The sequence below is a fragment of the Xenopus laevis genome, chromosome 6L (assembly GCF_017654675.1).
Source record: "Xenopus laevis strain J_2021 chromosome 6L, Xenopus_laevis_v10.1, whole genome shotgun sequence".
Taxonomy (NCBI): domain Eukaryota; kingdom Metazoa; phylum Chordata; class Amphibia; order Anura; family Pipidae; genus Xenopus; species Xenopus laevis.
Window position 1 is genome coordinate 118,735,217 of NC_054381.1, and position 72,089 is coordinate 118,807,305.

The window sequence follows — 72,089 nt, forward strand, 5'->3', positions numbered from 1 at the left end:
TCAGGGAGCCGGGAGGTCCCTCCAGGGAGGTAGTCAGGATCGAGGAGGAAGCCCTCTTGAGGGTGCAAGGTCGCGGTGTCCAAATGGTTAATCAGAATAGTAATCGGGATCCAGGCAAGAGTTCACAGGCAGGCAGAAATCAGCAAAGTCCAAAGTCCAGGCAAAGGGTCAGGATATCAATCAGGAACAAGATTTAGCAAATAAGCTCACAGGAAACCCAGGATACACTTAGGGAAAGTATTCCTATACTTGGGCGCCATTCTGGCATCTAGATGGCATTTTTATTTTGAATTTGGCGCCATTGTGACGTCATTGACGTCCTTGCGCCGACGTCGGCGTGCTGACGTCATCGCGCCGGCGCCGCTACCCACGTGGCGGCCATGGGCGCCGCCATTTTGGGAGCGACGCCGGCAGGGCAGGACGCGCCGCCCGGAGCTCCAGGACCTGCTCCGGGCGGTGATCGTGACAATACGGCACTTTAACAGTTTTGGCTTTTGTCCAGCTGACAGGCCACAAATAAATTTGGATTAAGCCTGCATAAATACTTCATGTACATGTAGAGGCTCTCTCTTACTGTAATACAGAAACCATTACCGTGAGACGCTCCCTACTAGTGATGTGGTGTGAGTTCAGGGGCCGACTTCAGCACACCCTTTGTGGGTTGCGGCTTCCTGCTTCCGGCATCCTTTTATATACTCCTGCCCCTTTTGTGATGTCATGGGCGGGCGGGTCAGCGTGGGGCTATATATCTAGAGGGGAGGAGGCAGATGCAGGTCAGGTTGTATGCGGGTTGAGTTTTTCTCAACCTGTACATCACTATTCACCAGTAGGCCCTTTCAGCAAACCTTATGGCATCCATTGCAATTAGAAGAAAGGAGATTCCATCATAATATTCAAGAAAGTTTTTATAGTGAGAGCAGTGAAGTTGTGGAGTTCTCCCTTGAAAGGGTTTTACTGGCAGATACATTAGATAGCTTCAAGAAAGGGTTGGATGGCTTTTTAGCAAGGAAGAAAATACAATTACTGACATTAGCTTTTAGCAGTTAGGCAGGTTATATACACACTTAAAGGGATACAAAATGCATCAGTTAATAGTGCTGCTCCAGCAGAATTCTGCACTGAAATCTGTTTCTTAAAAGAGCAAACAGATTGTTTTCTATATTTAATTTTGAAATCAGACAAGGGGCTAGACATATTGTCAGTTTCCCAGCTGCCCCCAGTCATGTGACTTGTGTTCTGATAAACTTCAGTCACTCTCCATGGATCCATATTACATATTAGCCCCAATATATTGACATGCATGTACTAAATAGGCTGCATATTATAGTAGCTAATATGTGAGCTAATAGTTACATAGTTACATAGTTAAATTGGGCTGAAAAAAGACAAAGTCCATCAAGTTCAACCCCTCCAAATGAAAACCCAGCATCCATACATACACCCATCCCTACTTTTAATTAAATTCTATATACCCATACCTATACTAACTATAGAGCTTAGTATCACAATAGCCTTTGATATTATGTCTGTTCAAAAAATCATCCAAGCCATTCTTAAAGGCATTAACTGAATCAGCCATCACAACATCACCATCACAACATCACCCGGCGGTGTAAAAAGTAAAAATACTTCGAAATTCGACCATCGATTTAAATTCCTTCAAACTTTTTTTCATCGAATTTGGCTATTCTGCAGTCGAAGTAAAATCGAGCGATTCGAACGATTTTATCATACGATCAAACGATTTTTACTTCTACTTCAAAAACGTAGAAAAATGCTGTAGAAGGTCCCCATAGGCTAACATAGCACTGCGGCAGGTTTAATTTGGCGAAGTATTGAAGTCGAAGTTTTTTTTCTTCGATTATTGAATGGTCAAACTATTTTTACTTCGAATCGAATTCGAAGTAAATTCAAAGTCGTAGTATCCTATTCGATGGTCAGAGTATCCAAAAATTACTTTGTATTTAGAATTTTTTTAGTTCGAAAATTCCCTCAAATTCACTTCGACCCTTGATAAATCTGCCCCTTAATGTTTTAATGATTTTAAGTAGGGATCCAAATTACAGAAAGATCCCATATCTGGAGAACCTCAGGTCCTAAGCATTCTGGATAATAGGTCTCATACCTGTATTGCTGTGTATAATATCTGCATTGGTCTTTACCCACTGCCTAACTTATATCTGCATGTTAGTCATTTTATGTACTGCACTTCAGAGCCTGGCTACTCCCACAGAAGCTAACATTATATAAACGCTCATACTTTGAAGAATCATTTACAGTTTGCAAGAGAAAATGTGCAAAAGCTGAATTTATATCTGCTTAGTCAGCACTTTTTACTGTAGTGTCAGGTTACACCTAGCTTTTAACATGAAATTACAGCATTTAAGAATTTGCAGCAGTTTAGAATAAAATTTAATCTCTATTGATAGCATTGTTCTGGAACACAATGTGAATTTAGTGGGGGAGAGGCATTTGGCAGTTCTTGAATGAAAGAGATTACCTCTCTGGAACACAAAGTACTGCTTTTATACTTTGTAGCACTGCTTAGATGGACAAGTTGTGGGAAAGCAATTGAAAGTATACAGAATTATTACAAATTCTGTTTACCCAGATCATTCTAAAAGCAGACTTGTAGAATTACAATAAATACATTGAGGGGCCTATTTATTAACAAATCAAATTTCTATTTTTTTAATTACTCTAAAACTCTAAAAGTTCAAGATTTATAAAGTGTAAAAACCACAAAAAACTCAATACAAAATACAAGTAAAAGCAGACGAGGTCCTATAAAAGTCAATGGGAGCTGCGCTGACCCTTTTTAGACAATTATGTAAACATTAAGGGTAAGACTACACGGGCGTTTTCTGTGCGATCCGACGCAGTGCACAAAAGTCGGATGAGACGGAAGTGAGGTAAGATATACAAAGGTCATATCCGCCAGAATTGCGCTGAAGACGCTTGTGTAGTTGTACCCTAACACTCTGATGTCTGCAATAATATGCAACATGCAAGTTGTCTTTTCTGGCTTCTGTTTTTATCTATCATTTCTTGCTTATCTCCCACCTTCACCTCCTGTGTATTATGTAGGACCTAAATAAGCACAGGATATATAAGTCCTATACCTGTTATCCAGAAACCTGGGGTTTTCCAGATAATGGATCTTTCTGTAATTTGGATCTTCATACCTCAAGTCTACTACAAAATCATGTAAACATGCCTCCAATAAGGATTCAATGGGGCAAATTCACTAACATTCGTAGTTTTGCCAGGCGCAACTTCGCCGCACTTCGCCGCACTTCGCCAGGCGTAGTTTCGCCAGCGCTCCGCAAATTCACTAAAATCCGAAGTTGCGCACAGGGGTAGCGTAAGATTGCGAAGTTGCGCTAGCGTTGATTCGCTTAGTGAAGCGAAGTTACGCTAGCGAAGGCTAATTTGCATACGGCGCCAAATTCAAATTTCAATGGAGGAATACGTATCAGCACTACAAATGCCTAGAAAACCTTCAAAACATCAAATAAAAATTTTATTTTGCCCTACACATGTGCCCACTGTATAGTTAAGTTGCCATGAGTCAGGAAATGTAGGGGGGAAGGAGGGGAGCCCCAAAAAAATTTTCGATCTTTTTCAGCCTATCACCCATAATGTAGAAAACACGCCAGCGTTTTTTGGGACTTAGAAAAAATTTTGACTTTCTTTGAAGCAATCCCTATCTACTCTATTGCGCTTCGCCAGGTCTGAGGTGGCGAAGGAAGTCTAGCGTAAAAGGTAGTGTTCAGTACAATGCGCGCGTTAGTGAATTTGCGTAGTTACATCGCTAGCGAAACTTCGCCAGGCGTAAGGGTGCGAAGTAACACTAGCGAAACTACGCCAGCGTTCGTTAGTGAATTTGCACAGTAACGAAAATGCCAAACGCTAGCGAATTAACTCTAGCTTTCGGCGCTTAGTGAATTTGCCCCATTATATCTTAGTTTGGATCAAGAACAAGCTACTGTTTTATTATTACAGAGAAAAAGGAAATAATTTAATAATTATTTGGATAAAAAGGAGTCTATGGGACTTAGATTGTAAGCTCTATGGGACAGGGACCTCCTTCCTACTGTGCCTTTTACCACATGGCATGTAGGGGCTGATTTACGATAATCTGGTTTCTTTTTTTTCACGAATGGTGTCTTTTCTCTAAAAATGTGTGGGTTTATTAATTACCCTAAAACCCTAAACATTTTAGATTTATTAAGTGTAAAAACCACAAAAAACTCTAATATAAAAGTAAAAGCAGTTGAGGTTCTACATAAATCAGTTTTAGTTTCGCTGCTCCTATTGGACCATTTTTTTAGCCATTCAGACTTGGGAGAAATCGAGTTTAATCTTAGGTGTTTTTTTTTCAAAAAATTGAGAATGTTGATTAAAGGGCCCTCTCTGTATATTTATAAATATTTATTTTATCTTTTACAGTGCCTGTCCTCCCTATGAGTAATTTTGTACAGTGCAGCATATACTTGTAGTGCTTTCTAAATAAAGTTATATACACATACACGGCTATTGGGTCATCTTTCTTGTACGTTATTATGTGAGTTGGGCTACAATCAATCTGTAGGAAATCAGATCATTATAAGGTAAAAAAAAAAAATGCCAGCACCGTCTATCCTAGTAGTCGACACAAAATATGTGTGAAATGCATAAAGCAAATGAAATGAGACATAAAACAGCTGACACATCCTTCACGTTGAATCATTTGCTCTTGAGTCAAACCCAAATGGCTCTAGCAATCCGTGCGTTTCAGTTAACCAATGACTAGTGACTTTATTGGCAGAGTTCAGTGGTTTTGCTGTTATGACTGGGCAGTCTAGTCAGAGTTTCTAATACATACACCTGCCATATACATGTGCAATTCCTTACGTTATGAGAATTTGTCAGTAGCTGCGCCATGTCAGCACTTGCAGACTTCCCAAAATAAACATATTGGACAGATTTAAATGTAATCATTTACTATACACGTTAATCTAGGTACAGGTATGGGATCCATTATCTGAAAATGCTTGGACCCGACTGTTTTTGGGTTTATTTAGGATAAGACTACACGGACGATTTTGGAGTGATCCGACGCGCTGCGCAAAAAAAGCAGGCATCAAATCGGATGTGACAGAAATAAGGTAAGTGAATGCGTTGTTGGATGCTGTCGCAGCGTTGATCTGACGCGACATGACTGTTGGGTGCAGATGCAGCATCTGCATCAGACAGTCGTGTCGCGCTGGATCAACTCTGCGTCACATCCGACATTTGTATATCTTACCTTACTTACCTTACTTTCGTCGCATCCAACTTGACGCCTGCGTTTTGCGCAGTGCGTCGGATCGCACAGAAAACGCCTATGTATTCCTACCCTTAATGTTTACATAATTGTCTAGTAGACTTAAGGTATGAAGATCCAAATTACGGAAAGATCCATTATCTGGAAACCCCCAGGTCCCAAGCATTCCGGATAACAGGTCCCATACCTGTATCAGCTAAAAGGTAATGTTTTCTAGTTGATAGATCCCATACCTATAATCAGGCCTGGGCCAAGGTGCCCCCACTCCTTTTCACCCTACGCACGTGCCTCTTCTGCTTAACCCTAGTTCCGGCCCTGCCTGTAATAAACAAAATTGAATGTCCTTCGGTATTAAATTTAAAAAAATCACAACTGTCCCTTAATCCAATTAATTCCTTCAATGAAACTTCTGGAAATGTTTCATTCAAGGAGGTAAACAAATAAAACACTTTAATGAATGATTTCTTTCCTTCCTGTTGTGCCATGTTCCACTTCACTACTAATAAGATCCAAATGAACTGTTATGAACATAAACAATAAATATTGCTTTGCATATTTCCCATTGTTCAATCAATTGTTTGTATTATGCAAAAATGTTATGTCGTCCCATTTGTAGCAATTCATTTTTAACGTTACAGTGTTCTGCTATAGAATAGCTGGATTCGGATTTGGCCGAATCTTTCTGCCCGGCCGAAATTGCATATGCAAATACAAAATTTGCATATGCAAATTAGGAGTGGGAAGGAAAATTATGTGACTTTTTGTCACAAAACAAGGAAGTAAAATTTTTTTTACCCTTTCCCACCCCTAATTCGGGGGTTCGGATTCGGTTCGGTATTCAGACGAATCTTTTGCAAAGGATTCAGGGGTTCAGCCGAATCCAAAATGGTGGATTCAGTGCATCCCTAATAGAATATAAAAACCTAACTGAATATTTTTCACAATTTGGAGTTTAAAAATGTTTACAATTGATTTAGAATGAGATGAATAGCTCCATCTGGTGCACCCATGACTTCAACCACGTATAAATATATGCAGAGATGTTTTCAAATTGAAAGGCTCAGATTACATTCTGCTCTGAAATAGTGAACTGCAGGAGGCTCACAGCAGTATAACCCTTATGTATGATTGTATGATTGATTTGTATGGTTGGCCAGATCAGATCAGCACTTTTGTACTTCACTTACATTTTACTTAGCCTTGGAGTGCTTCCACAACCCCCTTTGTGTATTTTTGGAACTTGTAGTAGACTGCTAATTGCTGATTTTTCGCTGTTGGCCTCTGCAATTTTGCAATGTGTCACGTGTTAAAAAACCAGCCCTAGTATCTTTATTATATACAATAAATATAGCTGTTTTTCCTATTAAACCCTACCTCTGTTCCTGAAAACAAGCAAAGTGCCATACTTTTGATTATGAAAATGGCAATAGTCTCTTCTTCTACCATTGGATCGTTTTAACATAATAATACTTCTTAAAGCCAGTCAATATATATATATATACTGTATGTATGTTAGTGAAAATGAATTGGATGTCCTTATATACACCTTTAATTATAACTAGTAAATTGTATAAATCCTTAATCATAGGTTTAAGGTGACATTTTTGGAATAGTAGAATATCAGTCATCTACAATAAAACTATATTAGACTGGCCATAATATATGTGTATTGCTTCTGAGTTATTTACTATAATATATGTGTTGAGGCTTTAGATGGAAATAAAGGAATTGTTTAGTTTAAACAGTAAAACGACTACTTCCTGCTTTGCAGCTCTCTTATTGGTTACCAGGCAGTAACCAATCGGGGACTTGAGGGGGACCACATGGGTCATAACTGTTGCTTTTGAGCTGAATGCTAAGGATCAATTGCAAACTCACTGAACAGTTATGTCCCATGTGGCCCCCCTTAAAGTCACTGACTAACTCAGAGTTAGAGAGCTGAAAAGCAGGAAGTAGTGTTCTGTTCTGTTCTGTTAGACATCCAGTCACTCCAGCCTTTATACATGACATTTTTAGCTAACCAACTGTATTGAAATCATTTTTTATTTTGCACAGCCTATCTATTTATCCAGTTTTTATTTTTATACTGAACTGTTCCTTTAATGTCAGTCACATCTAGTATAGATGCTAGGAATCATTCACTTACCCCAAAGCACTGAACAAAGTGCAATTTCCAATGGAAAACACAATACACCAGTCTTTCGCAGAATTCCTATGTCATTGTGCAGACAATGCATGCATTGAATTTGTCAACATAGATGCAACTTCAGGTGTGCTCTGTCGTAAATCAAATGGAGTTGTGCTGAATATTTTAGAAGTCTGTCAGGAGTCATTTCCCATGTTCAGAGTACAAAAGACGTCGGGGGCAACTGCATAGCGGCGATTCACACAGGCCACTTAGGGAATCTAGAAGCTACTGACTGGTCAGGAGGTGACAGTAGCTCCAGGGTTCACACATTGCTGTGTTTTGTTTTTGTTTTTAAATAATGTCTGGACCATGACCACCAAAATTCCATGTAAAAACAAGACCCATGATGCCAGTTGAGTTTAAATGACTAAATAACTTCTTAATATTAGGGTATTTATCATCTAACAGTTCCAATAAACTATGGGAACATTTCTACTGGTAGAATATAGGCATGATATGGTGGGTGTGGCTAGGATAGGGAAAGGTCGCTTTACCTTACCAAATCCTAGCACCCACAGCTAACACTAGTTTAGTTCCTAACCAAAACTAAATACTGATACACCGGCCAAAGTACTGACCTGTGTGACCCTAGTCAAGCAGTCTTTGGCAAACATAAAGAACACTCAACAGCCAGTTAAGTTTTACAAAAGCTATAATATGTTTATTAGTAGGGTAGGAAGAGTCTGAATTTTTTTTTTTATAAATGCACATTAGTCAATTAAAGTACTTTGTCAGTAAACACCCTTTTTTCAAGCTGTTCTACAAGGCCAACAAAAATTTAGAGCGCAACCTACCTAAATGGGCAATAGAATTCTATAATATCTCTAAAAGCTTTTGAACTATAGTTTTTATAGCAAGAAAAAGTTTATCACTGGTTTCGAGAGTAATTTACTTACAACATAATATATGAAAAGACATGTGAGGCACCTGCAGCAAGGTGCAAGGTCAGCTTCAAGATGCAATCTAATCACGTGGGTGGTAAGAGAGGAATTGGGGAAATGTAATATCGGTTGCTAACGCAAAAATCGTTTGCAATTCCTTCGCAATGCAAATAAATGTTTGCAAAGTGAACTATTTTGCCTTTGCAAACACTTTGCCACTTTGACAGTAGAATAACGATTGTGAAGTATATAGTTTTCAATAGTGTGCAGTGTATGTAAAAAATTCCTTAATGAAAAAGTTGCTATGTTTGGTCCAAAAGTTTACGCAGGCCTTAAGGTGCAAATGTACTATTTATTTAAGGGGCGCAGTGACTAACGCTGGCGAAAATTCGCCAGCGTGACGTAATTTTGGAAACTGCCGATTTATTAACGGACGCTGCCTTAAATTCACTAGCGAAGGAGACAGACTCTAGCGCTACTTCACACTCTAATGGCAGGTGAATTTTCGATCTGGCGAATGGATGTAACTACGCAAATTCACTAAGATGCGGATTTTACTGAACGTTACCTCTTGCGCCAGACTTGCCTTCGTCACCTCAGACCAGGCGAAGTGCAATAGAGTAGATAGGACTTCCTCAAAAAATAGTTGAAAATGTTTCTAAGTCCCAAAAAACGCTGGCGGCTTTTACTTTTTACAGGGTGATAGGCTGAAAAAGATCGTAAATTTTTTAAGGGTTCCCTCCTCCCCCCTACATTTCCTAACATATGGCACCTAAACTATACAGTGGGCACATGTGTAGGGCAAAATAAAAACTTCCCTGGCATTCTGTAGTGTAATGTAGTTACTGCAACATATACGTCCATTGTTCTTTAACTTCACGCCATATGCTAATTAGGTATCGCTAGCGTAACTTCTAACTGCTTATCATATGTTCGCTAGCGCAACTTTGCAAGCGTTCGGAACCCTGGACGCAACTTTGGATTTTTGTGAATTAACGTTGTCCTGGCGAATCTAAGCCTGGCGAAGTGTTGCGATGTCAGCGAAGCTGTCACTGCCGCAATTTGGGAAGTAAGTACATTTGCCCCTAAAGGTTTGCAATGCTCAATAATGCAATAGAAACCTAATGAAGAATATTACATTGCGATTTTTATTCGCAAATTTGTTCATTTTGCAAATTTTTTGTTTTCTTTTTAGAATATATACGTATATGCCAATTATAGATGCACAGCCCAACAGAAAGCAGCTAAGAACAAAAAGGGTGGTAATCCATGAGGGGGCAGAAAACATTTTTTATTGAGAGTAAAGACCCCGGAAGAGAAGACTCTGAAAATGCTACTTTTTTTGGAAGGCCTTCTACTAGATGCTGGTAGGTGTTAACTCCATTCAACCAGAAGGGCATTTGTTAGGCTGGGCTCTGATATAGACAGTCAGTCCTCACTCACTCACAGTCAGGGTTCCATTTTGCTAAAAGCTGAAAAGTTCTCACTGCCATCTCAGTAAATAATGATATAATAAATTATGTAAGAACCCTGCATTGTCAACGGAATCAACACCTCTGTGAATTTCTTCAGATGTCACCTCTTTGAAGAGTTACAATGTGCCATTGTAATTGGATTAGTGGAAGAGTTTATATGCCGAAAACTTCCCACACCAGTCAGTTGAACTGAAGAAGCTGCTCGGATGAGTAGTGAAACGTCTTCATTGATTACTCAGCAAGTCCAGTTGTTTTAAATTTACCTACAGTATACTAGATATACCATGACCTTGATGAATGAGAATCTTCATAGTCAACCCTGCATTGTGTATGGGGACATTTTCATGGTGGGGCAGGAAAGGACCTTCTTTTTTGTTGTCACAATGCAATGAACCTGGAGCTCTAACCCAAAAAAATGAAAAGCACCTCCAGACCATTATTTCTCCTTTACCAAACAGGTAAATAGGTAACAGGTTAAAGGTGATATCATAGATACAGGTGGGTAGCATTCTTCTTGCATCTGCCAAACCAAATCTGCTGTATTTGTAGGCAAGGATCTACCATGTGAGCAACCCAGAGTCACTTCCAATTAACATCAATGGGAAATGACCAGAAAAGTATCGTTGAAGTTGTACTTGTTAAATAAGTTTAAAACAACAAAAACTGTGTGTGCATTCATCTCAAGCTGAATTGAGTTAAACTAGTTCTGGCACACCCAATAAATTGCCAATGTCTATTATACACTATAAGGGTTAGTCCACACAAGGAGATTCGGGGAGATTTTGTCGCCTGGCGATTAATCGCCTCGTCTTCTGAGCGACAATCTCCCCAAACTGCCTCAGCGTGTTTTCCCTATAGAATTATAGCCTATGGGAAAACACACTGAGGCAGTTCGGGGAGATAGTCGCTCAGAAGACAAGGTGAATAGTCTCGTTAGTTTAATTAGAAACGCTCAGTTGTATATTAGAGCTATTTATGATATATACAAAAATACATTCTGTCTCTTTCTGTAAATGAGGATCACACATAAGCATACAGCGTTTCAACTAATTCATTAACTTAATCTCATTTTGCTTCTTGTCAATCTAATCTAATGCTTATATCTGTTACAGGCTTCCCCTGATGTTATGCTACATACCCGTGCCACTGTGTATGTTTTTCAGCTAGTAAGCATTTATCTTAAGTGGTGCAGCTTGAAATCCAGTTTATGACTCCCCAACATTATTTTGTTGTGTGCTAATTAATAAATGCAGTGCACGCAGAAATGCCACTAGTCACACCCAGTGGTGCCATAGCTGCTGCCTGCCAGACAAGTTGTGAATTACCGAAGGTTCTGACAGTCAAAGTCAACTCCCCAGCAAGCTGGCAAGCAGAAAAATAATAGAGCTCTTTGCACTTTGCTCAGAAAATGCATTCACTCCCAATAATTTTTTAACAAGGTGCTCAAGGCCTCTTCGGCTTCACGGTTATAACATTTTTTTTGTTAGAATGAAACCATGGGCATCTAAACCATGAACCATATAATGAAAATCGCCAGCGAGATTGCTCTCAGAGCGCTTAGTTTTCCAAAGTCGCCCGAAGTTTCCTTGCCGGGCGACTAATCTCCCCGAATTGCCACATTTGTCTCTGCCCTTAAGGTATGAAGATACCATTTACGGAAAGATCCTTTGTCTGGAAAACCCCAGGTCCCAAGCATTCTGGATAACAGGTCCCATACCTGTATCTAGGTAAATAGAAGTAGGTGGGGTTATTCAGTAACTAGCAGTAAGTTTGCACAGGTACAGTAACCTATACCAACCAGTCAGCTGGTAGAATTTACTGCCTTTTATTACATGTGGAGAGGGTTGGCAGAACTGATGGGTGAATAAATTCGCCAGGCATGGATTTATAGTGAATTTGCAAAACTGCGGCAATAATTCGTCAGGAAATAATCTGGCGCTCTTAAATATTGTTGCACGTCAAAATGATTTGGACACCCATTGACTTTTATGCATTTGGACAAAATAGTCGCACGTATAAAAATTGACGCTTGCGTTAAAAAATAATTTTGATGCCCATTGACTTTAATGCTTTTCAGAATTTTTTGCCAGTTATAAGTGGTTTTTCTGCCTGCAGCTACAGTCAAAACATCTGTGTTTCAAAGTGTTCATTTGTGAACTGGGTGCAAGTTGCTACTAAAATTTTAATTGTTGGCATCTTTGATTTCAGATTTCGTCAATTCCAGCATGACAGAATCATGTCTGCGTCTTATTCTTTAGACCAGTGATCCCCAACCAGTAGCTCGTGAGCAACATGTTGCTCTCCAACCCCTTGTTGCTCCCAGTGGCCTCAAAGCAGGTGCTTAATTTTTGAATTCCAGGCTTGGAGTCAAGTTTTGGTTGTATAAAAACCAGGTGCACTGCCAAACAGAGCCTCAATGTAGGTTGACAATCCACATAGGATCTACCAAATGGCCAATCACAGCCCTTATTTGGGACCCCAAGAACATTTTTCATGCTAGCATTGCTCCCCAACTCCTTTTACTTCTGAATGTTGCTTACGGGTTCAAAAAGTTTGGGGACCCCTGCTTTAGACGCAAGTGGAGACGGGACTAGATTAATGGTGCCAAATGTAATTATGTGGAAATGCGCTTTTAGACACAAGTTCTTTTAAAAAATTATTTCCTGCAATTACTGTGCCTACAGTTTCACTTGACCCCTCATCTATATGGCTGACATCTGTAGTCACTACTACTACTACTACTACTACTACTACTACTTCTACTACTACTACTACTACTACTACTACTACTACTACTACTACTACTACTACTACTACTATTATATGGCAAAAACTCTTACTGACAAGTTCCAATCAGTCTCTGGAAAAAATATCTGGCACAAATAAGCCTAACATCACGTTGCAGAAAAAGTATCAGCTGAAGAGGTCATCAATACTGGACTCTATAGCAATGGAAACGCATTCTCTTTAGTGTTGATTTGTGCTTCACCATCTGGCATTCGGACCAATCAGTCTGGGTTTGCCAGGTGACAGGAGGCCACTACTTGTTGCTGCATATGACACACTGTAAAGTTTGATGCAAGTTTCATGATGTGGGCTAGAGCCCCCGATTTCCATTAATGCTACCATCTACAGTAACAACTGTTGTGGTAAAGATTGAGGCCTTTTCCCTTAGTTAGTGGTAGTGTTGTCTGCTGGGAGTGCAAGAAACTGACTGGCCTATCAAGAGCTCTGACCTCAACCCAAATGAACAACTGTAGAATGAACTAGAACACAAAGTGCAAACGAGACCTGATCCAAGGTCCTTAAATCTGCACATTATGTCCCAATGGCCCCTTAATGTCCCCATTATATTTGACACTGGTGGAGGGTTTTGTCGGGATCCAACCAGTAGGTGTCTCAGAATCAATTCTCTGACTCTTTTATCAGTTACTGTAAAATGCCACTGTATAAAGTGAACTTGTGAATAATCATAGAATATCAAACAAATCTTTTTTTTCTGTAACATGATTTTTACTGTCTGTGCTTTCGTTTGACTCTGCATTGATTTTGAGCCAAAAGCGGTAATATTTGGTTTAATACCAGACACTGCCTTTTTCACTGTTTATTTATTTGTTAGAACCATCAACATAAAATCAGATGACAAGAAAAATAGTGCTGACTTGAAAGAGGGAGTTCCCAATGGCAGTCGTCCAAAAAAGAGATACGAAAAGCAGTAATTATGTGCTTCTAACTTTACACACCCAGCAAGAAACAGAACCTCCATGGGTGTGATGTGCTTGGATCAAGAGTCCTTACATAGGCATTTTCTGTTGTTTTTTCTTCTTACGTTTCTTATTTATTTATTTATTTTAATGCCCATAAAGGATTTGAAATGCCTTCATTTAATTAGCTCTTCAATATATGAATGAATCAAACCACCAGAGAGATTGTGCCACAATACAAACGTGTGAAAGAGACAGGCACTAGCGGTTGTTCGTACTCCATCGCCAGGCGACAATTCGCTCTATATTTTAAAAAGCGTAATTTGTAAGTATATGCACCAACATTTAACATAAAGACGTCCATACAACTTTAAATTTCCCGCCCTAGCAAATTGACCTGAGCGCAAGATTCCTAGCAAAGTTTCGCTTGGCAAAAATGAACGCTAGTGCATCTTCACTATTAAATACTCACATTGGCGAAGTAACGCTAGCTCACGATGAAACATTTTAATTAATTAGCGTAGTCTGAGCCTGGCAAAGTGTTGCGCTGGGTGCGAAGTGGACGCTGGCGAATTTTCACCGGTTAGTAAATCTGCACCTTAGCATAAATTCAATTCTATGTGAATATTGTAGCCAGATGCTATAATATAAGATTGGGGCTGATAAATGTTTGTGACGAAGGCAATATATAAGTGGAGTTGTATGTATGTAGTGCAAACACTTAGGTAACACAAATAAAATAGATTAATATATGATAATCTATTAGACCTTAACAACTGAATTTAATTGTAGCTGTACATGATGATGCTTATATGATTCTTATACCATACTGTAAACTCCTTATTTGCTGCAACATTTCCAAAGCTGGGTAACAACAAATCATCAGCTAGCTGGGTTTCACATACTGGCAGCATCATCATCAGTAACTACTGCCCTACTTACAGGCCTGTCAAATGTTTCAAAATAGGAAACCAACACTTTAAAAAACCAATTGCATCCAGTCTTTATAATTCATAATTTGCTGCATTGTCATGAAAGTTCAGTAATCACCTCAATGGCATGTTAAAGGGGAACTCCGGCTTCCAAACTAAGATTTCAAAGAGAGCCCACAAAACACAGAAACCCCTAATATACCCATCACAGTTACCTGTTTCTTCAAAAAGTATGAGTAAATGCCATTTTCTATGCTGAAATCCAGCTGTTTAACAGTTCTTCTCTTTCTGCATCATATGAAATCCTGGCAGGGAAGGAGGGACTAAAACATTAATGTTACAAATTGTAACAACTTCCCCACATCTTACAGACAGCATTCAGGAACTACATAAACCACAATGCATTGCACTATGAAGTTCTGCTCCTTACTGAAATCACATGTGCAGAGAATTGTGGGGTTTGGAGGATGCAGGCTGAGGACAGATGGCTGCTGATACAAAGTAACAGTAGTCAGCCAGCTCAGCAAAGTAGTCAGAGAAATCAGCAGGAGAGCAGGGGGCTAGGCTTAGGGAACTGTTTCAAACCATTACAAATCATGAAAAATCTGCATATGTTTTACTTGATGTATATTGCAAAGTTGCTTGAAATTATGTTTACTTTTCAAAAAGCTTAAGTTATGTTTGTGTGGAGTTCCCCTTTAATACCATGGGTGATCATTTTAAAGGAAAGAAATACAAACCCTTTGGACTGAAATGGCTGGTGAAGTTTTATTGACTTAACCCATATATGCAGGGATGTTTTGGAGAAATATCTCAAGAATGGTTGCATTTACTAAACTTTCAATTTATTAAAGAGAGATGTTTGTAAGCCTTGGATACAGCATGTGTTTGGTTTACTGGCAGTGTTTTTCAGACTTTTGGTTCAAACTAAAATATTGTTAAGCACAGTTTCGGACTGGGATGCAAGGGGCCCACCAGAAAACCTTAGGCCATGGGCCCACTTTCCAAACTATTATTCCTCCTCTACTCACTCAACATCTTTATTCTCCTAGTCTTTCTATATTTACTTAGTATATGCTTCCATTATTAAGCATTTTTTCCCAAAAAGAAATAAGGAATGACCATGAAATTGGCCACATAGTTCTAAGCAAAAGGGCCCACTGACACCTGGGCCCACCGGGAGTTTTCCTGGTATCCCAGTGGGCCAGTCCGACACTGGTTAAGCAATTCTGTTATAGTTCCAACAATTCTAGCACAGAACATTGTTTGCTTTAATTATTTGCTTAAGTATTCCTCTTTAAATGATTCAGGCCTCCCTTGGGGTCCAATTTCATAGTTTAAGAAATCACTGCTTTAGGGTAGGAATTACACTACCAGTGCTTTTCTGTAACCATGAGTAAATATTCTTCAGACTGATGAAGTGTTGATTAACAGTGCTTTTATTAATTGCATATAAAATGTGTATTGTTTGACCTGGCAACATATCCAAATAAATATTGAGGTCATACTGAGCACTGACCTGACTCATGCAAGCAGTGACGGACTGGGACACCAGGGGCCTACCCAAAAACCTTAGACCAGGGGCCCACCAAAAAAACTTAGGCCAGGGGCCTACACTCAGCGCTATTATTCTGCCTCTCCTCACTCAACCTCTATTTGCCAATTCTGTTTTCTTCACATACTATAATCTTTTATTCCATCTATTTTGCCTCTTTGTTCTCATAGAAATAAAGAATGACCATGAAAAAGGCCAAATATTTAGCAGCATGAGGGCCCACTGACACCTGGGCCCACTGGGAGTTTTCCTGGTATCCCGGTGGGCCAGTCCGACACTGCATGCAAGCAAATAACAAAATTGCCCACCCAATTTCTAATTGCTCTACTTACAAGGAAAAGGTACTGTATTTGCAGGAATTTGCATCACGTCGCTAGTGAAGGAGATAGACGCTAGTGTTGCTTCACACTCTAACGCCAGGCGAATTTGCATTTTGGCGAACGGACGTAACTCCGCAAATTCACTAAGATACGGATTTTAATGAGCGTTACCTCTTTCGCCAGACTTGACTTCGCCAGCTGAGACCAGGCGGAGTGCAATGGAGTGCATAGAACTTCCTCCAATTTTTAGTGCCAATTTTGTAGTCCCAAAAAACGCTGGCGTCTTTTCTTTTTTTCAGAGTGATAGGCTGCAAAAGTTCTTAAAAATGTTTTTTTGGTAACCGGGTTCCCCCATACATTTCCTAACATATGGAACATAAACTATACAGTGGGCGCATGTGTAGGGCATTATAACAACTATATTTTCTTTATCAAGGTTCCCTGGACTTGTGTAATGTAATGTATTTGCTGCAACATATATGTCCATTAACCTTTACAATAATGCAAATTAGCCTGAGCGAAGACCTCTAACATAGTTCCGTTAAGCATAATTGAACGCTAGTGCATCTTCTCTTTGATTGCCAACGTAACGGTAGCAAAAATTGCCAGCGCTCAGCTCCCTGGACGCAACTTTGCATTTTAGTAAATCAGTGTTGTCTGAGTGAATTTTCACCTGGCAAAGTGTATTTTCTCAGGTTAGTAAATTTCCCCCATAGATTCCAAAGTTCCTGATTTTTCTTGGATCTTTTGTGTTCAGTGCATTTACTGGTAACTGACAGTATTTAGTGAATGCAATTGTGAAGTTGCCATGTATACAAGACTATAAGAGCATTGGGTACATGTTTTTAAAGTAGCCCAAAAACACACTTGAAAGTCCACAAAACAGCCTCTCCACAGAATTACATTATGATCAGCTGGCAAGAGTTCAATCCTAGTTTGATTCGAAGGATTTTAATCCATCGAACGAACGTTTTTTCTTCGACCGAAAAAACATTAGAAAGCCTATGGGGACCTTCCCCATAGGCTAACATGGCACCTCGGTAGGTTTTAGGTGGCGAACTAGGGGTTCGAAGTTTTTTTTAAAGAGACAGTACTTCGACTATCGAATGGTCGAATATTCGAACGATTTTGAGTTCGAATCGTTCGATTCGAAGTCGAAGTAGCCAATTCGATGAAAGAAGTAGCCAAAAAAATCATTCGAAAATCAAAGTTTTTTTTTTTCTATTCCTTCACTCGAGCTAAGTAAATGGGCCTCTTAATGTGAGTATTCTCAAGCCAAAAGGTAACCTGAAACCACTCCCTTGAAAGACCTTTCAAAAGAAATGTTGCAATGCAAATCTATTTGTACGGATATAAAGGTGTGGTCACATCTATGTTTGTGAGCATGGCACAAACAGGTTTATAGAACTTCACACCTTTTTATCCTTTTCTTTTCTTCACTTTGTGGAATCTAAAGTTTGCAAGTGAATTGCAAAGTGAGTCTTCTATACAATTTGGTAAAAACTATCCCTAAGGCAGGAGTTAGATGGGAGACTTTTGCGCAGACTTTGAAAAAGTATTTTCTCCATGGGCATGGATATACCGATATATAAAGATGATTTGTAAAGCAAAATGCTACTTACTGTGTCTCTATTATCACAGTGAAAAAAACAAAAACGTGTTATGTACCAAAATTGTGCAGGCACAGAAAGACAACACTTTCTGTGCTACTCTATGGTGTTGTGTTGTGTATGGTTCCTAGTGCCAGCCCCACTTACAAGTTGCAGTTTCTGGAAGACTTACAACAGAGTTTTATGTGCTGACTTTAAACCTACAAAGGAATCTCTGCCACTTTGTAAAGGGTCACATTATCTGTAGGTGGACAAGAGAGAGAACGGTTGAATTTCACTGTAGCAGAAGGTGGTTATCTCTAACTTCCCTTTTTGATAAATATACCCCCTTGTATGTGCCCATGAAGAACTTGTTGGTGGTGGAGAATAAAGCAGATAATTCCTACATAAACTCCTGTTTTAAAACTCCTGAGCTTATTTTTTATAATGTACCATACAAGGACCATACAAGGAAGCCACTTTATGTTCAAATTAAGCTGGCGATAAGCAGGCTGATAAAAGCTAAAGACTGAAGCCACCAGACTGATTTGGGGCCCTGGGGAGGTGCTAACCAGTTGACGTCTGGTTTAAAATCATTAAGGTACCGATGGGGGAGGTTTAATTGGATTATTCCAATTGTTGGCCAAGTGATGACAGAAGAAGATTATCTTAACATAAATTCTAAAGTTTAGACTGCAATAGACATTATGCCATGTTCATAAAATCCTAGACATGGTAGACATCCATTATACATTCAGAATAGTGTAGATGCATTCGCACTTTTTTAAGGAATCAGATTTAGCTGTTTAGCTGAGCCATATCTGAACCCTTAAATACATTGGGCAACTGAACATAGCACTTTTGTTCACAGATAATGCAATGTTTGATTTTTTTTAGGATTTGATTAATATATAGACAAATATTTTGTGAAGGATTAAAAAAATTATGGATTCTGTGTGTCATTAGAATACTGGTATGGGAGCCATTATCTAGAAAACCATTATCCAGTAGGCTCCAAATTATGAGTAAGCCATCACCCATATATTCCATTTTAATCAAATAATTGAAAGTTTTAAAAATTATATCCATTTCCCTGTAATAATAAAACAGTACCTTGTACTTAATCCAGACTAAGATATAATTAATCCTTATTGGAGGCAAACAATTGTATTTCGTTTAATTAATGTTTTTAATTATTTTTTAATATACTTACTTTACTTTACTTACTAAACTCGATTTTTTTCTGGTCTAAGTTTTTTGGGCGACAACTCGAATTTTTAGAGGGAGAAATAACTTTATTAGATTATTATACCCCAAAGCTGCAAAAAGTCAAAATCCAAAAAGTCACCATGTGAACTCTGTCAAGGTTATGTATTGTATAAGTCAACGGGAGATGTCGCTTTTACAGTTTGAAGATATCATGATCTGCGCTGGGTTTCGTCCAATAATCCGAAAAATTCAGGGTTTTCTGCAATAACCAGAAAAAATCTAGCGATTCGGGTGACAAATCTGAAAAATGAGTACTTTACTGGTTTTCGCTCAATCTTATCGAGTTGATAATCGTGGATGGGAGTTTGGTCGAGCTTGGTTTAATAAAAATATAATATAGATTTGAGTTTTAGTAAATAACCTCCTTAAAGATCCAAGTTACAGAAAGAACCCAGGAAACTTCAGGTTCTGAGCATTCTGGATAACAGGTCCTATACCTATATAGATATTACTTTACTGTTTACAATTTATGAAGATTTCATGATCTGTGTTGCTTGTAAAAAAAGAATGTTCTGTTTCACATTCTTAGCCTCTTTGTACCCACTGTAATAATTTTCACTTCATAGCCAAGAATTTCTTTTGTAGTTCTCCATGTTTCAAAGAGTCCACCCCTAAATCTGAAGATATTCCTATACTCTGTGCGTTGGCTGAAGTCTGTCAAACAATTTTGTAAACATGGCACAAAACGAATGTAATGAAACAGTACCTCTTGTATAGGTCAGTATTTGTACGTATGTTTATGTTTACACCCTTCTGCTATATACGGCAGCAGAATATGTTAGCACCTTATGTCCTGTTTTAATTGAGAAATGTTTTCATGCTAAAGTCATGTAGAGAGCCATAAATTGAATATGTTTATTTTCATGTTTTCAATCTGTAGCCATGCAGTCTATGCAGCTTATCATTTTAGGTAGAAGTGTGGTCTATAGCCTTATTTCAAATTGTAAGGATGCACAAAAGCTTCCTGAAACATATTCATAATTTTCTCTTGTGCATTATATTTTCTGCTTAATAATTTGCGACGACCCCTAAGCTTAGCTTCTCAACAGCTGCTCACTGAGCATGTGAGTGTCACAGACACTTTCCAAGATGGTGACCCCCTGTGACAAGTTTGAAGTCCTGGATCATTGCTGCTATTGACAAGCTGAAACTTTAGGCTGGTGCAATAAGTTCATTATATAAAATATGGCATCTGTAGCCAAATTCATTATTAGGCATTAGTTTGATGGAGGTATCAGGGGAGTTAAATTAAAGCACCAGCATATTCTGCAGCGCTGTAAAATGATGACCAGTTTTATCAATATGTGAAATTAGAGCATTGATAAACAGGCCCAGACTGGCAATCTGTAGCTTCTGGCAAATGCCAGAAGGGCTGCTGTATGATGCTATAGAAAGTTGCTATTTAGTGGACTGCTGGGGGCTGTTTGGGCCTCTGTGTCCTTGAAATGCCAGGGCCTATTTTCAATCCCAGTCCAGATCTGTTGATAAATCTGCCACAAAATGTGTGAATACACTGAACATATAACTATACAAACAATGCAGGAGGTCAAGAGGGCCCTGTTCCCTATAACTTATCATAACATTTTTTATGGAGTTATTTTACATCGCTTGAGACTTGTTGAAGTCTATTGAAATCAACAGAATCAGTGTTGCACCAATAAGTGTAAGCTTTGGATCTTTGAGCAAACATATTTCTGCCTCATGGCATATTCTTGCCATGGTCTCTGCAATTTCTTAAACATACTTGACTCAAGAGCTCAATACTCCCCTTTTCTTGTTTAGATAACCTGGGTCCACTATATGTATTATAAATGAATACACAGTATCTGATTTCTCCAGAAATATGAATTTCGTAATATGTATTTTCGAGTAATGTGTTTAATTCAAGTCGACATCTGATATTTCTACCATATATCTATCAAATACTGTATTTCCATTCACGGCTCTGCTCCAGATACTTTCATTCCTGAAGATTATACAGATAATAATAGATAAAATATAATAAAATAAATAGATTCATGCAGTTAAATATAAAATTGCAGAATTCCGTGGTTTCTTGTAATGACAGAAAGATATTCTAGTTAATGATGAGGCATATAGCCACACCTCGTTTTTTATGCAGTGAGACATAAAGATAATGTGTCACCTTTAATATACAGGCTTTATAGGGGTAATTTGCTGATACGACAGAAATAAGGCCAACATTATTTTGAAACAATGACATTTTGACTAATAGTTTCTATATATTTGTCATGTTATAGTTTTAAAGCTGCAGAGTTTTATTGCTAAGTCCTGGAAAAGTAGCAACAGTAAAGGACAGAAATTGTCACTTTCCATTGACTACAATGGGGAGCACCTTCAGAAGCCAATTTAGTTTAGTTACCAAATATGTGATATATTTATAAAGGATAATTGGAATCACTTATCCTTTTTATGTAATTGTGTAAACATATTTTTATATAGATGTGTTTCTGTTTCAATGCCCACTGATAAACTCAGCCTCGGTTGGTGCACATCAACATCACATAAACAGTTTATAAAACCTAAAAATAATAAACACAATGGGGTATACTTATCAAAGAGAGAAGTTAGAGATCAGCACAGTCGAAATTCAGCCACTCTCCATTCATTCTTGTCTAGAACCATCCCACCACCTCTGATACATGGGAAAATGGAGACACTAATGCTCCAATGTTTTCAATACAGATACGATGAAAACAGTAAAGGCCATTTAGTGAACATGGACTTCAGCAAACCGCAGATCAACAAGAGAGCTCCTGATAACCAGCACTCAGGAGATGCTACTTCATTAGAATAGGTGAGTAAGGAGTATAGTACTTTCTAGGGGTTTAAAGAGTGTTCTGCTAGCAGTTTATTTGACAGCAGTTATACTGGTATTTATAAGGGAAGGCAGAAACATCTCACCAATTTGACCCTAAAGCAACAAGTTTTTTCCTTTCAGTTCTGGTATCTTTCCTGTCAGTCATTCTGGACCCTCTTGGGCCTCTGGCTTGCTGATAATATGTTGATTTTGAGTTCTTGCTTTGTTTCAGGCATTCTATGTATATTATTTGCTGAGCTGTATGCCTCACTCCTGTCTGCTCAGCCATAAAAATTCCATTTAAGATCGTTCTATAATCCAGTCCAATTTATCTTTTCAGTCCTGTTATTGTCTTTTCAGGATTTGTTTCCTTTATCTCACCCATGTATTTGTTATGTATCTGCCCATTCCAGTAAGCGTCCCAGAGTGTGGTGTCATCTCTTCTAGAATCCAGCCATGCTTAACATTCTGAATTCCACTCCATTCCGTATCATGTTCTCTTATTCAGCCTTTCTTCTTACCTTTGCACTGTTGTACTGTTATGTATGTTCTAATAGAGATATAGGATGATATGGGAATTAAGAAGGATGCTCCATACGTAGGAGAAATGAGTGTTCTGAGCTAGGGTGGAGGCCAGAAGCCCAAATGTGTCCAAGAGATTTACAGACCTCCACAGAGCTCTTTGTATGATGTTGTTTAATAATAATTTATAATCATTAATTTCCCAAACCTGAAATAGAGAATAAGTGGCCAAAGGCACGAAAAAATCTTGTTTAAAAAAACAGATTAAGCAGTGAACTTTATTGATATATGTCAAACTTCGAATTTCGAATGTTTTTTTTGGCTACTTCGACTATCAAATGGGCTACTTCGACTTCGACTTTCGACTTCGAATCAAACGATTCGAACAAAAATCGTTCGACTATTCGATAGTCGAAGTACTGTCTCTTTAAGAAAAAACTTTGACCCCCTAGTTCGCCACCTAAAAGCTACCAAAGTCAATGTTAGCCTATGGGGAAGGTCCCCATAGGCTTTGGTAGCTTTTTCGTTCGAACGAATAGCGATAAATCCTTCGACTTCGATATTCGAAGGATTTAACTTTGACAGTCGAATATCGAGGGTTAATTAACCCTCGATATTCGACCTTAAGTAAATTTGCCCCTATGTGTTGGGCTTCTGTACCAGCCCAAATCAACCACTGACCTTTAGCACTAAAGATCTGTACGTCCCGGTAGCTCTGTCAGATACTGGGCTTAGGGACCGACTCAGAATATACAGAATAGAATATAGAATATAAATGTCACAATATAAGGCTGATTAGTAATTAATACAGATAATTACTACGTGTCAGCTCAGAAACCATTGCAATTAGCATCAGAATTGAAAGATCTGCCTTGTAGCCTCATCTTATATTTCAGGCCAAACTAATTTTCTGCTTGATAATTTGTGACGACCCTTAAGCTTAGCTTCTCAACAGCTGCTCAGAGCCCACTGAGCACGTGAGTGTCACAGACACTTTCCAAGATGGTGACCCCCTGTGACAAGTTTGAAGTCCTGAATCATTGATACTATTGGGAAGTTGAAACTTTAGGCTGGTGCAATAAGTTCATTATATAAAATTTGGCATTTCTAGCTATATTCATTTTTAGGCTTTAGTTCTCCTTTAAACAAAATGTTAATGTTGTTGTGCTCAAGTCTCCAGTGCCATATAAAATACTATAGACCACAAACCTAGTACCCACAAAGCTGTAGACAGGAGCAAAATAAAACACCTATGTACCTTTGAACCTAAGGCCAACTTTCTGAGTGTTGCCTTTGTCATACATTCCATCCGTTAAGGCTTAAAGTGCCACTAGAATTTATTCTTAGTAAATACTTCAATAAAATTGGAAAGTCAGGTTAATTAATGAATATGTGTTGAAATTGTTACATTAATCTCAATTGCTTACACTTGTTTCCATGTTTAATTGGATTTTTAATGACAATTTTAATGTGGTTTTGCAACTGCTTCAAAGTACATACCAGGAATGTTTTACTTTTCCCCACACATGTGCAAGACCACTAAATGTGAACCAGTAAATGCCCCTTAGTGCTCATTAACTCAGCACTTGCATTAAAATTGCAGTGCAAGGTTTACAACACCTACTGGTGTTCCCCAATCTGTGCATAAGAATGATGTGCAATTTGGGGGTGGGAGAGGCGTATAGGAGCTCCCTCCCCATATGAGTTTAAAAAGCTGCATTCATGGGGCAAGAGCAGGTGTTTGTGCTCCATTGTGGTGTATAAAGAGCTGTATCCAGGGTGCAAAATGCAGAGCAGGGTGGTGCAAAAAAACTACATGTTAAACACACATGTTTGCAGTCTGCACCATGAATGGTACTTCATAAATGACTTCTACTGTGTTTTACATAGGGACACTGACAGCCACCATCAGTAAACACAGAGCTCACACCAATTATTGGCCCACCAGTCACTTGGGGCCCCTGGGTGGTGGGCTCTGCCAAAAAGTAAAATGGGGCAACAGTGAAAAACATACTCTACATGCAGGTATTCTAATCCACATCATGCTGATCCACCCACTCCCCAAAAGACCTGCCCCTTTCTCCAATGCCAGCTTTCTAGCTCAAGGCCCCCACTGCTTTTACACAACTTGTTAAAGTGGACCCGTCACCCAGACACAAACATCTGTATAATCAAAGTCCTTTTCAAATTAAACATGAAATCCAATTTCTATTTTTTTATTAAAGCATCCATAGCTGTTGTAAGCTCATTTAAAAATCTCGGCTGTCAAGCAAATATTGTCTGCCCCTCCTCTATGCCCTGGGCATAGAGGCGGGGCAGACAGTTACTTTCACTTTCCATTCAGCACTTCCTAGTTTCCACTGCTCTCCCCACATTCCCCCGTTCTCTTCACCATGTAATTGTGTAGCCAGGACATGGGGATGGACATCAGGTCCCCCATTCTGGTGCACAAACAAGACTCTGAGATGATACAAGACTTGTCTTGATAACAGTGTCCACAAAATGGCTCCTGCCTACATGCTATAATTGTTAATTCCGAGACTGAAGGAAACAAGATTCAAATAATTTATATAGTGTAAGTAAAGTTCATTTTGCTTGACTAATGTGATAAAATAGGATTTTGAATATTTTTTTGGGGGTGACGGTTCCCCTTTAAATAGACATACATCTTGTATATAAAAACAATAAACTGTATTTGAAGCAACACATCCTGTAGTGGTGAAGCATATCTATAACAACTAGACAAACAGCTCTTTAACTATAATTCACATTGTATTATATCATAAAGTTCCTTTCCTCATGCTGAATTGGTACACAAATACATCGCTGATCACTTCTTTTAACCGCAGATATCATACTAATATAGCTGCAGCATTCAGGGGCATCATTTACTAACATTTGACCTGGGGAATTATGAAACTGTGTCTGCAGTTTAAATTCTAAAACACTTTTGTGTCAGGAAAATATTTCATAGAGATACAAAGAGTTAATGCGGTGCAACCCGCGAGGCTTGGTTACTTAAAGGTGTATTCATGTTTATACAAATATTGGCCAAACCCTGCTTATTGAAGAACAGAGACTGGATGTTTCAGGACAGCATTGTTTCTTAAACCTGCCCTCTTTTGTCACCTGGGTAGTCACAGTAGCACATTTGGATGTGTCAATATTAACAACAATTTACCAGCTCACTTTTGTGAGTCTACCCAAGAAAGTGTGAGAACATATACCTGTACACTACTAAAAATGTCATCTGAATCATCAATGGGTAAATTAAACTAGCTCTATTGGCTCAATGTAAAACACATGATTTGTTGTGAAGAGACCCAGGGAGAACTGAGGCTGAGCACGAGTTATTGACTTTACCTCCCCATGCCCAAACCCTACTTTTCCCAGTCGGAGAAACCAGAAACAGACTATAACGTTTGGAAGGGATTACAAGTATGGGACCTGTTATACAGAATGCTCGGAACCTGGGGTTTTCCAGGTTAACTGATCTTTCCTTAATTTGGCTCTTTATACCTTAAGTCTACTAGAGAATCATGTAAATATTAAATAAACCCAATAGGCTGGTTTTGCTTCCAATGATGATTGATAATATCTTAGTTTGGATCAAGTACAAGGTACTATTTTAATATTACAGAGAAAAAGAAAATCATTTTTAAAAATTTGTTTTATATGGATAAAATGGAGTCTATGGGAGATGGCCTTCCTGTTATTCAGAGCTCGGGATAAAAGATCAGATAAAAGATCCCATAACTGTATACGCAAGACCGTGCCAAACACCATTACTTTTATTCCAGGGAATAACACTGTAGAAGCTTGAGTTTTTTTGGGGCTTCTGATTAATAACAAGCTCCAATTCTAAATTGGACAATTCTCTTACTTATATTCCCATCACATTTTCATGAAGAATCAGCAGTAGCAGAGGTAATACCACAATGCATTTTTTTAATAATATCTTTCACATAATGAGCCAGATGCATTTCAACAAGAAAAGATTTGAAGTTTTTCTCATTAGAACTCAATAGAAGGCTATGGGAGAATTTAGAATTGAATTGGGAGATGCATTTTTCTAATCAAATGAAATGTGGCCCGCATTACAATATGGCAAAGGCTTTTCTACAAATCATCTTTTTGAGTAGCCAGTAAACCACTTGTTCATTGTGCTGTTTGGTTTCTGTCACTGGAATACAGGAAAATCAGCTAAGGTGTGTCTGAATAATAATTTACCTACAAGCAATCATAATGCTGTCATTATTTTAATGTGGAGCCTGCCCAATTATCCATCTGGGTGGAGAAAAAGAAGCACCTCAGCTGGTTTCTCAAAGGAAGGCTGTCTGCTCTAATACCTAAACAATTGTAACGCCAGTAAGGATTTTTTTTCTACTCCATCACCATTGAAGGTGGTGGGAAAAAAAGCATTCTCAGGAGCTGTATCTGGTTGCACCGGAGGGACCATGGATTGGCTGCTATGTGCAAAGTGTGCAGTCTTATTTATAATAATGGTAAGTGACTATATGGTTAATATGTGTATATAATGTGAATGTGCATATATCAGTAGGTATATTTCTCAGAAGATTGTATTCCCGATAGCTCTATTCTTGTAATGACTACAATTGATAGAATAATTATGCAGTAACAGAACATTTGGAATATGTTATTGTAATTTTAAGCAAAACTACAGAACCAACAGACATTTATATATGTGTATTATATATTGTGAATGGAATATATAAATGTAACTTTTGGGGTAGATTTGGGATAGATCATTCTGTATAGTTAATTATATGGTTATATATATATATTATATGTATGTATGTAGATGAGGACAACTGAGCGACCACAAAAACGAATTGCAAATGCAAATTATGAGGCCTGCATGCCATTATATGGGTCTAGTAAGGTGATGCTAATGAAAACATCCACTGTATTATTTACATACAATCCAATCAGAGGGCAACATTCCTAGATTTGATGTTCTAATATTGTGCTAGAACAGTATCACATGAACATATCATAGTTAGTCTATAATGACCTGTGCTACAGCGCTACCACTTAATCCCGTTGTTCCCTATGCAAAATTATCCTGGAATACTCTGTTGACCTAATTGTATTTGTGAATGAGTTCTTACATTTGACATGAATAAAACAATTTCTCATAAGAGTTGTTAAGGGGTGCATTTTTAGATAAGGCGGCAATGATGATTTTCAGAGAATGATGTCAAAACAAAACTAGCTGATCTGTTAAAACATGTATATTTCCAGGAATATTCCTGGTTTAAAAAAATATTGAATTTAAAAATGATGTTGCAATGTCTTCGCATGTGAAAAGCTGATACTGAGCTGCACTTATGAATATAATTATTACCATAAAATAGTGTTTATAGACTAGTCAGTTGTATAAATGAATTGAATAGATTGTTCTCAATTTTTTGCAACTATAATATTTATAACAATGTGCTGTTTGCCCTTATTTATACCCTACTATATAATAGTGATGTTGTACCGTACCGGCATGGTGCAGTTATGATCCTCACATACTGTACTAGTTGTCTTACCATTGGAGGAATCACAAAAATGGCATGTTTTTGGCTCCTATTAAAACAGTGAAATATTTTTGACTATCATATTGGCATAATGTGTTATAGTAACTTCTGAATTTTGCAGCTAGCCAGAATTGATGTATTTCTTCAATGCTTTTAAAGGAGTCTAAGGCTTATGGCACATATACGCGTTAGCACAGGTGAAACACTCAATACCCCCTTAATGCTCTTAATTTGCATCATTGAGAGTCAATTGTCATAGGCAGTTGTAGTAAAACAGAAATCAATTATGGGGTAGCTGCTGTCTATACAGCGAGTACTGTGCACAGGTCCAATTAAACCAAGGTAAATATCAAAGACATGCACAGTTTCTCGCTTAAAAACATTTATTGGTGCATATAAACCACAAATAACATATCAATATTCAATTCACACACACCACAAAGCAGTGTCTCCCCCCCAGTCTGCCTACCTGTTGTTAGCCGCACCCTCCTGACGCGTTTCGCGCTATTGGGCGCTTCATCAGAGGAGTTGCCCCTTAAAACATGTTCAAGAGCAGTTTTTGGCCCTACAACTTCTAACAGGCAACCCAATTGAGTTGCTCAGCACAAACCCTATTTATTGCCCATATGTTGAACAATGCGGTATACTGTCCCTTTAAAAGTAATTTGTTTATTATTAAATGAAGTTGGATTGTAGATCTGGTTCACAGACATGCTGTGATTCGTTTCTAGACTATGGGCACTTTCGCACCATTGCAGTAGCCCATTGCACCCAAACAGACAATGACTTTCATTTTCTAACTTGCAGTAGACAGTACAACATCTGATTGCTGATGGTTGCTATGGATTACTGCACTGGAGCCAAATGGCGCATCGTAAATGAGCTCCAGTAACAATATTTAAATTACTTCATGCATGGTACAGATCACACATCATAAACACAGACACCCACCCCCCAAATGTTTGCTGATAGAAGCAATTAAATAAGAAGCTGTTAGAGAATCATGTAGGTTTGAGAATTCCTGTAAATCTAGTTGCTCTGATAGTCCAGTGCAATGTTTTTGAACAACACAAATTATTGAACAAATTCATTAATTTAGACCTCAAAAGATCAAGAGGCCAGTTATCAAGTACATATACATACTTTTTGCCTATTGTTTTAATAATGAAAAATCTATTTTTTTTGTTATATCCTGAGCTAACCAGGGCAAACAGAGAATTCAGATATATATCATGTTTGGTACTTGTGAGGTAGATACAGTAATTAGATTACTAGTGTACAGATAAAACCCTAGCATAATAAACTCCTGCTAAACAGTCACAACAAAGGGGAAACAAGGAGGGGAGGGGTTGTACACTGGTAATCTAAATATCTACCTTACAAGGACCCAGACCATGGAGTAGCTGCAACTGCCTTGTATGTCCTATTTAGCTCAAGAAATAAAAACCTTACATTTTTCAGGCATAAAACAACAGGCAAAAGGTGTATTTGCCTCTTCAAATATATGAGAAATGTCAACATGTTTCACTGCAGTAGGGATCTTTATCAGAGTGCAGGGATGAACATCAGTGTTTTATAAAAAGGTTTTCTATTGATTCAACTGTACAAATCTATTTTCGTATAGTTTTTATAACCGACCAGAATGAGTAACATACATGGCACAGGCAGAGAACAAGGTGATAGGTACAAACAGATGGAGATTGATGGGTCTGGCACAGAAGTTTGGTAGAGACACACGTGGAGATTGGGGGAGATTTTAGGGCAGAGACACATGGAGATTTGGGGAGATTAGTCTCCCGGCGACAAATCGCTAGAAGCGAGAAGGCATTGCGGGGAGATTAGTCGCCCGAAGAAGAGGTGATTTGTCTCTGGGCGACTAATCTCCCCGAAATCTCCACGTGTGTCTCTGCCCTAATTTACATGGGAATAGTGTTATGGCCATATGTTTCAGATGCCTCCACAAGGTCTGCTAGATTAGAACTGCTATGTCCTTTACCTTAACCAAAAAAAGTGTTAGAAAGTTGAAAGTGTGGAATAAAGATTGTTGTCTAATCCTATGAGGGGTCTTCTTTTCATAAATAAGGCCATTGTAGATATAGGCATGTCATAGAAATAATTATGACCCTTAAGGGAGACTTATCTGTGATTGCATACTATTGTTCTGGATAACTTTTTTTAAAATTACTTCTAAAAAAAAGTAATGGTCAATTTTGAGCATAAGGTTCAAAGCAGTGTAGGACCTCGCACACCCTGCAGAACCAAAGAGATGCCTGGTGCACAAGGGTAGAGGCTCGGCCACCTCACGATAGGGTACAAATCAACACAATCCAATGGCACACAGGACTGAAGGAATTCTTCCAAATTTTATTTCAAAGCGGAATGCAAATGCAACGTTTATTCCCCGAAGTGTTGCTTTTGCATTCCGCTTTGAAATAAAATTTAGAAGAATTCCTTCAGTCCTGTGTGCCATCGGATTTTGTTGATTTGTACAATTTTGAGCATACCCAGGAAAATCAATTTCCTTTAACTGATATGACAATTTATATTTCCTTCCCTTTGCTCCCTGTGTGTGCCATACTCTCCTTGCCCTATGCTCTCTGTTTATGCCATACTCTGCCTGCCCTATGCTCCCTGTGTGTGCCATAAAATTATTGTTAATATTATTGAAAATTATTGTTAGGGCCCCTAAGGTGTTTCATCGTGTGCTGGTGGGGGGGGGGGTGCTGTGTTATTCACAGGGGAGGAGGAGGCATATAGATTTAAGGGTATGTCTTAATATGACTACTTTTTTCACATATGAGTTATAAGTGATATCCCTGCAATGAGCACCAACCATTTGTTTTTTGCTACCACCATTAATGTGGGCATGGTCGAGGTAACACTGGGGTGGTTTAAAGTGGGTGTGGTTTATAAACTGGCTTCAACACTGTCTTCCATTATCGGCCCTCCACCATGTAGGCCACAGTAGTTGGACAGCACTGATGTTGAGAGTGATATTCTGAGACAACTTGCAATTGGTTTTCATTTTTTATTATTTGGTTTTTTTTATTTATTAAGCTTTTTTATTCAACAAGCTCTCCAGTTTGTAATTTTGCCAATTCCGTTACTAGAATCCTAATTACCCTAGCAACCATGCATTGATATGAATAAGAAACTTTAATATGAATAGAAGATGCCCTGAACAGAAAGATGAATAATAAAAAGTAGCAATAACAATAAATGTGTAGCCTTACAGAGCATTTGTTTTTAGATGTGGTCAGTGACCCCCATTTGAAAGCTGGAAAGAGTCAGAAGATGAAAGAAAATAATTAAAAAATTAAAAAATGAAAAAATAAAAACCAATAGAAATTTTGCTTAGAATTAGTTATTATTAAAAGTTAACTTAAAGGTGACCCACCCCTTTAAATACATAGATTGTCCTGCAAGTTGCACCTATTGGAGCTCCATCTAGCACTTAGGGGCAAATAGGGTCGAATATTGAGGGTTAATTAACCCTCGATATTCGACTGCCGAATTGAAATCCTTCGACTTCGAATATCGAAGGATTTATCGCAATTCGTTCGATCGAATGAAAAATCGTTCGATCGAACGATTAAATCCTTTGAATCGATCGAACGATTTTTCTTCGACCAAAAAAAAATAGCAAAGCCTATGGGGACCTTCCCCATAGGATAAGATTGACTTTGGTAGGTTTTAGGTGGCGAACTAGGGGGTCGAAGTTTTTTTTAAAGAGACAGTACTTCGACTATCGAAGAATATATAATGGTCAAATAGTCGAACGATTTTTAGTTTGAATCGTTCGATTCGAAGTCGAAGGTCGAAGTAGCCCATTCGATGGTCGAAGTAGCCAAAAAAAACTTTTGTAATTCGAAGTTTTTTTATCCTCTATTCCTTTACTCGAGCTAAGTAAATGGGCCCCTTAATGTATGGTTCTATGTACATAATGGAGTCTTCTAAGAAAGGGTTGGCATGTGGGTAGTCCATGGGTGTCCAAGTGCATACTCCTTACTAATGTATGCAGCGAAAAAATACCCATTGACTTCAATGTTTAGTAGACATTATAAGCTTGCAGTTAGGTTTTTACTGTGGTTGTGAAGAACAATGTGTATCATGTAATAATATTTGCAAACTTAACTCTTGCATCATATACATCAATTCAGCAGAGTGACTACACAAACCCCAAAGCAATTGATACTAATGTTAGTATACTATAGCAATAATGTCCATTATCACAATGAAATCAGAAATGGGTGTGTTGGGTAAAATGATTTCTCATCCTTCATGAAGCTCAACTATAATTGCTTGTTGTAAAATTCCCATCTAAAAATGTAGCTAATAACTCATAGACCTATGAACCTTTATGTTTCTGAATATAATACCTCCCTAATGCAGAATTCATAGAGAGAGGGGCTCTTTGAATAATGCATTTAACGCATCTGAGTCTGAGAATTACTCAAATTGTTTTTTTAAATTCTTATAACAAATATTATTTCTTAGTAAAAAGGCAAAGCAGCTAGCATTTGATCAGTAGGACCCTACTTTGTATGTATAATTTTACAAGGTATTAAAATATTATCCTTCTCTTCTTTCTGCCCCACCCTCCATTGCTGTAAGGGTGTGACATTTCCTAAGGCGTATGGCTCATAAAGCTGTTGCTGATATAGGTTGAATCTTGTACCTGTCTTGGGAAGTCTTGAATCTGTTCAGCTCATTAGGGTGTGTTCCATTAGGGAGGGCTTGAATCTCAATTCTCATATGAGAATTCCAAAATGAATATAAACGTTTTTATTTAATAATAAACTTTTTTTTAATTCTTACAGGTATCTCTAGAATGCACCTGCAATTGGAACTTACAGGTAAAACATTGGTGGTACATACATATGTGCATCTCTTGCACTAAAACAGAATTTATTGTGTGTTATTATATTTATAAACAAAATGTATAGGCACTTATCTTATGTTAAGGATCTTTGCAGAAGTGCTGAATTTTACAACTGGTTTTATATGGCACACTATCAAGATATTCACTTTTATAAGGCAGAGATGTATTCCGTAACCAGCATATGAGATTGTAAGGCCTAAATTGCCCTTTTCATATGGCATGTTAAAAGACCTTGTTTTTACTTTCGAGTAGTTTTACTACTCTTACTTTAGACCTTGTTTTTACTTTCGAGTAGTTTTACTACTCTTACTTTAGACCTTGTTTTTACTTTAGAGTAGTTTTACTACTCTTACTTTAGACCTTGTTTTTACTTTAGAGTAGTTTTACTACTCTTACTTTAGACCTTGTTTTTACTTTAGAGATTAAACATTGTATATGTGCACTAGGCCAAACATGGAGTAGCTTCAATTTTCCTGTTTAGCTCAAGAAATAACAAAAACCAGCCATAGATTTTACATGATTTAAAAATTAGGCAAAAGTATATTCAGATCAATCCCTGTTCATTGCACTCAATTTAAACTCATGCTAAACAAGGAAATATACTGATGTTGAAATGCCTTTAACTGATTCAATGAAATTTCTATGTATGTTCATTGTGACTATTAAAATGCATCAAAGTTAATTCTATTGCAAAAAAATGAAACGCCAATACCTTGATCAAATGTGGGGTGTTCCCAAATTTATTGTAGTGCTCCAGACACGTGAGTCATGTTCAGACGTTCCGGGACAAACAACTGCCCTTCCTCAAGTTAATTCTATGCATTAAACCAACGTTAAATTCACAATCACATTTGTCATGGAAAGAAACTTTCTTGAAAGTGAAACGTATATTGTTCCATTAATTTTCGATGAGTCTATAAAACCACAACTGTTTTAACAAACTGCAAAGGGCACTGGAACATAAACTTGATTGACACTTTAAAAAACGCATATAGTTGCTGAGTTTTTCATTCAAACTTTTTAAGTAAATCATGGCTAAATGAGAATTTGAACTTTTTTTTTCGAGAAGAAGATGTTAACACATGTGCCCTTATATTTTTATAGGTTAATGATGGAAAAGATGCAAATGGAACAATCTTATGGAACCCTATACAACTTCAAAGGCAAAAGCGAGAATGGTTGGCACCAGTTGTACATTTGAGGGAAGAAGAAGACAACAGACACAGAAATCCTATAGCAAAGGTATGGTTATATAACAATTTAACCATTGATAAATGAGCCCCTAATGGGGTTATGTAATAAAAGGCACTAAGTTTGCCCAGGTGCAGATACTGTATTGGTTGATATGGGCTACAGCTCCTGGTCAAACATAGTGCATTTTATTACATATGCCAGTATATCTTTTTAGCAATGAGTTTTTATCATTAAGTAACATTCCAATAAATATTACATAACCATGTACATAACCTGGGCCATTACTTCTGTATTGTTTTGCTATTTCAAAGCTTTTGGAATCCAGACTATACATCATAACATCATAAATATTTGTCTTCTGCTCTACAGGTCCATTCAGATAAAGCCATAAAGAAACAAATAATATACATTGTTTCTGGACAAGGTGTCGACCAGGAACCGTTTAATATATTCCTTATTGATGGCAAAACTGGATATCTGAATGTGACGGGAATAAAAGTTGATCGTGAAGTTGTACCTGTCTTCTTTGTAAGAAATGTTCATTTTTTGTTTTTAAAGGAGAAAGGCTTCAAAAAGATAAAAATGTGGTATATTATGTACAGGCTTATATCACCAGCCAACAGGCCCTATAGCAGCAATGATCCATGCCTTTAAATCTATCAGGGTTTCTGATTACAATAGGTCATCTTTTCATATCATCAGCACTCTATATACTCAGTATATCAACAAAACATTAGCAGAAAGTAGTATTATGCCTACCAAGAAGCTGGTGCTGCAGGACTGAGAACTAATAAACTCACAGACACAGGTTGCGCTGGTTTCTTTGTTACCAAATAATGTAAATCTAAATTCAAATATCTTACAAATTAGCCCTATAATATTAGTTTTACAGTAATAGAGTTACCAGACCATCCCTTTACAGCAGTGTGAAACACTGGAGGGCTGATTTGCTCTGATACTTTATATTATGGCTAGAAGCATCAATCATTAGTATTTTAGAGCAAGCTTTGTAGAGCAAGGTTCTTAGGCTATTCATTGTTTTTTTAGGGACAGGGGAAATAGAAAAGGAGGAGGGTATGTTAGTATATTGAGTATTATTTGAAACCTAGTATAAAGGAAGACGTTGTAAAGGAGAATTATAGGTCTGAAGACTTATTGGTTGAACTTTCCCCACATTGTAGGAAGGGTGGAAGTTAATTGTAGGTCTATGCTACAAACCCCCTGATGAAAGCAAAGAGGAAGATGCTCTGCTCCTGTTGAAAAACGAAAAGGCTGCACGAATGGGGGGATTTTAATTACCAAGATATTGACTTTAGCAATAGATCGTCCAGTGCAGTTAATAGGAACGAGTTTATAAATGTGTTCCAGGTCTGGACTGGGAGTCAAAATAGACCCTGGAATTTCAAGTATACAGAGGTCCAAACAGCCCCCAGAGGCCCAATAATTAGTGTCATGGCATCTTACAGCAGTACCTCTGCCATTTGCTAGAACCCACGCATTGCCATTCTGGACATGTCTATGACAGTTTTATGTCAAGTGTTGAGGATCCAACTAGAAATTATGCTATATTATTAGCTTGAGAACCATGGCCCCTGGTCTACTTAGTTATTTGACCCAAATTTGCTGGTAGCAACATGGCTCTGCACCTTACTCTAGTGCAGTGATCCCTAGCCAGTGGCTTGTGAGGAACATGTTACTCACCAAACCCTTGAATGTTGCTCCCAGTGGCCTCAAAGTAGGTGTTTGTTTTTGAATTCGGCTTGAGGCAACTTTTAGTTTCATAAAAACCAGGTGTACGGCCAAAATAGAGCCTCCCATAGCCTGCTAGTCCATAGCCAATCACAGCACTTATGTGGCACCTCCAGGAATTTTTTCATGCTTGTGTTGCTCACAAATTCTTTTTACATTTGAGCAGCACCGTCAACCCCCATCCTCTTCATAAGTTACTTTACAGCCTTTCAATACTGTGTTCTAGGGTAACTTTTACAACAAAAACCATTGTTAGCACTTTATGGTATTTTCCTGTACTTTATTTGGACAGTTATATCTAATGTCATTTAACATTTTTGTTTTGTCTAGTTAACAGTAAGGGCTCTGTCTGGAGGAGAAGATGTGGAGAAACCTCTCTCCCTGCGTGTCAAAGTTATAGACATTAATGATAATGCACCTGTGTTCTCACAAACTGGTTTTATTGGGGCAATAGCTGAGCTATCCAGTGCAAGTAAGTTCTAGTCTTTGAACAATTTGTTTACATCATAGTACAATCAATAAGAGGCAGAGTTACTGAAATTAAAAATGGATCATTTTTTATGGATTTCCAGAAGTCTGAATATTAGCATATTTTAAGAAACACTTTTTTGACAGGAAAAAAGGAACAAACTGACACATCTATCAATGTAATTGTTAATATGCACTAAATACTAATTAGTGATCTGGATTATTATAATACAAAAAAAGTAACTTTTTCATTCATTTTGATACAATTTAGACAGCCTGGTGATGCAGATCATTGCTACTGATGCCGATGAAGTAAATACATTACACTCAAAAATTGCATACAAAATCATTTCTCAGAGTCCTTCTGATCCCCTAATGTTCATTATGAATCAACACACTGGAGAAGTCTTCACTGTGTCCAGTTCTCTAGATCGGGAGGTAAGTAAACCCAATTCATAAAACAGGGTTTTTTTGTTTATCCCTTTATTATATATACCATAAATAAGTTGAATTTTTCATACATGACCGCTGGCTCCCCAAAATAATCAACATATTGTGACAAAGGATTAGCTCATGATTAATATCTTGCTAAAATTGGAAACAGAGAGTAGAACAGATTTGTAAACCTTTATAACATAATACACTGTTTACAATACATATTCTCTCCAATAATTAAACCAATATTATATTAGAATATTGTTAATATAATTAATAATATCCTTTCCTTTGAAGCCTCGCATAACCCATATTTATTGTAATTTGTATTTTATTCAAATTGTCCACTTCTTGATGCTTTGAATTTTAAATCTACGATTTAATATTTGGTTCAAGTACTATTGTAACAGCCTATATATAGGTTCACAGATAAAGGCACTTGTGGTACAGACTAATATTGATTATTGTTATTAGCACTACTGACTGGTTTGTTTTTCTCTGTTTAATTTGCTTCTGACAATACTGTTTCCATACAGCTAATACCATAGGTGCACACAGCAGAATCTGCTGAAAACATTCAAGTGACTGATCTCCTAGTGGTTTATTCAATGTAATTCAGGCAGATCTATGAAATAATGTTTTATGTTTTTTTTTGGAATTACATACTTTTCTATGCAACTATACTTACCCTACTTTGGTATATATGCCATGTATTTAAGGGGACACTAGAATCCATGCTGCAATATTGAATTCAGCTACTGTGCATTATACTTGTTTGCATAATAGATAAGTCTATAATACACAAAAGCCGTGAATATCCTGTAAATTATATCCTTATAAATGGTGAGTTCTGATGTCATCAGTTATCAACAGTGAGTTCTGATGTAATTTCTGTCACATGACTCACTGAAACTTGTGTATTATAATAAAGTACCCCCAGTTGTAAAATATGAGGATATTAGAAGTTAACTCGGAGTTCCATGACCTGTATAAAAACACTCGGCATTCGGCCTCGTGTTTTTATATGGTCATGAAACTGCTTGGTAACTTATCCTTATCCTTATATTTTACAAGAAGGGGTACTTTATTCACTATATATTTCCCATTTGTATGTACATTTACAACTTTTTGCCCCAACCCTTTAGGAAAGAAGTAGCTATTCATTGATTGTGAGTGGAGCAGATATGGATGGAGCTGCCGGAGCCCTTTCTGGGCAATGTGGTGCCTCCATAAATATTCTTGATGTCAACGATAACATCCCTACGCTTGATTATGACGAGGTAAGTCGTTAAAGATGTGGCATGTGTCAAAGAAATGTTTTAGGTGTAAACAGATAAATACCAATAAAACAACAACAAAACATTACAAAGGAAAAATATTTGTGCCCCATGCACCATTTTGAGCTACATAATCACATAAATATTTAGTTAGTACTTGTTTAATAAATTCCACCATTGGTGGACCCCATTCTTGAGCTTTTCCAACTACAAAAATAATTTATGAAATTTTCATTCCTATGATTTATAATCCTTCTCCTATTTCCTATTGTGAAAAAAACTGTTGCATGTTGTTCTACTGACTCCATAACTTGTCTTGTTTATAAATATGGATACATATAAAAAAGCCATGAATATCCTGTAAAGTGTATCCTTATAAATGGTGCTTAGTTATTTATTATTATTATTATTAACATGTATTTTTAGAGTGCCAATATATTGCGCAGCACATCAATTACATACATAGAACATACAGAGTTACACACATAGTGATCGGTACTGGTACAAAAGGTGAGCAAGGCCCTGTGCAAAAGAGTTTACAATCTAAAGGGGAAGCGAATGAGACACAAGGTGTGGGAGTGGGCAAGATTAGAAATAAGCAGGTGAGAGATGCAGCATATGGTAATCTTGGGAGCAACTCCACCCTCTATACAATTTCACTTTTCTCAATCTTTAATCAAGAGGTCGATAACCAGGAGGTTTTTTAATTGTGACCATAGCGATTAACTCCTAGATTTTAATTAATTTATGCACAAGTCACCAAATGGAATGGTGAACTAACTGATTGCACATGGCACTTTATTTACTAGAGCACATCAGAACTATTCAACTTTGAATCAATTGCACAGGTCACTTTATATTAATGAATTACAATAGTAAACCCTTTATTGGTTAAATTGATTAAGAATATTGAGAGTGAATTTAATGAATTTTTTTTGAATGAACTGGAAACCTTATAAGATAAACGGCACCTTGAATTATAAGTGATTGCATAGGGAGTAACTAACTCCTAATCTTTAGTTCAATTGGTTATCGACCGTGTGGGTTAAACCGGAATAAAATAACAAATGATAACAATTGTATGGGTTTTTCTTTATTAGAATCATTAATAAAAGGTGTTTGAAGGCGAATGTTGCACATGACATGTCATATCCAGTAGAGAGGAGTCAGATTCACTAGACTTTAACAATAAGCAACATTGTAACTTGTTAATCTGGTGTTATCAGTTCATTTTAAAGATCACCAACATAGTTTCAATTCAGACTGCTGTAACAATTAAGGGTTTCCCTTTCTAAATTATACAACGAATTGAAACTATATTTGGAGAGAAGTGGTTGAACCACAGAGGTGTAGTAGTTGATACAGTTACAAAACAAGGTTCTTTTCTTTTTCTTTTTCATTTTTTTCAAATGTGTGATAAAAATCTTAATTATTGATAAATTTGACCAAAGTTGTTCAACAACTGAACACTCCAAATAATATGCTAATGATATGAGCAAGATACCTGATACTACCCAATACAGTGTATAAATGTTGGTGTTCTTCTACAGCTATGTATTGTCCAACATACTGTCATTGTAGAATTGTAGAAAGTAAGACTATATTTAGGGAAAGAAATCATCAATTAATTATTAACTTTTTTAACTAGTCTAATACTGAAATTTTTGTTGCTCTTCTTTCCCAGTATTCTGTTTCAATAGATGAAAATATGTTACAACATGGACTGCTCTTTATCCAAGTATCTGATAAGGATGAAATGTACTCTGACAACTGGGTGGCAGAATTCGAAATTGTATCTGGAAACGATGGTGGTTGGTTTGCAATTGAGACTGATGCTACAAGTAATCGTGGGATATTACACGTTGTCAGGGTAAATCAGTTTTACTTGTCTATATGAAAAAGAGGAACTTTATATAAACTGATCATTTACTAAACCTCCAAAAAAATACTGGCATATGTCTCTCCAGGGTTTTTTGAAAACCTGTATTTTGTATTGACCTTGATCCTTTCCTTCTTGCTTTACAGTAGGCATTAGAAATTGCTGTTACCTGCCTTTTACTGTATATAAAATTTACATGATTCACCAAACCCCCAAAAAAGACTGTTATGAGTTTTATCCCGGTGTTTTTGTTAGATAGCAAAAAAATTGTTTTTTTTTACCTTGATCCTTTCCTTCTTGCTCTACAGTAGGCCTTATTTTCATTTACAATTGCTGTTGCCTTCCTCCACCTTAACTTCATGTTTGCCCCTATTTCAGTACTGAATTTTAACAGAGAGATGAGAAAAACACACTAGTAATAGAGCAGCTTAGATACAAAAGTCAAAACTTCACATTTATGAAGTTTTATTTAAAAAGTTGGAGTGGTAAATCCACACCTTGAGTTTTTGATGTAAGTAGCAAAAACAATATTTATTTTGTATTTTTACCTTTTTATTTCATTTTTAGAAACATAATCCAAACAGCTCCAATTGCAAATAATACAAACAGAGATAAATATAAACAGCAGTTCAAAAACAGCAGCACAACATTCCAGTCTTTTTATTCCAAGTTAGATCAAGCCTATTGGTCACCTTAGTCACCTGTCTATAATGGAGTGCTACTCAACATGGATAATTAGTTATAACTTCAGCTACTTTCTCTATGCTTGCACAGAGGCCAATGCACTCTGCTGTCTATTACTAGTACAGGTATAGGATCTGTTATCCAGAATGCTCGGGACCTGTGGCTTTCCAGATAAGGGGTTGTTCCGTAATTTGGATCTTCAAGTCTTAAGTCTATTAAAAAATAATGTAAACATTAAATAAGCCCAATACACTGGTTTTGCTTCCAATAAAGATTAATTATATCTTAGTTTGGATCAAGTACAAGCTACTGTTTTATTATTACAGAGAAAGGGGAAATCATTTTTAAAAATTTGGATTATTTCATTATAATGGAGTCTATGGGAGACGAGCTTTCCGTAATTCGGAGCTTTCTGGATAACGGGTTTCCAGATAAGGGAGCCCATACCTGTGCCATTAACTTTTTACAAATCAGATATGAAAACTCCAAAGGCTTGCTTGTGTTAGTTCTGTATAATACCAAGCAAAGCAGTCTCATTTACTTTCAATCCATGATAATCAACTTCAGACTTCATTCATTGGTCCATATAGGGGTTTTTGTAGCTGAAGTCATTGACCCACAAAACCAGATAGCGTTGTAAAGAGGCAGAATAGGAAGTCTTGTAATTCAAAACCATAAAAAAATTTATACGTACCTGTCTCTGTCCTTGAATCACATATTGGGCCTGATTTTTGTTTGTTTTTATTTGATATTTCTCTCATTGAATTGCATTTGGCTCTATGGGAAAATCAGGAACTGATTTAGGAAATAAACTTTTCTCATCAAATGGAATCCTACCCACTATTTTTGCTCCTACATTGTGCTGGCTCCGCTTCTGTTTCTTTCCTTTTATTACTTGTTCTGACTGTCTGAAGATTCTTCTTCATTTAACTTACCCCATCAATTTATCAAAAAGTATAAAAGCCAGTACACATTTGATATCAGTTGCAATTGGGGTAAAATAATGGAAATGTGTTTGCTTCTGTACAGAAATACATTTAATCCATTTTATTAAATTAGCTTTACATTATATGCCTTATATTATACGCCTTACATTAAATGCCTTACACCTTAGAGGCCCATTTACTAATAATCAAATTTCGATTTGTATTCCACAAATCTCTAAAAAATGTTGGTTTTCAAAAAAGCTCTAAAAATGTCAGATTTATGAAGTTTAAAAACCATGAAAAATTCTAATACAAAACTTCACCAAGTAAAAGTTGTCAAGGTCGTATAAAAGTCAATGGGAGGTGCGCTGATCCTGTTGGACCGCTGTAAATCAATTTCGACTTTTAGAAGTCTAAATTTTCAATAGGAATTGGCCGAAAAACTCTAATTTTTAGAGGTTATTGATGTATTTGTCATTTTTTACGCAGAGTTCAGCGAAATTTTCTGTTTCTACTTTTTTATTCAGACTTTATAATAAATCTTGTGACATTTGTAGTTTTAGAATTTCTGAGTTTAGTTGTGGTTTCAAAAACCATGAAAATGAGATTATTAGGCCCCCATGATATGCTTTTTCTTAATATACTACTCAATAATATTAATAATATACTCTTTTTCCTTAAAACTCTATAGCCAATGTGATAAATAATTTCTATTTTCTATTTAGGAATTGAACTATGAAGCAATGCAAATGATGAACCTTGGCATTATTGTGAGAAACAGGGCCCCTTTCCATTCCTCCATTCTGTCTCAGTACCAAGCGAAGGTGACTAACATTGCCGTTCAAGTTCAAAATGTGAACGAAGGATATGCAGTCATACCACGTCCATTAACTGTGACCATTCCAGCAGGCCTCAGCAGGGAACAGTTTTTTAACTATATACTGGTGAAATTGCAGATGGAAAATCTGGACACTGGGGAAATCATATCAAATGCCGTGTAAGTCATTCTCAGTACAGCAGTTCATTTTATCCACATTAAACAAAGCTGCCCGGGAAAGCACGCTGCTGGGGTCATCCAGTGCAAGTTGTATCTAGCATTTGAGTCATTTGCAAAATTCACTGGACGCAAGTCTAATGTGCCTATGGACACAACAACGAGAACTTTAGAGTTACCTCAATGTCCATGGTCACAGTAATTCCAGGGTTCCCCAGTGTCAATATACAGTATGTTTGTAAGTGGATCCTCACATATTATTGTTGAGTATTAATTATAAGTAATTATAGATAGAACTATGAGCTGATATTTTACAACCATATATACAGAATATATATATATATATATATATATATATATATATATATATATATATATATATATATATATATATATATATATATATATATATGCATCAATGTCCAACGTTTCTGTCCTTGCTAGGACCTTTCCTTTCCTAGCAAGGACCGAAACGTTGGACATTGATGCAACAGAAATAAATGAGAATATTTTATACATGGGAGTGCTGGTTCTCTTGAATATTACGTTTTATATATATCTTAACCTTGCACCCCGGCTATACAAGCCACAACAGTGTGCCTTGGAGTGCGGATACTCACTGGACTCTGATATATATATATATATATATCAGAGTCCAGTGACCCCACCTGAGGAAGGTTCTCGTATCTGAACCGAAACGTCGAAATAAACATTTTCACTTTTTTTTGCATTCACAAGTCCTGTGTAGTGCGGTTTATTATGTTTGATTTATATGCTATAGATTCTAACCAGCACCCAGGCAGCTGCTATTTTTGAATGTGTGCTCCAGTACAGGACTCAGTTATATATATATATATGTCTCAATATCTTTTCTTTTTCAACAGGTTTACTACAGATGAAAATAGTAGCAAATGGTTATTTATTGATGACCAGGGGAATGTCAGACTTATAGGCGATCTTCCTCGTGACACCACTGGCACCGACACCGGCTCTGGCCCAGGCTCAGGATCCGGCAACCACACTGCAGTCATCTTTGGAATAAACAACGGTAATTTAGCTTTGCTATCATTTTCATTATGGTTCTTATGCATTTTCTCTCCTGTTAAGGCTAAGGGCACACTAGGTGGATGATCAACTTTTCACCACCTGCATGTGGTACGCATGCTGAGATCCATTCCTATCCACGCCTTCGTGTAGCTCCAATGGCATCATCTATGTGCAGCTACACTGAGCTGATTTTCCCCCAAAATGTATACTTTTACGTTTCTAAACCAAAATCCGCTCAGTGTTCCTGCAGATAAGTGATGTCGTCATTGGACCCAAACAAAGTAGCAGATTGGAGCTGATTCACTTTTATCTTCCTCCATATAGTGAACAAAAGCAGATTATCCATGTAGCCCTTAGCCTAAGAAAACAAACATTGTACCTTGACATTGTATCTATAGTTTTAAGGGACTTTTAATGTTATTGAGACATTGAGAAAGATTTTTCAAAAATTTCCTACCCTTCACTACTTTTTTTAGAATTGAAAATATTTTGATTTGTTTAAATCATCAAAACATTTTCCAACCTTTTTCTTATCAGGCTTTGAGTATTGAAAAGCCCAAAGTGAAAAGTTGTGTACTGTGTGGGAAATTGATCACAATTCATGTGGGACAGTAATGCAGTTCAAACCATTTTCACACCTTTTTTGCTCAGAAAAAAACTAGGAAAAATGTTAATACATTTTTTATTTAGGAAAATAAATGCATGGGTACCATGATAAATATGGGAAAATTTCCTGAAAACTTGAATATGTTTACTTATGATAGAAGGTAATAAATCTACCTGATGGTTACACATCATGCATCTTAAAGGGCCAGTAACATCAAAAAAATTTTAAAACAAATTCGTTAGTATACGGAAAAAAAACACCATGACAAATTAAACTTTAAAAAAGCAAAGTCTTTATTAAGAAATAACTTACCGAAACTCCGCTTGCGATTCAGAAAGCGATCGGGCGATCCATCGTGCGGTGCTCGATTTCTCCTCCCTGCCTTCCTTATAGGAGATACCAAGGGAGGAGAAATCGAGCGACGCATGATGGATTGTCACCCTGTTGCCTTTTCTGAAGAGGAGCGGAAGTGGAGTTTCGGTAAGTTATTTCTTAATAATGGCTTTGTGATTTTAAAGTTTAATTTGTCTTGGTGGGTTTTTTTTCTATGTATACTAACAATTTTTTTTTTTACATTTTATTGATGTTACTGGTCCTTTAAGATTAGAGAGTCAATTTAACAGCACTAGGTGCAAGTACGATGCATGTTAATGGAAGAAAATCAGCAAGCAATACACATCTTGCTTGCTCATTCTGAGCATGATTTTGGTGCAGAGCAGCTGTGCTAAAACAAGTAAGTAATGAGAACTTCACACACAGCATCACCTTAAGAACCCTGCCCTGCTCCCCGCTCCTCCCCTGCTTCCTCCCCCAACCCGCCCGCCTTTGCTAGCCCCCTTTCCTTTGTTCCTACCTGGGGGCTAGCTGGGAAGGGGTGGGAGAGGCTACACATGCCGCACCTTAAGGGAGGAAAGTGGCCATGCCCTAAACGGCCCTCATTCCCCCTTAGGGAGAGATTTAGCAACATTCAAATTAGGAATTTTTTTCAACAAATCCTATTTTTTGCAGTAAAACGTGTGAATTTAAATTATGCTATTTATTAAGAGCAAAAAAATAGTAACGACCGAATGTAAAGCTTTGCCATCTAATAGCTGCCAAGTTCATGTAAAAGTCAAAGGTAGCTGTCTATGTCAGTAGAAATTTGAGTCATTTTAATTTTTTCACAATGTTTTTCTACTTAACTTTTTATATACAGATATTTTATTAAATAAGCAAGCATTTGAAATTTTTATTAAATTAGAGTTTATTTGAAGAATAAACAAACTCATTTTCAATTCAATTCACAATTTTGATGAGTCTGGCACAAAAGACCAAATACAATTATTAAGGTACGAATTGTAAATTCGAATTCGAATTTTCAAGTTGGATTTTTGGTCAAAACTCACAAATTCAAGTTGGGAATAATCCAAACATGAATTCGAGATTTATCATACCTTGGGAACAACTTGAATTCGATAGTACACCACCTTAAACCTACCGAGTTTATGTAGAAGTCAATGGCATACGTAGGTCCAGTGACCCATTTGAAGATGTTAAAAGTCTTTAGACATTCAAGTTTTTTCTTAAATAAGATCCCATTCAAGTTTCAAGGTCATTCGAGTTCATTTGAGGTTAAAAAAAACTCTATGGGTTTATTTACTAAACTCTGAATACTATAAAAACCTAATTTTTAATGGAAAAATAAAAACACAATTTTTTTGAGATTTATTATACCCCGAGGATGGAAAAAGTCAGAATTTGTATATCCGGCATCTCAGACCTGACATGGTTGCATATAAGTCTATGGGAGAAGTCCCAAACATATTTTGATCTGCGATGGGATTCGTGCAATAATCTAAAATTTTGTGATTTTCAGGCAAAAATAAGAAAAATCTCAGGGGGAAAATCCGAAAAATTCATACGATTAGTTTTTTTCACTATTTTTCGGGGTTTTTTCATACAAACAAAGTTATCGGGAAAGTGTATTAATAAATAAGTCAAAAAAACCTGTGCAGATTTGGTCAGAGTTCTTTTCAGAAAATATTGAGAAAAATTCGGACATTGATAAATGGGTCTCCCCAACTTGACCTTTGATAAATCTACCCCTAAATGTGCAGCACTCACAGGCTCAAGCAGAGACTTTAGGCCCACCCAACACATGTGCTGCCCCTCCTGTCTGAAGCACTGCATACATAGATATTTCTTTGCATGTCCTTTCATGGAGTTCAAAGAGATGGACCAGTCAGGGAATGAAGGTTCATTGATTGTGGGTGTACAACCCCTCCCCCCACCAAATAACTAAGTCCTTTAATCTTTGTCTATCATCCGAATACATCTTGCCTGCAACACTTTTGCTTGGGGTCATACCAAAGGATCTCTTTATGGATGTAGCAACTTGTCTCTTATTTTCAACAAAGGACATTTCTGGGGTGGTTCATTCTTGGCGACCTGGCAAGACAAGTTCATATATTAATACTCCCTCACCTTCTATTACATGACCCAGTGTCAGAAACCTGTTGTTCGATATGAGAAGCCAAGAGGCCAGTAGGCCACAATATAAAAAGTATCCAATGCAAAAAATATATATCATTTGCCAAATGTCTTTCAGATGAGCCACTCCGAACAGTTACTACCACACTTACTGTGAATGTCACAACGCCTTCCTGCCCTGTGATTAATTCTCAGCCAAGGACAATATGTTCAAGAAATCCCCAGATTGTTCTTCAGGCAGATGATGGCGCTGGACTTTCCACTGCTCCTTTTGTATACATTCTTGGGCCGATTTCAGATAACTCACCATTTACCCTGACAAGAATAAATGGTAAGAGTGTTATATTATATAGAATATATACGTATGACTCAAATATGTGTTAAACACAATTTAAGATATTAGTTAAAACTTTTATTTATGTTTATATCTTAATCTCTCTGTTACAGTTGTTTTAGATTAAACAAGGGATTGATTTGTTGTTTGCTTAGTGATGTCATTTATGTGCAAAAGCAAGAAGTACTGTACAGAACACCTAAGGACCTGGAAGATTGTTCACCAGGTAAAAAGAGAAATACTGAGCTGATAATAGCAGGCACCACTAATTAGCCTTCTTAATGGACTTAATAAGACTTCAAGGTGCAACCCAAAGTCAATTAATAAAAACAATTGAAAAATTCACAGTGAAATAGGCTATTTATAAACTTCTATTGTAGACAAAAGAAGCATATGCATGTAAAATCATGTATGCCAGAATAAGTGTAATATTTACCCCAGTGCAAAATATTGAAATCCCCAAAACACAGGGCAATGCTGAAAGAATATTAAAAATGGAGGCTATAAAACAAATAATTTCAAGTAAACGTCTACAAGCATTACGCAGACTTAATAACCTTCTAAATATTAGACCTACCCCCTGTACTTGATGAAAGATCTCCGGCAGTAATCCAAATGAGATCTTAAACTGTTCATAGAATTATTATAATCACTCAGCCAGTATTTATACATTACAATCACTTGGGCTCTGTATCAGGGCAAAAAGCATTCAATTATGCAAGGAAAAATAAATGAAAAGTGGATAAGTAGTATGTTGCAGGTTCCACAAGAACTGTAAGGATTATAGCCAGATTTATGGGTTGGCATTGCAATCACTGGATTCTTCTATTTGTAGAAGACATTTACTTAAAACTGATCTCTTACCATTCTCACCACCTTCAGAGCAATTTAGAAATTAGAGGACATCCAACAAACGTCATGGTTTTATAATTATTATTTTATTTCTATAGTGTCAAAATGTTCATAACCCTAGACAGTATACTTCACGCAGTACCTGCCCCAATGCAGCTTTAAATCTAAGGACCCGACCACATACTCGCACACTGTGGTCAGTTTTATCAGGAGCCTATTAGTAGTGATGAGAGATTTTTTTTCACAAACCATGGATTCGCCATCTGTGAATTTTTTTGTGAAAAAATTTGCCCCAGCTAAAAAGTTGCAGAGACAAAAAGTCGCCATAAGAAAAAGCGCCCATTGACTTTAATGCATTTGGACAAAAAAGTCGATGAGACAAAAAAAAAATGCCACAACAAAAAAATCACATTGACTTTAATGCATTTCGAGCGGGATACGTCTTGTGTAAAAAAAAAAAAAAAATTGACACCCTTTGACTTCAATGCGTTTTGGTAATTTTTCCGCAGTTTTAAAGAATTTTTCTGGGAAACAAGACAGATTCGCTCATCATTACCTTAGCATTGCCCTTTCTGTATGTTTTTGAAGTTGTGAGAAACCTGGAGAACCCATATTAAACCCATATTATGTCCCTGGTAAAATCAAACCTGGGACCCAATTTCTGCTAATTACTGTGTCAATAAGCAACCTCCAGTTTGCTGAATTTCCCCATAGTTACAGTATGCTTATGTGATCTTTAGCACACAGCTCTCTGTAAAAACATGGCAACTTACAGCTGGAAATTGCACTTTGCACAATGCAATATGTTTTTAATGAGTCTTTAAAGGGATTCTGTCACGATTTTTATGATGTAGTTTTTATTTCTAAATTACACTGTTTACACTGCAAATAATTCACTGTACAATATAACATTTTATTCCTGAACCAGCAAGTTTATTTTTTTTTAGTTGTAATATTGGTGTGTAGGCAGCCATCTTAGGTCATTTTGCCTGGTCATGTGCTTTCAGAAAGAGCCAGCACTTTAGGATGGAACTGCTTTCTGGCAGGCTGTTGTTTCTCCTACTCAACGTAACTGAATGTGTTGCAATGCGACCTGGATTTGACTATTGAGTGCTGTTCTTAGATCTACCAGGGAGCTGTTATCTTGTGTTATGGAGCTGCTATCTGGTTACCTTCCCATTGTTCTGTTGTTAGGCTGATGGGGGGGGGGTGATATCACTCCAACTTGCAGTACAGCAGTAAAGAGTGACTGAAGTTTATCAGAGCACAAGTCACATGACTGGGGGCAGTTGGGAATCTGACTATATGTCTAGCCCCATGTCAGATTTCAAAATTAAATATAAAAAAATCTGTTTGCTCTTTTGAGAAACGGATTACAGTGCAGAATTCCGCTGGAGTAGCACTATTAACTGATGTGTTTTGAGAAAAACATGTATTCTCATGACAGTATCCCCTTAAGTATGATATTTTTGAATAGCCCCAAATCAGCTAGTTTAACTTTACAGCATATCAGAATTCATCTATTAATTATTGACCTTTTACTGCAGATACAAGTGGAATGTTAACAACACTAAATACAGATCCCCGCAATGTTACTGTTCAAATTCAAATTATAAACAAAAATGGTCAGAGTTGTTCCGTACCTGTAAGTATCTTACTGCAAATTTGCCAGTGTTTAGACAACACAGACACCTGCGGAGGTGTAGGATTAGTAAAAGACATTCGAAGTGTTGCACTGGGCCCTGCAGCCATTGGACTTTTGATCATGGGATTTTTAGCACTTTTACGTAAGTAATTTTTTTTTCTAATTACTCTTACTTATGTGGTATTCAAATAAAAAATGAAAAAACTATCTGAACACAAACTATCTGAATAAATCATCCAGCATTCTATATTTATGTAGCTATTGCCCTAGCTCCCAACCCACCGTGCAAATTAATTTATCAATACTAGGGAGATATGTACATACTTTGTCATTGACAGTCAAATTATACTTGATATTAAATCCCTGGAGACATCTGTGAGATGCTTAAACTAGTTAGCCAATTAGGATTTAGACTGAGATAATGCTAGAGCTACAGTTACAGTTTATGCTGCTGCACTCATCCCATTTCTGTACCCTAAATTCTATTGGTGTACTTTATTTTTTTTACTGACAGTGGCACTGCTATTACTGCTGCTCTGCTCGTGTGGCTCTGCAACAAAGAACACATTTATTCCTGTAGCAGATGAATATGACGGCGCATACCGACCATGGGGGACTGAAGGAGCAAAACCTGAAGATGTGGTGAGTTGAAATGTATTCCTTGACTCTGTCTTTGCAGTAACCATAGACATAATCCTCATTCTTAGAGGGTCAATAATACTGAAAAATTTGCCATGTGCATTTATATAGATGGGCAAATTTATCAAAGGTCGAATTTCGATTTCATGTGAATTTCTTTTACGCTAATAAATATCAAATATACTTATATACTATATATATATATAATATACTATACTTACAACTCGAATGGGAGGTTATTTAAGAAAAAATTCATACGTCTAATATTCAATCGAATAGGAATTATCCGAAAATTCGATTTGTATTCGGTTTGCATTTGTTTTGCATTCCATTTGCATTCGATTCAAGTTTTCCCTCTGAAAAAATCCTCAAATGTCAGGAAGCCTATTAACATCTCCAAATGAACCTCTGCCATTGACTTGTACATGGACTGAACAGGTTTTGGTGGCGAATATTCGAATTAGGAGTGTTTCCATGGTCAAGGTGTGGTAAATCTCACATTCAAATTTACATTCGAATAGGGGATTAAAATTTGAATGTGTGAATTTTGACACCACAAAAAGTTGAAAATTCGAATTTAATATTCGTTACTTAGGGGCATATTTATCAAGGGTCGAATTTCGAATTGATAAAACTTCGAAATTTGAATTCAAAAAGACCAACTGAAATGAAGTCGAAGTTTTTTTTTTTTTGGTCTAACAGGTCCATTTTCGATTGAATAGGTCCGTATTTGGACAAATTCGAAGGAATATCGCAATCGATTGAATTCGATTTGAAGTTTTTCCCCCAAAAAAACTTTGATTTTTCAAAGTCCACCAATTGACTCCAAATAGGTTCTAGGAGATCCCTCATAGGCTAAAACAGCAGTTCGGCAGGTTTTAGATGGCAAATGGTCGAAGAACATGATAAATTTCGATATTCTATTTTTTTAAATTTTTTTCAAATTCTAATCGAATTTAGACTGTTCCCTAGTCTGAAATATTTTTTATTTACTGAGAAAATACTGCATCAAAAAATGTCAACTCAAATGAAAATATATTTTATTTTGTCTGTGTATATGTTACGGTTTTGTTAAATTCCAATAAACAGCTGAAATAACAAATAAAAAAAACAAACAAATACAAAAAGTATTGAAGAAGTGATACCTATATTGGCTAACAATAAAAATACATTGCAAGCTTTCGGAGCACCAAGGCCCCTTCGTCAGGCAAAATAGAAATGAAAGCTAGAAAGGCACAGCATATATACTGTTAGATCAGTGAAAGGTATTCATGGGCAATAAATAAGGAAGTTAGAGATAGATAGAGATCAAGTGTAGAGATAATACATAGCTGGAAAATGGAAGCCAAGTATAAAAGGGGCATTCAAAGGATGGATTACCCTACAAAAAATAGTTTGCATATACAGGTATTGGACCTGTTATCCAGAATGCTCGGGACCTGGGTTTTTTTTCCAGATAATGGATATTTCTGTAATTTGGATCTTCATGCCTTAAGTGTACTAGAAAATCATGTAAACATTAAGGGGCCCATTTACTTATCTCGAATGAAGGAATAGAGGAAAAAAACTTTGAATTCCGAATGTTGTTTTTTTGGCTACTTTGACCATCGAATGGGCTACTTCGACCTTCAACTTCGATTCGAACTAAAAATCGTTTGACTATTCGACCATTCGATAGTCGAAGTACCGTCTCTTTAAAAAAAACTTCGACCCCCTAGTTTGCCACCTAAAACGTACCGAGGCCAATGTTAGCCTATGGGGAAGGTCCCCATAGGCTTCCTAACAATTTTCTGATCGAAGGATAATCCTTAGATCGATGGATTAAAATCCTTTGAATCGTTCGATTCGAAGGATTTAATCGTTCGATCGAACAATTATTCCTTTGATCGTTCGAACGTAGGAATAGCGCTAAATCCTATTCGAAGTCGAAGGATTTCAATTCGGCAGTCAAATATCGAGGGTTAATTAACCCTCGATATTTGACCCTAGGTAAATTTGCCCCTAAATAAACCCAATAGACTGGTTTTGCTTCCAATAAGGATTAGTTATATCTTAGTTTGGATTAATTACTGGGTACTGTTTCTGGATAATGGATCCTATATCCGTATAAGCAGATGAATACTTTTTCCTGCTCTCATTCTAGATGTGTCAGTGCCACTCACCTTATACTGAGTGAAGATGGTTTTCCGTGGTTCCGCCACTGTCTGTATTTATATTTATTATAGAAAGTGTTCTAAGAACAAATCTACAGTGGGAGATGTTGGGCATTGTGTCTGCCACATTTTACTAGTCAAAACAAAGAACATAAAAACACTCAAACTGCCCTGCTTTGTCCCCTAGAGGAAATACAGGTGCCTATTTTCAGCCATTTTATAAGAGTCAATGGAAGAGACATTGGGTGTTTTGATGATGTGTTTGGATGTGCAAGGATATATGGAGCTACTACTTGGAGCACATGAGAAGTAAACTCCCTATCAAGTATATTTGCAAAAGAAAGAAAGAAAGCAAATACAAAATTTTTCTTTGACTATAGGGTTAAGGATATTTAGCAGAGGGAAATACATTTTTTTTTGTTTTCTTTTACAGGATGTGACCAATTTGCTTGTAAGTTCGAGTGCTCCAGAATGTTATGGTGAGTTAAAGAAGCAGATTGAATATACTTCTAACATCAACTTTGATATTATGTAGATATTATTGGTTTACTGTGATTGGCACACCAACAGCAAAGAAAATAACATGCCATTGTGACACCACAAACATTTTTGTTTCTTAACATTATTTCTATGATGTAGACATTTTCAATGCAATTTTTCAAAAATAATTTCTGGAACACTTTATTGCTAATTATGATATACTGTACAATATGACACACTCAATGGTAATGCTCAGGAGTCTATGGGGGGGTGTGAATTTTCTCTTCACGTAATGTCACAACGTCGCCAGGTGTATATATATCTCCATATTTACCAAAATTGAGAATTGTGGTGAATTTTCTCCTGGTGAAAATTCTCTGCGATAATTCACCAGTATATTTCTCCATACAATAGTAGTAAGGAAAATTCTTCAGAGAATTTTCTCTGAGGAATTTTTTTGCAGTGGAAAAAAGTAGCATGGAAAGGCCAATGTTGATTGTGATTTAAAAGTGGCTGCTCTACCTTCATAATGGAAGTTCGCCAGCCTGAACCTGACGAAATACACTTTAGCGAAAAGGGTAGCATTCGCACATTAATAAATTATTTTTGCTAGAGAATTTTCACTGGCGGAATAGTGAGAAAGTTCTTTAGTGCTGAGGTTTTTTGCTTGCGAATTTTCCTCTTCGCCATTTAGTAAATAGGCGATGTTGTGGCAAATTGTCTTTTTGCCAAATTTTCTCGAAATATCCACAATTCACCCTTTAGTAAATGTGCCCCTATAACTGCACACTAAGGGGGTTATTTATCAAAGTCCGAATTTATCTCAATATTTTCTGCTACAAATTGGCTCAGGTTTTTTAAGCTTATTTATTATTACGTTTTCCCGGAAATTTGCATTGCAGGAACAAAATAAGATTTTCATGATATTTTCGGATTTTTCCATTCGATTTTCAAGATTTTTTCTGAATTTTCACCCAAAAACTTTGAGGTATTGCATGAAACCCAGCGCACATCAAAAAAATCATTGGGACTTCTCCCATTGACTTATATGCAACCTCGACAGTTCTGAGATGCCCCTGAATGGTTTGTGAAGTTTTCACTCCTATGAGGACACCCAGAATATGCAGCCAAGTTAGACCAAGTTAGTCATATTTTGTATATTGCATCACTCAGCAGGTTGCTCTCCCGTGTTGGTTGTATAGAAAAAAAGAGCATCCAAACAAAAGGTTGCACTTTTTAGTAGTAGTCTTCTACCTATAGCACTGTTTCCTGGTAATAATCCCTGTGCGAGCTTACCTGCAGTGCTTTCCCATTCAATGGCTATAATAGCATGCCGTTGGCCTTACAGATGCTAGACAAATCTCCAGTATCTATATTAATCTTCATCTGGAGTGTAAGAAGTCTAGTTTCTGTCACTGTCTTAAATTTCTAAATTGCCATTAGATTAACAAAACAGGGTAGTTCAGTGGCATTTTAAAGCAATATTCAAGTTCTTTTGAGGAATATTACAAATTAAATATGTAAATGTTTTTGACACATCACATAAGAAAATTCTTTTTTTCTTCAGATGTGAACTCACACAACTACATTTCTGGGGGAGGACTGGAATCAACAACAGCGGCAACAACAGCAGCAACAGCTGCAGCAGGTGGCTTTGGAAATGCAGGGGTTCATTCCAGATCTTTTGGCACAGGACTGGGTACAGCCACTGCAGTGGGCACTGGGGCAGGACTGATTGGAAGTGGTTTGGGAATACATGGATTTTCTGGAGAAAGCAATGCCGCAGGGTCGTTTACTGGAGGAATGTCTTCACACTACAGAGATGGTGGCACCATTAACACAGCTTTTGTGGAAAACTACATTACAGAAGTAAGAGACAAACCCATCAAAATGAAAAATATTATATTTAAGAGTTCCAGCAGAGACCAGCAAGTCATCTGGTCAAAGAAGCAGGAAGCTGTAGTTCAGCAATATACAATAGTGAAAGCCCCAAGTCAGTGATTACTGTTTTGATGTATGATGATCTGTAACTACCTTTAGACTCCTTGAATGTTAGGACATTTTCTATTAGCTTTATTTTAAATACCATTTATACAATTTAAATAATATACTATAATATCACAGGTCAATATAAAAACTCATTTTGAATGAAATTACTATTTTTATTTTTAGAAAGCGGAAGCCTACGCCAATGAGGATGAAAGTCGACCAGCAAATGATTGCCTTTTGATTTATGATAATGAAGGTGTGGGAAGCCCTACTGGGTCTATCGGATGCTGCAGTTTTATTGACGAAGACTTGGATGACAGCTATTTGGACAATTTGGGACCAAAATTTAAAACTCTGGCAGAAATATGTTCTGGTAAAAAACCTGAGCCTTTGCCGAGTGCTAAAGAACCAAAAGTAGTCACTAGCATTCCAACAGTAGAGCCTGACATTAGCTTTTCATTAAATGATGTTTCGAATTTCCGGGAAATGTCACCTGCCCCTGTTACTAGTTCTACCTATGTTACTGAAAGCTTTTCATCCTCCAACCTGCCACCTGCTAAACCCATTCATGATCCTAGTAATGTTGTAGTAACTGAGACTTACACAACATCTGGTCCTGCTTTGAACCCCTCTGCATTTACTTTTGAGCCGCATGTTCAGCCTAACATCTATGTGACAGAGAGAGTGGTTGGGTCTACTTCAGGAGTGAGAGGTGCATTTCCTGAAATAACCGATGGCTCCAATGTTATTGTGACGGAAAGAATTATGCGCCCTGCTTCTGGGGTGCAAGATTTTGTAAATATACAAGACAACGCAAATGTTGTACGACGGGAGAGAATGATAGCACCTAGCACTTCAAGGTTGTCTGGGTCTTTCAATTTTCCAGATTTAAGCGAGGGTCAGAATGTGGTTGTCACTGAAAGAGTGATACAGCCCATCTCCAATGTTCAAGGAAATGTAGATATACGCTCTGATCTGATGGATGGACAGAATGTTCTTGTAACAGAAAGGCTGATACAACCAGTATCCAACATTTCAAGCGGTAGAATCATCCATCCTGATCGAGTCGGTGCACAAAATGTAATAGTGACAGAAAAAACAGTTCGATCTGCCCCGGCTATACAAAGCCGTGTACTAAGCCCTGAACCCTTACTCAGTGTTGGATCCACATCCCCCAATGTCACTCGCAGTAGGGTTACTACGTACAGCACCGTCCAGTCTGGTCCAGGTGTCCAAAGCCATGTGCTAAGCACTGAACCCTTTCTAACACAAACGGTTGGATCCACTTCCCCCAGCGTCACTCGCAGTAGAGTCACTAAGTACAGCACCATGCAGTATTCCAAATAATACACCTTTTGTCATATTTGTTTAAAGATTTGAGCTATAATAGTGTTATCAGTGTAAAGCTTGTTCTGAACCCCATAACACAACTGATACACTGGCTACAGCCTCTGCTAACAAACTGGGTTTTCTTATACATTTATTGTAGGAAAACCTTTATGCATACAGTGAAACCTCAACTTCACATCCGATCATTTTAAGTTTTCCCCTAATATTACATAATTTTCTTTTGTGTGGATCCACCTTTACATTATGCATAATAGATTTCCCAAATTTTACATTTTCCGAGATATTTCTAGTCCCCTGTAAAATGGGGTTCTACTGTATTCATGATTCATACACCATACATCATATTCAGTTGTAATTATCAAAGAATATCCAAATAGGTACTGTCCAATCCTAAATATTTGGATTGTTCCTTAAATTCTTATAGAACCAGAAATGTTCGAGTTTCAGAGTTATTTTGTTACATAAGAGCTGCACTACAGTTAGAATTGTATGTAATCAGGCTATGTATTTCCAGTAGTCCCAATTAAAGTGCATTATTACATTTTTAAAAATGTTCTAATGTTTCTGGAACCAAATTAGTTCCAGCTGGTATTTCTGTACTGTATGTAAATGGGATTTGTCATACAGAGAAATACAAATGTACCAGATTCATCAGGTTGTATAAGAATTTAATAAACTGAGGTTTATCCGCTCAGTTTATCAAAATTAACAGATACACTGCTTCAGGGAAGAAAGCATTCCCGTATACAGGAGATCTATCAAACTTCTCAACAGCAGCTCAAGAGCTATCAACCTCAGTAATACATTTTGCTATTTCCCATTAAAATTCACTTGTAACATTTGATCTGTTTTGTCATGAAGAATAAACCAATTGTATTTATTTGGTTTAGGTTATTGGCTTTCTATTTCGCTTTGTTTGTCATGCTTACTTATGAGAACTTTGTATATTTTTTTTTCTAAAAAGGGGGAAACCGCAAGATTTGTCTTTGCTTGAAGTATCTTTTCACATATCATAAAAGCTATTCATTTTTAGATAGAAATATGAAACAGCCTTCTTTCTTTTTATCGTGCTAATTACTATTAAATATTTTTTGGTAGCACACGTTCTTGTTTATAGCACAGCTCCCATTGACTTTTATAGAACCTTGACAACTTTTACTTGGCAAAGTTTTGTATAAGTGGTTTTCGTGGTTTTTATACTTAATACATCTTAAATATTTAGAGCTTTTTTTTTAAAAAAAAAACAGGAAAACCACACATTTTTAGAGATTTGTGGAAAAAAAACGAAACTTGATTGTTAGTAAATGGACCCCTTAAAAACTTTGATTGAAAATCTCCAATAAAGTTGCCCTAAGCTTATCCTCTGAAATGTATGCAAAACTGCACAAAGATTTAAATTAAAGTGTAAAGTGGCTTATAGCAATTAATATTAGATAGAGTTTTTTAAAATGTTTTTTCTGTAGGCAGCATTTATTACAATTCCACAGATCTCCAAGAATTGTCCAATAATTCAATAGAAGTAGCTAGAACATGTTTATTAACATATAAAGCTATTGCTTTAGCATAAAGCCTTTTTATTTTGATTCAACTGTCTGAGCACTTCTTGTCAAAGACCGGCGACAAAAAATAAAAGGTTTTGTGCTGTAAATTTTAGGTTCCTGCTTTGTAAATAAAAGCCCCTGGTAAATATTCAAAATCTCTCTGTCAGTCTTTGTTTAAAGATCAAAAGACAAGTAATTATGTACAATAAAATATGTTTGGTAAATCTGTGTTTGTATTTTATAGAAAATATTGAGAACTTTTAAATAAAAAAATGTTTTAGGTTTTTTTGAGAGGTTCAATAAAAGCAGAATATCTTGAATCAGACATTTCTCTCCAGACATTTGAACAAAACATACAAATACTCAATATACAGCAAGTGTGTTTATTGTCAATGGATGCATGTGTTGTGTGTGTGTTTATGTGTGTATGCAATATGTTGGCATGTGATGCGTTTGTCTGTAAGTGTGTATTTGTGTGCACACATGTGTCAGTGAAGATGACCAACCAGAGGATGATCAACCAAAGGTAACTAAGAAGTCAATAGTAGGAGTTGTTATGTACAACTGGGATTGTCCAAAGAAAATGGAAAGAAATATTTCTGCTTCTTTGTCTCTTCTGTAAGAGAGATTTTAGTTCTAGTTAAGTAGAGTTCCACCAATGCATTTAAAATGATCCAGCCAGCTCAGGGGAAGTTATAGGTGTTCATTGCACTTCCTGTTATAGTCCAAAAGTATATTAACATGCAGATAGAAGTATTATGGGAAATAATCTTGAATATGTACCATATGGCATCATTTTCGGTTAATACCCTTATAGGTTAGTTCTATTTTTAAGATTACTCTTACAGATAAATAGGTTGCCCAATCAGTGATCAAAACATGTAATATAAATAAATGCAACCTTAAATATTCAGTGATTTAAATGTAGTTACATTTTTTTAAAACTCCAGTTCACTCTATACCACACTATACACTACAAATGCAGAATGTGTATAAATATAATTTATACAACAAGAATATACATTTGTATATGAGCAGCTATATTCACCCTGAAGAACTGTTTAAAGTTCAAATGAGTTGGAGGAACCATTGACAATGAGAACTTGCTTCTGTCCGACCTTGTACATTATTACCCTTCATTATTTTATACCCATATAATTTTGGGTTATTTCTTCCAGTCCACGCACTGCTTGTTATTTTTTTAATTTATTCGCCATTTTTTGGGTACACGTGTCATTTCATTTCAGTTGTTATCTCTTCTCTGATTTAACAGTTTCTGCCAAAAAATTACAGCAGTAAACTTATTCTTAGCACATATGCTCAGTTTACAAGATTCAGTGCAGTCCTTTATGCCAGTAAGGATACTACCAGAAAGGATTCCATCACAGAAATGCACACGTTTTGGCAGTGAAAGTACTTGGTCCAGAAGAAGTACAATATTGTTTGGCATCGCCATTAATAGTGTAAATAACTAATCATCAGTGGGCGAGAGTCAGAACAGTGGTGTAACTATAGAGGAGGAGGCTGAGGGCCCAGACTGCTGTATAAAAATTTTCCCTCCCCAGCCATTCTACTCCCTAAAAATTGGGTGGGCAGGTGCTTCTATGCAAATGGGGTGGGAGCAGGGAAGGGTATGTCAGGCTTACCGGTGTGATCCAGACGGAGAAGGAGCTGGAGCTGAAGATTTCGAACTCACAAGCGCCTCACACAACCACTACCCACCTGGAATGGAACAGGGAGCAGGGTTGTGGAGAGTAGCCAATGAGACTATCAAACGCGGTACAGAGGATTAGGCAAAGTCGTAGTCAGGAAGTCCGAGGTCAAAGGCAGGCAGCGAGGTTCGTAACGATAAGACAGGCAGAAGAGTCGAGGCAGGCAGCAGAAATCGTAGTCCAGGTTCAGGCAGGGTCACAACAGGAAATTCAATAGTAAGAGATGCTAGGGTTTCAGTAAAATAACCTAATAACCAGGCAATGCATGTCAGTCTGGATCTGGTTTAAATACATATCTTTTGGCGCCAAACTAGCGTCTTCGTGCTGACGTCGCGGAACTGACGCCAGCACGTCCGTCACAGGCGTTTCCGCCTACGTCCCTGCGCCCGCGACCGTCGCCTTCGCGTCTGCGAACGTCGCCGGCGTCCACGTCACGCGCCGGCGCGCATTACCGCGCCTGCGCCGAACAGGACGCATGCGTAAGTTCTCCCATTGCCCCCCATCAAGGAGCGGCCTCAGGACGCGACAACCAGCAGGCTTACCAGGATAGGTTCCATGAAACTTTTCCAGCAACTCCGGAGCGTGGATGTTAGATGCCGGTTCCCAAGAATTCTCTTCCGGACCATAACCCTTCCACCTCACCAGGTACTGGAGCCGCTTGCCTCTTAATCTGGAATCCAGGATCTCTTCAACCTCAAATTCCTCTTGACCGTCGACCACCACGGGAAGCGGCGGAGGAGCCGAAAGCCCAGGAAATCGGAATGTCGAGACCGGTTTTAAAAGAGCCGCATGAAATACTGGATGTATTTTCCAGGATGCTGGAAGTTTAAGCTGGAAAGCCACAGGATTGACTTGACGAATGATAGAAAAAGGACCCAGGAAACGTTGACCCAACTTCCTACTGGGACAAGAAAGCTTAAGGTTAACAGTTGATAACCACACACGGTCACCCACCTTGAACTCTGGGTCGCTTCTCCGCCTCCGATCGGCATAAGTCTTGAAATTTTGTTGAGCCTTCCTCATGTTTTCTTGGAGTCTTTGAAAATTATTCGATAGAAAAGTTAATCTGTCCTTGACAGCAGGAACTAAAATATCAGAAACAATGGCAGAGGGAAAAGTTACTGGATGAAGACCATAGTTTGCGAAAAAAGGGGACTGATTGATTGACGAATGATGGGAATTATTATAAGCAAACTCCGCAAAAGGAAGAAGATTGACCCAATCGTCTTGGAGGTAAGAAGAATAACACCTCAGATATTGCTCGAGAGTCTGATTAGTTCGCTCGGTCTGGCCATTGGACTGAGGGTGAAACGCAGAGGAAAGAGACACCGAAATCTTGAGTGCTTCACACAATGATTTCCAAAACTGTGATGTGAATTGTGGTCCCCGATCAGACACTACTTCATCTGGAAGGCCATGGAGTCTTACCACTTCTTTAATGAAAGTATCGGCAGTCTCGGAGGCAGAAGGAAGTTTTGGTAAAGATTTAAAATGCGCCATCTTGGTTAAACGATCAACAAAAACAACAATGGTGGAACAATCGCAGGACAGTGGTAAATCAGAAATAAAGTCCAAAGAAACTGATCCCCATGGACGGGAAGGCACTGGCAGAGGTTGAAGAAGACCAATAGGCCTAGAATGAGAGTCCTTAGATCTAGAGCAGATTTCACATGAAGCAACAAATTTAAAACAGTCCTTAGCCATCCCAGGCCAAAAATAATCTCTTAGCCAAGATAATAGTTTTTTTTATACCTGGATGACCTGCCAATTTAGAATCATGACTATTTTTAAGGACCTCCAAACGCATTGGTTCTGGAACAAAAATTTTGCCTTGATGAAAAAGAAGACCCTCCTTAGGCAGTAACGATGGTTCAGAGATGTTTAAAGAAGCGTCTTTAATTCTATCCACCAGGGTAGATTGAAGCAGAAGAAAGTTATTGGAGTTTAAAATCGTCTCAGGAGCCAAGGAAACCTCGTCTTCAGAAGAAAACATTCGAGATAGAGCATCTGCTTTAACGTTTTTTGATCCAGGTCGGTAAGTAAGATGAAAATTAAATCTCATGAAAAATAAAGCCCACCTTGCTTGTCTGGGTCTAAGCCTCTTGGCCGAACGTAAATATTCCAGATTCCTGTGATCTGTAAAGATGAGAATCGGATGTTTAGACCCTTCGAGGAGATACCTCCATTCTTCAAGTGCCAGCTTGATAGCGAGTAATTCGCGGTCAGCCACATCATAATTGCACTCACTCTTGGCCAGTTTACGAGAAAAGAAGGCAACAGGATGAAGATCCTCTTGAAACCCAGTTCTCTGTGACAACACAGCACCCACCGCAAGTTCTGAAGCATCTACCTCCAGAATGAAAGGAAGGGAAACATCTGGATGATGAAGAATTGGGCCTAAAGTGAAGAGTGTCTTCAGTTTCTCAAAAGCCTCCTGAGCCTGTGTAGACCAAACAAACTTTTGATTATTACGCGTCAGTTCAGTGATTGGGAGGATAACTTGAGAAAAATTCTTTATAAACTTTCTATAAAAATTTGCAAAGCCGATAAAACGTTGAACGGCCTTCTTAGAAGACGGAATTGGCCAGTTAAGAATTGCAGAAATCTTCCTGGAGTCCATCTGGATACCTTGAGGAGAAATACAGAACCCCAAAAAATCCACAGATGATTGTTCAAATACACATTTCTCAATTTTAGCATATAACTGATGAGTGCGTAGACGGGCCAGAACCTTCTTCAAATGAAATCTGTGTTCTTCCAAAGAATTAGAAAAAACAAGAATATCATCTAAATAAATGATGACAAATATATCGAGGAAGTCTCTGAAGACGTCGTTAACAAAATGTTGAAATGTTGCAGGAGCGTTGCAGAGACCAAAGGGCATGACCAAGTATTCAAAATGCCTGTAACGAGTACGAAAAGCCGTCTTCCATTCATCGCCCTCTCTTATTCTGACCAAATTGTAAGCGCCCCAAAGATCCAGTTTAGAAAAGATCTTAGCCTCCGCCAATCGTTGAAATAGTTCAGGAATGAGAGGAAGTAGGTAACAATTCTTGACTGTAATTTTGTTCAAATCCCGGTAGTCTATACACGGCCTTAATGAATGATCTTTCTTCTCGACAAAGAAAATCCCGGCTCCTGCTGGAGAAGAAGACTGTCTAATGAACCCTTTAGCCAAATTTTCATCTAAATAAGAGCGAAGTTCCACAAGTTCCGACTCAGATAAAGGGTAAACTCGACCAAACGGAATCTGGGCCCTAGGAAGAAGATTAATAGGGCAATCATAAATGCGATGAGGAGGTAACTTGTCAGCCCCTTTTTTATTGAAAACGTCCAAAAACTCCCAATAAACCTGAGGAAGAAGTTCATGGATTTCCGAGGTAGGGGATAAAAAACAGACCTTTTTTGAAGAGAAAATACAACAAGAAGAGCAAAAATTGTAAAGAAATTTTACTTCAACGGTAGCCCAATTGATGGATGGGTTGTGCTTCTGTAACCAGGGTAATCCCAGAATAACGGGGAATAAAGGAGAAGAAACCACATCAAAGTTCATAATTTCAGCATGCCCTTTATTCAACAAAACGAAAAGAGAGACGGTCTCTTGCACCACAGGGCCTGAGGTAATCAGAGACCCGTCAGCCACCCGGAGAGCTACGGGATTCTTCTTGGTCTGGAGCGGTATCTGGAACCGTAGTGCTACTCTATTGTCCAGAAAACATCCGCTGGCCCCAGAGTCAAGGATTGCTTGGAGTTCTACCTGTTGGTCTCCCCACTGTAAAGACAAAGAGACTGTCAGGAGAGGCACAGGAACATGGCAGGGGGTAAAGTCTTTTTCGAGCAACTTCTTACCCGTTGGGCGGACCGGACAACCCCGAAGCAAATGGCCTGCTTGACCACAATAAAGACAGAGATTCAGTCTGCGGCACCTGATACGTTCTTCTGGAAATAAAGCAGATTTAATAGCACCAATCTGCATAGGCTCTGGGGCTGTACTGAAGACAGGTGGAGGCACGGCTGAAGAAAAAGTGGACGGCATTCGAACCGGAGGAGGAGCGGATGGTAACATCCAGGTCTGAGGTGAGAGACCCGCTTTCTCCGCCTTTTCTTCCTCTCTACGCTCCCGGAGCCTGAATCCACCGAAGCCAAGACTGGACTGTGGCGGTCCATGAGACGAAAGGCCCAGGTCTGTGGTTCTCCCGTAAGAAAAGAGATAATAACCCCGACCCGGGTTTGCTCAGTAGGGTAAGTGTGGGGCTTTAGAGAGAACAGCAGCTTGCAGTTGCTCCTGAAATTTCGAAACATCTTCCGGTCTCCGGCAAACTTCTCTGGGAAAGCCACCTTGGGTTCAGAGATTTCAGACGTAATAACTTGAACCTCTGTTGGCGCAGGAGGAGTGGCAGCAGAAGTGGAAGGGAGTACCGCTGGCGGATGAGATCTGATATGCTCCTGTAGCTGAGCATATCCACTTTGCAGCTCTGGGTTAGAACAGCAAACGGAGAAGCCCCTTCAGCTGGATCCATATGGCCTGGTTATACTGTCAGGCTTACCAGTGTGATCCAGGCGGAGAAGGAGCTGGAGCTGAAGATTTCGAACTCACTAGCGCCTCACACAACCACTACCCACCTGGAATGGAACAGGGAGCAGGGTTGTGGAGAGTAGCCAATGAGACTATCAAACGCGGTACAGAGGATTAGGCAAAGTCGTAGTCAGGAAGTCCGAGGTCAAAGGCAGGCAGCGAGGTTCGTAACGATAAGACAGGCAGAAGAGTCGAGGCAGGCAGCAGAAATCGTAGTCCAGGTTCAGGCAGGGTCACAACAGGAAATTCAATAGTAAGAGATGCTAGGGTTTCAGTAAAATAACCTAATAACCAGGCAATGCATGTCAGTCTGGATCTGGTTTAAATACATATCTTTTGGCGCCAAACTGGCGTCTTCGTGCTGACGTCGTGGAACTGACGCCAGCACGTCCGTCACAGGCGTTTCCGCCTACGTCCCTGCGCCCGCGACCGTCGCCTTCGCGTCTGCGACCGTCGCAGGCGTCCGTGTCACGCACGGCGCGCATTACCGCGCCCGCGCCGAACAGGACGCATGCGTAAGTTCTCACAGGATAGGCAGGTAGGTTGTTGTACACTCGGGGCCCTTCCATAGAGATTAAAACCTGAGTCAGATATCACAGGGCCACAAACATTGTTTTGACTATTTAGCATGCCATTTTATAAGATATTACAAAGCAACTCCTGAATATCAAGGAAGAATAGTAGGCCAAATTCATATACTATGAAAGGTTCGCCTCTGCCTCTGTATTACAGGTATGGAAACCTAATTACTTCTCAGGTTGTAGTCATTTAATATTTTCTGCAGCTTATATAGTAAGTCGTTTTCTTCATGTGGGTGTTGAATATTTATGCAAACAGCTCATTCATTTTTTTGAAATACTTGCTTCTAAAAGAAAACATTCATTAGAAAATTATCTTGGAGTTTCAGTCCTTTGAAATGTGATGTATTCTATTGTAGAACCAGTTATTAAGTAAAATGCAAGACGTGGTCAGTATTGTGAATATGTTTGCAAGGCACAGTATTTGTAAAAAATACTAAACTGGTATGTGTTTTATAATAATGCCTAATTCAGTACTAACAATTATTCCACATCCAAAGGTGCCTTTCACCTCTACTAACAAAGACGTTTGTCATTACAAAAGAAAGAAATGTAATCACAATGGTGAGGTGTGTGAACTTTTTCCTTCAGAGAAATTTCATAGCTAAGCTAATAGCATTAAAAGTAGACCTTACCCTTTAACGTAGACATTGACTTTCAAGTAAAAAGAGCTGGAAATAATGTACATTGGCCTTTAATTGCATGCTAAATCAGTTACTGAGCACAGTGCCAAAATGTAACTATCATGAACTTTCCAAAAATAATTACATAATAAATAAACTGTGATGTTTCTGAGATAATAAAATAACTCATCACTATCCCCATTACACCAATCTGTCTCTCTAAGGGTCAGGGCACACGCTAAGATTCAGGGAGATTAGTCGCCTGGTGACTAATCTCCTTTTCTTTGGGGTGACTAATCTCCCTGAACTGCCTCCCGCCGGCTAGAATGTAAATCACCGGCGGGATGGCACTCAGAGCGCTTCGTCTTCCAAAGTCCCCCAAAGTTTCCTTGTGAAGCAACTTTGACCTAAAGCCTGGATTAAGGGTCATGGCACACACTCAGATTCGGGGAGATTAGTCTCCCGGCGACAAATCTCCACTTCTTTGTGGCGACTAATCTCCCAGAACTGCCTCCCGTCGGCTAGAATGTAATCACCGATGGGAGGCAGTTCGGTGAGATTAGTCTCTCCGAAGAAGAGGAAATTCTAATCTCCCCAAATCTGAGCGTGTGCCCTGAACCTAAATCCAGGCTTTAGGTCAGAGTCAGTTTACATCTAGACAAAAGAAGCATAGACCAATGATGTGTTAAAGCTGTTTATCAAACAAATGACTTAGACACAAAACATGCGTGCATACAGAAAGATTGCTGAGGTGGTTGGTCTAAGGGAGAGGACTTCACTGATGTGGTCCTCATTAAGATTTTGACCTCAACCCAACGGAACACATATGGATGAAATGGAATGCTTATACAAGCCAGGTCTGATCATGCCATGTATACCTGCACCAGAACCTACACAAAAGTTTCAGATAAAGGCAAGGTAAGGGGCTGATTGCTACATAGGGGCCCATTCTCGGGCTGCATTTTTCAGCAGGCCAAGTTTCAGCCCTGTGTGGCATAAGCATTAAAGTCTAAAGGTCTTTAAGGTCTAAAGTGTGCAATTTTAAGGCGACTCCTCAAGGTCCTGTGATTCATTCAGGCATATAGTGTGTCATTCAAAACACTAAGTTTCCTTTTGTTTTCTACCAGTATTAACCTGTTCTGCGAAAAACTTTCTCATATTCCCGTTCGGCTACAAAGCAATGTGCACAAATGAAAACAGATGGGTTGTCAAGGTGCTGCAGTGACTCATATGCCACACCTGTGATGAACATTATCTTGGTGCAATAATCACACAAAACAAGCTTTGCACACTTTTCTCCTCTGATGTTCTTTTGTTCATAAACAAAGGCTATATTTAATTAATTCAGAGTAGTCATTTAGCCTGTGAATAGCAGAGCAACACAAAAAAATATTGGTTTTTTATTCATCATCTTGTTGAGTGTATAAACTCTAGAAAGGAAGCGCACAGAAATAAAATCCTTATAGTGCAGTATGTCAAATCAAGGTGCTGATATCCAAATCAAGTGCTCCAGTCAATGTGCCAAATGTATCAAATGTGAATGTGCCCAAGCAGGTCACTCAGTGAGTCCGCCTACTCACCAGACCTAGTTGATTGCAAGCGATATACACAGTCCCTACCAGGGCCACCAATCAGATGTATAATGAATGTGTGTATCAATTTAGAAGTGTAGGTATCCAAGTTCATATAGGAGTCAATATAGTGCAATCTATTTATTAAAATACATATTGCAAAATCTTGTCTGCGAAACATTCCCCGAATACGACCATATCTTAGTTCAGAATCAACTAAAACACTGATTCAGTCTCTCATCATCTCCCGCCTTGATTACTGCAAACTATTCCTCGCAGGTATTCCAACAAGTCACCTTTCACAACTCCAATCTGTTCTAAACGCGGCCGCTAGACTCATTCATCTATCTCACCGCTCAACATCAGCTGCTCCCATATGTCCCTTCACTGGCTCCCAATCTCCTCTAGAATCAAATTCAAATTACTAACACTCATATTCAAGGCCCTTAATAATGAAGCCCCTCCTTTTATTTCATCTCTGATCTCCAAATACACTCCTTCACGCAACTTACGCTCTGCTTCTGATCTTCGCCTTGCTTCTCCTCTCATCACTACTGCCCATTCTCATCTACAAGACTTCTCTCGGGCTTCTGCTTTTCTCTGGAACTCTCTGCCTCGAACTGTCAGACTTTCTCCTTCTTTCCAAACGCTCCTTAAAGAACCACCTGTTTAAAGAAGCTTATTTAATGTACCTTAATTAATCATTCATTGCTGTATCACAAATTGTTTCTAAAATCCTAATGTCTCAATTGTACCCTAACCTTTAGTTGGTAAACTCTAATTTGTAGGGCCCTCTAATCCTATTTTACTCTGTAACCCTTGTTTGTTATCCACCATTTATTCCGTTTGTTATAACTAAGGTAAAGGAATGCGTATCTTGTCGGCGCTATATAAATAAATGATGATGATGATATCAAATATACAGAATCTACTTACAAACCAGTAGTAGAATAATCAAACAACAAATTCTTAGCTCAAATGTTTCACTTGGGGTCACCACACTTCCTCAGGAGCAGATAATATTTTGGGGTATAAAAATTGTTATTTCTACCCTTTAGAATTAGCAAATTCTCGTGCCACAGGCTCAGTGTGGGATCCTATTGTGCATGCTCAGTGTCCATCAGCACGTACTGATGTGTGGAACACAAATGTGTGCGTAGTTATGCCATTGCACCAAACCACATGTGCTCAGAAATGACAGATGTTAAATTAAAAAGTTAAAAGATCTAAATTGATGTTCAACCCATGTGGAGCCAAACTATTGAGCTTAAACATCCAGAACGTTTCCCTTTGCTTGAGCAGGATAAAACACTCACCAGCTTTCAGACTCATGTGTATCTGCCCCAAGCCCATGAAAACCAACCCTTGTGGCACCACAGTGTTCTTTGGGGACACTGTGATTAGTTTTGGCTGCTTTAATGTTACATATGTGCTCAGCTATTCATGTACCTAATGATCTGAGGGTTTTGCCAACATAACATTTTTACAGGGGCAGTTAATGAGATAAATTAGAAAAGTTAATAAAAATTATCCACTGGCGGTAATGCTATAATGTCATGTTTATGAGGTATCACATGTTGGCATGTAGAACACCTTTTTTGAAAGCACCTTGTTGAGTGTGTTGACTTTTTTGTTTTTTATATTATCACTGATTTTGTCAGCTGCTGAGCTTTCTGATTTTATGGTAACTTTATTGTACTTTTTCTTCTAATATATATATATATTGTGGGGGTTCACTCGCTGGTAGGCTGCAAAAGAGGCGACTTCACACACCAGGATCAGTTTAAGGGCTTCCTGCCCGCGTTTATTTTCCAGCGGCTGCAGAAGTTTCCCCACGCAGGGGGAAGGTAACCAAAAAACAGCAGTTTAACAGAAATATCCAGCCTCCTGGCTAACACAAAATAAATGCTTTGCTTTCTCTCCTGAAGCTGAGCAATACCAGCAGTTTGTCTCACACACATTCAGCACTGCTGCTCAGCATCAGGTGTACTAAATAGGCCTAGGGCCTCTTGAAAACCTGGCCTACGGATTTGGGAATCCGCCCCACCCTACTCTTGCGGGTTCCCAGTAAGACCAGTCCCGGATCAACAATTACAAAAACCTTGCAGAGAGACATAGTGTTTCTCTGCTAAGAGCACTACTGGTCTCACCTCAGTAACAATATCTGAGAATCCGTGGCCCAACATACATACCATCAATCACTTTTCCCCAGGAAACTGGGACCTTTTTGTCACCATACCACATATCCCCCCCCTCTGCTCAAGCCCGTAGGGCTGAGCACAGTATGCCACCAATGCATGTACCCTGGAGAGAGCATCTGCATTCCCTTGCATCTTTCCAGGTCTATGTTCTACTGAGAACTTGAAATTTTGAAGGGACAAGAACCATCTGGTGACCCTGGCGTTCTTTTCCCTATTTTGGGCCATCCATTTAAGTGGGGCATGGTCAGTGACAAGTTTGAACTGCCTCCCTAACAGATAGTATCTCAAGCTCTCCAGTGCCCACTTGATGGCCAGGCACTCTCTCTCTACAATGGCATACCTGCGTTCAGCGGGGGTTAGCTTCCTGCTTAGGTATGCTACTGGGTGTTCTTCCCCATTCACTACTTGTGACAGAACAGCCCCTAACCCAACTTCAGAAGCATCAGTCTGTACAAGAAACTCTTTCTTGAAGTCAGGAGCTATCAGCACAGGGTATCTGCACAGGGATGCCTTCAAGTTTAGAAAAGCTTCCTCTGCCTCTGGGGTCCATGTAACTGTTCCAGCTTTACTCCCTTTTGTGAGGTCAGTAAGCGGGGCTGCTAGGGTGGCAAAATTGGGGACAAACCTCCTGTAATATCCCACTATCCCAAGAAAGGCCCTGACTTGCTTCTTGGATTTGGGCCGGGGCCACTCCTGAATTCCCTCAATTTTGGACACCTGTGGCTTGACTACCCCTCTTCCAATCACATACCCCAAATAACGGGCCTCTTCTAACCCCATTGCACACTTTTTGGGATTTGCTGTCAGACCCGCCTTCCAGATAGAGTCAAGGACCGCTTGTACCCGGGGCAAATGACTTTCCCAGTCTGGGCTAAAGATAACCACATCGTCCAGGTAAGCTGAAGCATATCCTTGATGTGGTTTGAGAATGCGGTCCATCATTCTCTGGAACGTTGCTGGGGCCCCATGTAAGCCAAACGGTAAGCGTTTATATTGCCACTGCCCCTCAGGAGTGGAAAACGCAGTCTTCTCTTTGGCCCCTTCAGTGAGGGGTACCTGCCAATACCCCTTGGTAAGATCTAGGGTGGTAATGTAGCGGGCCTGCCCTAGCCTTTCTATCAGTTCGTCGACCCGGGGCATTGGATATGCATCAAACTTGCTGACCTCATTTAACTTTCTGAAGTCATTGCAAAATCGGATGCTACCATCCGGTTTTGGGACAAGGACAATGGGGCTGGACCATTCACTATGGGACTCCTCAATTACATCCAGCTCCAACATCCTTCTAATCTCTTCTGTCACTGCCTGGCGTCGTGCCTCGGGTATCCTGTAAGGTTTAACATTGACTTTAACCCCAGGTCCAGTTATAATGTCATGTTTAATAATATCAGTAAGCCCAGGCTGGTCTGAGAATATTTGTCTATTCCGGATCAGAAACTCTTTCATCTCCTGCTTCTGACTGTTAGTGAGGGTCTCAGCCACTTTTACCTCAGGCACCTGTGGGATCTTTACCTCTACAACTGCAGGACAGGCGGACAGCGATTCCCTATCCTTCCAGGGCTTAATTAAGTTAACATGGTAGAGCTGCTCTTTTTTCCGCTTGTTTGGTTGGGACACCTTATAATTAACGTCCCCTACGCGTTCTATAATCTCGTAGGGGCCTTGCCATTTGGCCAGGAACTTACTTTCCACCGTAGGAACCAGGACTAACACCCTGTCCCCAGGATGGAAAGTTCGGACACGAGCCGATCTATTATATATGCGGCTTTGAGCTTGCTGGGCCTGAAGCATATGTTCTCTCACAAGGGGCATTACTTTTGCAAGACGGTCCTGCATGTCTGCAACATGCTCTATGACACTTTTGTGTGGGGTGGCTTCAGACTCCCATGTCTCCTTTGCCACGTCCAACAGCCCTCGTGGGTGGCGGCCATACAACAACTCAAAGGGTGAAACCCTGTAGAGGCCTGTGGGACTTCTCTAATGGCAAACATGAGATATGGAAGTAAACAATCCCAGTCCCTCCCATCTTTATCCACCACTTTTTTTAACATCCCCTTAAGGGTCTTGTTGAACCTTTCCACCAACCCGTCAGTTTGGGGATGATACACAGATGTGCGTAACTGTTTTATTTGGAGAAACCTGCACAATTCCTTCATCACCCTAGACATGAAGGGAGTCCCCTGATCTGTAAGGATCTCTTTTGGAATTCCTGTGCGGGTGAACATGTGGAACAGCTCTCGAGCTATGGTCTTTGAAGAGGTGTTCCTTAAGGGGACAGCCTCTGGATACCGAGTGGCGTAGTCCATGACTACCAAAATATACTGATGCCCCCTAGCAGATTTTATTAGTGGCCCTACCAAGTCCATGGCAATACGATCAAATGGGATTTCGATTACGGGTAAGGGAACTAATGGGCTGCGAAAATGGGGCATTGGGCCGATTTCTGACACTCGGGGCATGATTCACAATAGTTCTTTACATCTGCATGTACCCCTGGCCAAAAGAACCTCTGTAGCATTCTGTCTTTGGTTTTCTCATACGCTAGGTGGCCACCCAGTGGATGAGAATGGGCCAGATTGAGAACTGTTCTCCTATATGGCTGTGGGACCACTAGCTGTTCCACAATCTCTCCTCGAACCTTATCCACATGGTAAAGCAAGTCATTTTGTACAGCAAGGTGGGGAAATACACAATCTACCCCAGGATTTTCGGGGTTCCCATTTTTAACCTTGACATTTTCCCAAGCTTTAGTGAGTGTTAGGTCCCTTAGCTGGGCAGTTCCGAAGTTATCCCGGGAGACCTCTAGCTCAGGCATGCTAGGTTCCTCAATGGTCTCAGCAGTTACCTCAGATTCACCAGCTAATACAGCTAAGGGAAACAACTCACTATCTTCCAACCCATCCTCGGTACCACTTACAATAACACCTGACATGGGTGGTTCTGTTTTCTCTCCCCCAGATACTCTATTGTCCTTAACAGTTTCTATAGAAGTATCCAGTTCAATAGGGTGGGGTCTCACCTCACCATGCTCAAAACTTTTCTCAGTCTCTGGAGCTTGCTCCTGGCACAGTTCACGAAATAAGGGAAAGTCTCTGCCCAAAATTACACTGTGCAAGAGTATGGG

At 38.4% G+C, this 72,089-nt stretch overlaps 1 protein-coding gene across 1 annotated transcript; it reads left to right on the forward strand.

Annotated features, from left to right (window-relative positions):
* The first annotated feature begins 26,886 nt into the window (after window positions 1-26,886).
* LOC108718573 (desmoglein-3) lies at window positions 26,887-57,928 on the forward strand. The gene is made up of 16 exons (XM_041566412.1): window positions 26,887-27,069; window positions 32,931-32,966; window positions 34,097-34,234; window positions 34,556-34,714; window positions 36,266-36,407; window positions 36,675-36,841; window positions 37,984-38,118; window positions 39,800-39,985; window positions 42,330-42,601; window positions 43,483-43,646; window positions 46,840-47,052; window positions 49,455-49,694; window positions 50,067-50,194; window positions 52,778-52,823; window positions 54,392-54,693; window positions 54,997-57,928. Exons 1-16 carry the CDS (start codon window positions 27,022-27,024, stop codon window positions 56,158-56,160), a joined length of 3,540 nt encoding a protein of 1,179 aa, XP_041422346.1. The 5' UTR covers window positions 26,887-27,021; the 3' UTR covers window positions 56,161-57,928.
* The last annotated feature ends 14,161 nt before the right edge of the window (window positions 57,929-72,089 follow it).

Coding starts and splice junctions, on each gene's coding strand:
- LOC108718573 (XM_041566412.1), top strand. CDS start 27,022: ATGGATTGGCTGCTATGTGCAAAGTGTGCAGTCTTATTTATAATAATG. Junction 39,986..42,329: donor GGATATTACACGTTGTCAGG/GTAAATCAGTTT, acceptor TTTTCTATTTAG/GAATTGAACTATGAAGCAAT. Junction 42,602..43,482: donor GAAATCATATCAAATGCCGT/GTAAGTCATTCT, acceptor CTTTTTCAACAG/GTTTACTACAGATGAAAATA.